Raw genomic sequence first — 72,089 nt, 5'->3', positions numbered from 1 at the left:
AAGGTCGAAAATGTTATGATACAAGAATGACTATATATATAGATAGTTAAACGAGGATTTGTGATGAAAAGAACAGATGTTTATCAAATGATTATCAAACATTTTGAAAAATTTCAACGTTAAACAATAGTGTTGATCAAAAGTATGTTTAACTTAGAAAAAGGGGGGCGGTTCGAAACTCCATGATTTTTCTTTGAGTATTTTTTTGTGTGTTGCTTTTATAGTAAAGAAATGCAGGAACTCGTACAGATTTGTCATTTTTCCGTTCACACAATGCGTTTTTGAACAGATTTGTCAGATGAAAATAGGGTACCAACCGATTTGAAACAACTTTTTGATTAACAAAACGACATCTGATTTTAGTGTTTACACAGTGCGATTTTTGACGAAATGACATCACAGGTAAAAAGTCGGATGGAAATCAGATGGAAAAACAAAATTTGAAGTTCATTAGACCACATTCATTCTGTGTCAGAAACCTATGCTGTGTCATTTATTTAATCACAATCCAAATTCAGAGCTGTATCCAGCTTGAATGTTGTGTCCATACTTGCCCCAACCGTTCAGGGTTTGACCTCTGCGGTCATATAAAGCTGCTCCCTGCGAAGCATCTGGTTCTTATACTTTGTGCAATAGGTTCACTATATTTGGTGTATGGAATGATTGTAAGGTGTGAATGTTTAGCTAGCAGGTGTCATCTGACCTTGACCTCATTTTCATGGTTCAGTGGTCAAAGTTATTTTTTTTTAGATTTGGTCTTTTTTTTCTAACACTTTATGCAATAGGTCAACTATATTTGGTGTATGGAAATATTTTATGATGTGCATGTTAGTCAGGTAGGTTTTATTTGACCTTGACCTCATATTCACAGTTCATTGCTCAGTGTTCAGTTTTTCTGTTTTGGTCTGTTTATTTTAAACTATAAGCAATAGGTTATCTATATTTGTTGCATTGAAGAATTGTAAGCTTTACATGTCTGCCTGGCATGGTTCATCTGACATTGACTTTAATTTTATGGTTCATTAGTCAATGTTTAGTTTTCTTGGTTAAGTCTGTTTCTTAGAAACTATAAGCAATAGGTGAACTATACTTAGTGTATTGAATGATTGTAAGGTGTACATATATTTCTTGTTTGGTTTATATGACCTTGACCTCATTTTTTTGGACAATGTTAAGTTTATGTGATAGTTGTAGTAAAGCATTATATTTAGGACTATCAACATAATATCAATGATTAGTAAAGAAGGCGAGACATTTCAGTGTGTGCACTCTTGTTATTATTTTTTGTAAACATCTGATAGATGTTAAAATATTAACTATTTATAAATCAATATTGCAATATTTTAATTCAAGTACAATTTTAGTTCATTATTTATGAAGTCAGTTTGTTTACTGAAGTATTTTAGTCTGTTGCAGACATTGTGCATCAGTAAGTGCTAGTAAGAGATAAAGGTGCAGTATCACCACGCAAACAAATCAGAAATAAAGCCTTGATGGATTTCTAATTTTCCCGTCATTTTTCCCAATCACCAAACAAGGACATACTGCCAACTGAAGCATCAATATGTTGGCATTTCACTTACTAATTGTTTATCAGACACAAGATGAATCCATAAAGGAACTTCAACCTGTATAGTATTGTTTTTATATCTCCGTCAAAATGGGCTAATTTACTCACCAAACCATAGATAGGTCTTCTGAAGAACCTCAAATTATATATCGATTTTTGGATTGTTAACTCTTGACTCTATCCCGGTGGTAATATAATGAACATGTTTTGACATCGATGTCAAGTTTTTTCTTTATTTTTGACTTGTTTTTCACAATTTCCTGTTAAAGAAGCTCTTCTATACAATATTAGTTGTGTAACAAAAATACCCAAGGGAAATGTACTGCATTAGTTTAGATTAATTTGGTGTCAAATAATTCTTACATCATAAAGGGACATTAATGAACAAGCAATCCTGGGATATTTTTCACTGCTAACTTCAATCTTTTATGCATAAAAAAATGAGTGAGCATTAGAAATTCAAAAAAATTCCACAGATATAAATTATTGTTAATCTTTGTTCCTAGAATTGGGTTTGTTTCTGAGTAATTATTATTGATTGGTTGATTATAATTTTACGTCCATCAGCACTTAAAATGCTATAGCAGGATGAAAGCTCTCACATATATTATGTTAGGTATACTATAGGTTAAAATGTATACAGTCTTCAAAAAACATTTGCAAAAATTAATTTGTATTTAACCAAACTGGGTTTATGTGTCTGCTTCAGAATACTTATTTGATGACATATTTTGAAATTAATGATTTGTCAAAATGTAATTGAAATCATTTCAAAAAATATAATAAAAAGAATGGGTCAATAGGCTTTTTTCACACTTTAGGTTGTGGATATTTGTCAGATATTTCATAGATTTTGCATGAAAACCCCAATTTTGTGCTATTAAAAGAAAACTACACTATATAATTTTTAGATAGAATACAAGAAGATACCTTTGACAACATGCTCTCAGGTAAGAACAATCAAGTGTGTCACCGGGCTTATTGTCTTGCTTCAATACAAAATAGATAAATTCACAACACATTCTATTATAAAAGTTAGTTTATCTGAGTTATCTCCCCTTATGTTGAAAAGTGGAATCAAATGAATCAATGCCCTAAAGTACACAAAAACACTCATCATTTTCTATATTAACATGAAAAGTTTCACACATGAATAACATGTTACTCTTGAAATTTCCACATTTCATTAAAGATCCAGACCAATAGTTATCTGTTATTTCAAAATCCAAGATGGAGGAATTTGTCTGCTTCAGAATACTTATTTGATGACATATTTTGAAATTAATGATTTGTCAAAATGTAATTGAAATCATTTCAAAAAATATAATAAAAAGAATGGGTCAATAGGCTTTTTTCACACTTTAGGTTGTGGATATTTGTCAGATATTTCATAGATTTTGCATGAAAACCCCAATTTTGTGCTATTAAAAGAAAACTACACTATATAATTTTTAGATAGAATACAAGAAGATACCTTTGACAACATGCTCTCAGGTAAGAACAATCAAGTGTGTCACCGGGCTTATTGTCTTGCTTCAATACAAAATAGATAAATTCACAACACATTCTATTATAAAAGTTAGTTTATCTGAGTTATCTCCCCTTATGTTGAAAAGTGGAATCAAATGAATCAATGCCCTAAAGTACACAAAAACACTCATCATTTTCTATATTAACATGAAAAGTTTTACACATGAATAACATGTTACTCTTGAAATTTCCACATTTCATTAAAGATCCAGACCAATAGTTATCTGTTATTTCAAAATCCAAGATGGAGGAAGACCCCCCCTCCCCCCCCCCCCAGCTACCTATATGACTTTCTGTAAGTTTTAACAATATCTACTACCAACTGTTGACTTGTAATTTGCCCTTAAATTTTAAAAAGAGGTTGAACAGCTACTAAAATTTAGTTATACACTTCCAAATAGTTTGTTTTGTATCTAAAAAATTATTAGAATATTCGTTTCCTCCTATTTAAGCAATTGATACTAAAGTTATAAAAGTGTGCTATCAGTCTCTGATGATGTATAAGTATTTGAATGCCATTTTTGGTATTATCAGTCTCTGATGATGTGTATAAGTATTTGAATGCCATTTTTGGTACTATCAGTCTCTGATGATGTATAAGTATTTGAATGCCATTTTTTGGTACTATCTGTCTCTGATGATATAAGTATTTTAATGCCATTTTGGTACTATCTGTGTACTGATGATGTATAAGTATTTGAATGCCATTTTTGGTACTATCTGTCTCTGATGATGTATAAGTATTTGAATGCCATTTTTGGTACTATCAGTCTCTGAGGATATGTATAAGTATTTTAATGCCATTTTTGGTACTATCTGTCTCTGATGATGTATAAGTATTTGAATGCCATTTTTGGTACTATCTGTGTACTGATGATGTATAAGTATTTTAATGCCATTTTTGGTACTATCTGTCTCTGACGATATAAGTATTTGAATGCCATTTTTGGTATTATCAGTCTCTGAGGATATGTATAAGTTTTTGAATACCATTTTTATGCAGTTAAGCTGCATTATGCGAGCACCCTAGATTTGTGTTCTACCCAATAAATCCTGAAATACTTGCCATTGTTATTATCTAGCTTGCTACTATGTTATATATAACTAATTGAACACTTTTTTAATACTTTTTATTCTGGATTACAAAAAATATGACCAGAAAAACCTTAAATGATCGTCGATTTATCCAAAAGTTTTAAAGTTACACATAGGAAGTAGTGCTTATTAAGAATCCTTGTGTAGTTCATTATGACTTGTGCTTTTAGCTAAGGTGTCAAAGAACAATTGTATGAAATATTTAATCGCCGAAAATCTCTTAAGACAAGTAGTTTAGATTTCCCAAATGACAAAAGTTGTAGGAATATTGTTTGTCATCAATACGTAGTACAACTACGTCAGTAGTCTATTATATAATAAGTTTAACTGTTCATGCTGTTGGCGGCAATTTCAAATTAGAAAAAGAAATTTTCGTACGTAGTTTTTCAATTTCGAGGCAGGTGTGCAAATTAGCGGTGGTCCGAGGTCCGCGACCTTCCACTTTTGAAAGCGGAATTTCGACTAGGATACATGTAGTTGGTTTCTAGCTACGCCCGACGTAGTCACCTTCCACTTGAAAGAGAATAAGAAATTACTTTGCAAACCTTTTCACTATGTTCACCAAAGTCTCCAATTAAACGAGCTAAAAACTTATTTTTATCATAATTATTCATGTTGGCGATGTTCATTTTGTTCAACCGCTAGCTTTATACAGAAAATCGCCGACAAATATTGTATAAATTCGAGTAAAGTCGTATCTGATTGACAAAAACAACATTGTAAACACATAACAATGGCGACCGTGAATTCTAAATCGGATCCGATTCCGGAAGCGGATAAGGGTAATTCCGGGTTTGGCGATCATTTACAAAATAAATCCAAGCAGGTGAAAAAAGCTCCTATTCGGTCAAAAGCTCCTTAGAGCTTGTGTTGCTTATTTGTACTCATGCCGAATCAAAATAAAGTTTTCTTATCTTATCTTAACATCTATGCATGGTAAATGAATATAAACACTATTATTTTAAACCAAAAGATATATGTAAAAGAAAGAAAAAGCAGAAAAATATTTTATTCAGAAACTCAAAATTACTTTTTGACAAATTTTAATTTAAAAATCCAATACAACGTGACAGCTGGGAACAGTATATCTAACAATATACATGTTCATGGTCACAGTCTAAATTTTCTTTATAAATCATAAATGATGATAATGCATGTGAGATGCTTTTAAAGTGTAAACATATTACTGCAATTTCGAGGGGTTATTTATTTTTCTCAATTTTGAAGGGTCAATTAAAGTAGCTGAAAGTTTCTTTCTTTATTTTCACAAATAATGCAACTATATTATATATACCTTAATGTAAGTAAATCATATGATATATAGGTGGCATTCTTTGGGCCACTCTACCCCCTCCTGTTTGATAACTTGGAAACAGTCGAGCTCCCCACCCCTAAACCATATGAGGGGCAGATCCAGGATTTCAGGTTAGGAGGGGCTCAAACTTAAATTTTCGCCGAGCAGAGCGAGGCTAAAAAAAATTGAGGTAAAATTATCGGAATATTCTTTATTAAGCTGAGAACAACCCATGCTTTGCAAATTTAAGGGGGGTGCAAGCCCGCAACCCTCCCCCGTCTGAATCCGCCCCTGCATATATTCAAGTTTAGGACAATATAATAAATAAAAAATGAAATATAGGGGGAGTCCATGGAGTTACCCCACCCCCTCCTGTTTGAGAACTTGGAAACGGTCGAGATCCACACCCCTTAACCATATATATTCATGTTTGTGACAATATGAAAAATCAAATGAAATATAGGAAGAGTCGCTGGGGGTCACCCCACTCTTCCTGTTTTAGAATTTAAAAATGGTCGAGTTCCCCACCCCTAAACCATATATATTCATGTATGGGACAATATAACAAATCAGATGAAATATAGGGGGAGTCCCTTGGGTCACCCCACCCCCTCCTGTTTGAGAATTTGAAACCCATTGAGATCGCCACCCCTTAACCATATATATTCATGTACGGGACAATATAACAATTCAAATGAAAGATAGGGGGAGTCCCTGAGGTCACTGTTCACCCTACTGTTTGAGAACTTGGAAATGGTCAAGATCCTTACCCCTAAACCAATATATACTCATGTATGGGACAATATAACAAATCAAATGAAATATAGGGGAAGTCCCTGTGGTCATCCCAACCCTCCTGTTTGAGAACTTGAAAACGGTCGAGATCCCCACACCAAAACAATATATATTCATGTATTGGTCAATATAACTAATTAAATGAAATATAGGGGGAGTCCCTGGGGTCACCCGACCCCTCCTGTTTGAGAACTTGGAAACCAATGAGATCCCCACCCCTAAACCATATATATTCATGTATGGGACAATATAACAAATAAAATGAAATGTAGGGGAAGTCCCTAGGGTCACCCTACCCCCAGTGGCGGATCCAGAATGATGTATAAGTATTTGAATGCCATTTTTGGTACTATCTGTCTCTGATGATATAAGTATTTGAATGCCATTTTTGGTACTATCAGTCTCTGAGGATATGTATAAGTATTTGAATGCCATTTTTGGTACTATCTGTCTCTGATGATGTGTATAAGTATTTGAATGCCATTTTTGGTACTATCTGTCTCTGATGATGTGTATAAGTATTTGAATGCCATTTTTTGGTACTATCTGTCTCTGATGATGTGTATAAGTATTTGAATGCCATTTTTGGTACTATCTGTCTCTGATGATATAAGTATTTGAATGCCATTTTTTGGTACTATCTGTCTTTGATGATGTGTATAAGTATTTGAATGCCATTTTTTGGTACTATCTGTCTCTGATGATGTATAAGTATTTGAATGTCATTTTTGGTACTATCTGTCTCTGATGATGTGTATAAGTATTTGAATGCCATTTTTGGTACTATCTGTCTCTGATGATGTATAAGTATTTGAATGCCATTTTTGGTACTATCTGTCTCTGATGATGTGTATAAGTATTTGAATGCCATTTTTGGTACAATCTGTCTCTGATGATATAAGTATTTGAATGCCATTTTTTGGTACTATCTGTCTTTGATGATGTGTATAAGTATTTGAATGCCATTTTTTGGTACTATCTGTCTCTGATGATGTATAAGTATTTGAATGTCATTTTTGGTACTATCTGTCTCTGATGATGTGTATAAGTATTTGAATGCCATTTTTGGTACTATCTGTCTCTGATGATGTGTATAAGTATTTGAATGCCATTTTTGGTACTATCTGTCTCTGATGATATAAGTATTTGAATGCCATTTTTTGGTACTATCTGACTTTGATGAGGTGTATAAGTATTTGAATGCCATTTTTTGGTACTATCTGTCTCTGATGATGTATAAGTATTTGAATGTCATTTTTGGTACTATCTGTCTCTGATGATGTGTATAAGTATTTGAATGCCATTTTTGGTACTATCTGTCTCTGATGATGTATAAGTATTTGAATGCCATTTTTGGTACTATCTGTCTCTGATGATGTGTATAAGTATTTGAATGCCATTTTGGAACTATCTGTGTACTGATGATGTATAAGTATTTGAATGCCATTTTGGTACTATCTGTGTACTGATGATGTATAAGTATTTGAATGCCATTTTGGTACTATCTGTGTACTGATGATGTTTAATTATTTGAATGCCATTTTGGTACTATCTGTGTACTGATGATGTATAAGTATTTGAATGCCATTTTGGTACTATCTGTGTACTGATGATGTATAAGTATTTAAATGCCATTTTGGTACTATCTGTGTACTGATGATTTATAAGTATTTGAATGCCATTTTGGTACTATCTGTGTACTGATGATGTATAAGTATTTGAATGCCATTTTGGTACTTTCTGTGTACTGATGATGTATAATTATTTGAATGCCATTTTGGTACTATCTGTGTACTGATGATGTATAAGTATTTGAATGCCATTTTGGTACTATCTGTGTACTGATGATGTATAAGTATTTAAATGCCATTTTGGTACTATCTGTGTACTGATGATGTATAAGTATTTGAATGCCATTTTGGTACTATCTGTGTACTGATGATGTATAATTATTTGAATGCCATTTTGGTACTATCTGTGTACTGATGATGTATAAGTATTTGAATGCCATTTTGGTACTATCTGTGTACTGATGATGTATAAGTATTTAAATGCCATTTTGGTACTATCTGTGTACTGATGATTTATAAGTATTTGAATGCCATTTTGGTACTATCTGTGTACTGATGATGTATAAGTATTTGAATGCCATTTTGGTACTTTCTGTGTACTGATGATGTATAATTATTTGAATGCCATTTTGGTACTATCTGTGTACTGATGATGTATAAGTATTTGAATGCCATTTTGGTACTATCTGTGTACTGATGATGTATAAGTATTTAAATGCCATTTTGGTACTATTTGTGTACTGATGATTTATAAGTATTTGAATGCCATTTTGGTACTATCTGTGTACTGATGATGTATAAGTATTTGAATGCCATTTTGGTACTATCTGTGTACTGATGATGTATAAGTATTTGAATGCCATTTTGGTACTATCTGTGTACTGAAATCATGTTTTTTTCTGCACTACAAATACAAGAAATGTTCAGCAAAATTTAAGAATACACCTGACCTTTTTGGTCCAGAGAAAAACTATCTAGCGCCCTTTAATTTATTTTTTTGGGGTTATATATGGCATGTAATTGCCATTATCCTGAGGTCTCATAACAGGGTTTGGTTCAAGCATATATGATTAAAAAATACAAAGAATTCATTTTTTTGCATCATAATAGTAGTCTGTTTTTCCAGGATCAATCTGTAAAGAAAAAAAAACTCAGAGACAGTTTGACCAAAAAGCTGTCATATTTGGTAGAACTATTTGTAATCATATTCTGTAGACAATTTGATTTGACCATTTTAAGTGTGAGGTATTGGAGATTCTTTTTCTGCTTCTATATATTGTGTGAACATAACCCTTCTGAGACAGTCAGGCAGAAGATTTTTGAAATTGTTCTTTTAAACTGTTTTGTCATCATGTGTAATTCACCACATTATATTATCATTTTGATTGGACAATTCTGGCAGGAGTTAAAACTGTCATAATTTAAATTCCTACCAATTCTAAATATCTTTCATATAAGACTATAATCTGGTATTATACCAATCTCTAAATTCTCAAGAGGACCAGATTTCCATTGAAATGCCATGAATTACTGAAATATTGTCATCTTTGTTGTTCAGCTGTGTATTGGTCAGAATTGTAGTCTACAGTTTAAACCAGGAACATTTCGCTTCAGAGTATTACATTTTGCCATTTTGTATAATTAAGCAGATTCACAGAAATGAAAATTGAAGTGTTTATATTTTTGTTTTCTTGGTTTCTAACAACTTAATCTTCTGCATATGAATTCCATATGGACTTAAATGTGACTATATAATAACAATTGATAGAACTTTAGATAAAGCAATTTGAAAAAATAATGATGAAACCTTGGAATTTTATTTCTATAAATAGACCAAATTGCTCTTCACGTTGTTATTAACTGCAATCTGCACAAAGAAATTGATATAACATCAGAATGGTGGTTAATCATTAATGCCTGGTAAAATATTGAACATGTGTTTAGTTTGTAGAAACTGTCAATATTCATAGTGTTTAGGCAATTTAGACAATTAATTGCTTGGACTTGAAATGGCACTTTCATTTGTTTTACTTAATTGCTGACATAATAAAAACAAGTGCTTTGTAAATTAATTATTCCTGAAGCAAATATTTGATAACAAACAATATTTGTTTTTTTACAATGATTTCAGTTATTTAATAATACTCTTTGATAAACATTGACCCTATATGTTGTGTCAGGAAGGGAATTTATTTCCAGTAAATTGAATTTCTCACAGAACTACAAATACAATATAGATTATATAAGGAAAGACCATTTTGTAATTTTTTTATCAATTTTTTAAAAAGCAGCTGCTAGAAATATTTCCAGTAAATTGAATTTTTCACAGAACTACAAATACAATATAGATATATAATATAAGGAAAGACCATTTTGTAATTTTTTCATCAATTTTTCCGAAAGCAGTTGATAGAAAGAGTTGATACATAGGAATTTGTTATGAAAACTGTAAGGGATATCTGTACTTTATGTTGAATTAAAATTTGAATAGTGCAGTAGTCCTTTACCAGATAAAAGTTTTGGAGATTCATAAGGCATCTTAATAAACCAGGTGAAACAATAGATTGCTATTGTTATTTATCAATATTGCTATTGAATTCATGTTTGGAGGACATTTTTGCACATTAATAGGACATTTGAGCGAAAAAAAATGGATGTTTTAGAGCCAAAGTAGAACCCATTTCAGCGCCTAACTTATAACCCATTTTAGCAAAAATTAAAATTGTCAATGTCTATTTTAGCGAAATATTTTAACCAATTATGATATATGATAAATATTAAACTTTGATAAGACTCAAGACAGCACAATATTGAACATAGGATGTCCAGTAAAATAAAACACTAAATGTATCAAAGATTTAATCAAATGTTAAAAGTTCGTTCTAGCAGGAATATATATCCTAGAGAACGTACGTAATGGGCTCTGGATAAACCTCCAGTATACAACTATTGAATTGTATAAGGAACTGTTCTTTCTCTTTATCTTGTCTAGATTTTGGTGCACATTCATCTATACTTTATGGTTCTTAAAAGATTGAAATATGGCGTTTCCAGTCCTGCCTGTGCATTTACTCATGAACCTGTTCAACCAAAGCTTTTCAAATGTTAATTTTGTTACTGATTACAAAATGGAAGTCAACTTCAATAATGATGATTTTGACTTTTACCGTTCAGGAGTTATGGTTCTTGAAAGATTGAAAAATGGTGTTTCCAGTCATGTCCATGTATTTACTCATGAACTGTTCAACCAAAGCTTTTTAAATTTAAATATGTTGTTACTGATGACAAAATTGAGGTCAAGTTTAATAATGGCGATTTTCACTTTTCCTGTTCAGAAGTTATGGTTCTTGAAAGATTGAAAAATGGTGTTTCCGGTCATGTTGATGCATTTACTCATGAACCATTCAACCAAAGCTTTTTAAATTTAAATATGTTGTTACTGATGACAAAATGGAGGTCAAATTTGATATTGACGATTTCTAATCAAAAAAAAATTTAATCAAAATATGGTCAAAAAGAAATCAGATTGGGAAAATTACAGCTGTGAAAACTCTGATTTTACCTGTCCTTAATCACCTTATAATTACATTGCCAAACCCAAATCAAGAACTTGTGAAAAAGATTAATGAGCTTATTGCGTAAACCCCTGAGGGTTTACGCAGTATATATTGGACGAGTGATGTAGTCTTTCGGAACACCGGATGTTAGTCGGAACACTTCTGGTCTTTCTATGACCACCTTTCAAATACATGCACAATAGCTATGACCACCTTTCAAAGGCATGCGCAATAGCTTACTAATCTGTTGAATATGCATTAGCATCTTAAGTTGCTATAGAGATATTTTACGTATGATCTGAAATTTATTATGATATAATATTTTCTTGCACACGATTACAAGCTGCTAATATTAACCTACATGCGTAGTATTTTAATTAGTCAAACGATGTAACCAGCTGTGTATAGATATGAGATAAGATTTCATGTAAACAATGCGCTTTATATTCTGAACGAGAATAATTAAAAATAAAATCTTTAGAAAGAGTTTTAGATGTACATGTTGTAAAAAGCAAGCTATTTATTTTTTTATACTGAAATTAAAGGGAAGTCTTTCTTGCATATGATTAAATTACAGTTATTTTTTTTGGTTAAATATTGCAACTTTAATAAAAATAAAATTAAATAGATATTGAATATGAAAAAATAAAATATTTTGACGAGAACAATTAAAAATAATATCTTTAAAAAAAGTATTAGCACTTTTTGAAATTTTACGTCTAGGATAGACCAAGGACATGGAAATATAATCATAAATACGTGCCTCAAATAGGTGTAAAAACGAGGATTTAAATAAAAAATCGTTTATTGAAAATAACATTAAAATTAATTATGAAAGTTATGTCCGTATTTATTTTCATTAATATTGCAAATTTAAAGTTATTTTCTTTGTTTAAATATTTCAACATTATTTACTTTTTTTAATAACCTCTGAATCCTTTTTGTCATTAAAATGCGACTGATAAGTATAGATATTCAATATGAAGGGGGAAAAATAACCGTGACTGAAATCTAAATCTAAAATTTATTTAAAAAAAATACACATTTGACCATGCAGATGTAAGAAATGATACTTCAAGCAATGAAACAACGAATTAAATGTGCCACTTTAATTACGACTGATAACCTAAAAATGAATCATGCATGCATTTTTGGCAGACTTAACCAGGTCGGCGATAAGATATCAAATATAAAAAAAGAGATATCGGGTTTGGTGTCAATGAGACAACTATCTACAAGAAACCAAAATAACACAGAAATACAAACTATGGGCCACCGTACGGCCTTCAACAACAGACAAAGCACGTACCGCATAGTCGGCTATAAAAGGCCCCGAAATGACAATGTAAAACAATCAGTCAAAAAAGAAAATTAACAAAGTCCGTATCATCGTATGCGTAACTTAGTTGCTCACCAGAGGAACTCTACGCAAGCGTTTAAACACGCATTCCATAAGTTTGAAGCACGTCGAAATGCAAAGGTATACGCTTGGTGAACGCTTTTACTTCAGGAAAATTTTAATGGAACATAAAAAAAAACCATTCAGCTCAAGCGTTTGTCAAACGTATATACCTGTAAACTGCACGCACATAATATACACGCTACACGAGCGTTGAAAACGCTACAGATAAGTTTTAGACACGTTAAGGGCACATTGCATACAAAAATACTCGTCGCCTTAAAGCTTTCATTTAGGAAAAGAAGTCTGATACGGGTGAAACTTCATCAAACCTACAGAAGATATTACACCCTCTCCAACCATGCAACATAGGACTAGACATAGAAGTACAGGAACTACTCACATTAGTTTGAGCTGTACAAGATCTACAAAAATATCCCGCCTGCCTCAAAAGTGCATATAGGATCGACCATGGTCCAGCACTAATGATACAAATACCAACCAGAGTTACAATGACGTGGTAGTAAGTCTTTAAAGGCCACCGAGCGGCCTCCAAAAATGAAAAAAAAACACTATTTAGTCGGCTATTAAATGCCCCGACCATTAAGATTTAAAAACAAAAATCAACCAAACTAAACAGCCTTATTGATAACAAAATAATTTACGAAAACAACTTGACCGACATGAATTATGAACAACAACCAGTGTACTACATGTTTCTGGCTTTAGAATGGACATTGGCACATAAACAATGTGGTGGCCATAAACCCAACCCTCCCAAATGAACCAAACCTTAAGGACAACACATCGCAAGAAAAAACTGTAAAATATCAGTTGCAATTCGCGTCCCTAAAATTATGGGTACGGTGCACAATAATCACTTACATAAAAACAATAGACACAAATCACTGAAATAATCGCACTTACCGAAAGCTATTTCAAAGCTAGTGAACATGTAGACGAACCAGTGGACATAGACGGACTGGTAAACATGTAAACAGACGGGCGAATGTGACAGACTTATTGACAAACATTCACATATAGACAGACCTGCAGTTGGGAATGTAGGAAGACTAGGAGAAACGCTAAGGTACGCTTTACGCACACCCAATACACGCTTTAAGCTCGTTGTGCACACGATACAGATATGATTGACAGGTTGAATGCATCAAAATTACTAGCGTTTTGGTAGCGTGCATGATTTTTTTTACCTCGGCCGACGTACGTCGGATCTATACGTTGATGTGTGAAGCCGGTATTACATTATTTAAACCACTAAACAGGCAATGTCAGTTTCTAATTCTTATGCACAACAAAAGTAATATAAGACAATACATCTTTATTAAACAATTATCTAATATATATATAATGCCAAACAAGCATTTGGGTTTATGATTGCATTTCTTTTTTTAAAGAAAGCAACTTGTTTTTACATTTATTTGGAATTCACCTGTTCATAGAGTCAAGAAGGAGCTGTTACAAAAGGATTACAGTGAAGGTGGATTGAAAATGATCAATCTTAATTCCTTCATCATAGCACTCAAATCTACATGGGTTAGAAAACTTTGTCAATCTAACAATAAATGGAAAAATGTTTTATTTTCCATAACGAATCAAGAAAAAATATTTAAGTTTGGAAATGTTTATCTGTCAAACATTAAAGTAAAGATGAAAAATAATTTTAGGCAGGACGTATTCCATGCATGGGACATTCTTGTTGATGAAGAAGAAAAGAATATGTGGGAATATTTTTTGTCAAGTCCACTGTTGATGAATAATTGTATAAAAATAGAAAATAAACCTGTATTTTATAAAAACTGGTTTAATAAAGGTATATTTTTCATTAATGACTTTGTATCAGATGCTGGAAAAATTCTCAGTTTGGAACAGTTAGAAGAAACATTTAAAATTGATAGAAATGTTATGAAATATAACAGCATAATTTTGGCTGTAAAGAATGCAAGAAAGGGCTATGTTTTTGATAATTACAAACTAGTCACCCCTTTTATTCCTTCATTTGCTAAGATTTTTTTTTAAAAGCTCAAGGGCAACTAAAAATATGTATTCACTATTAATTAAAAATAATATAGTTTCAACAGGTCAGAAAAAATGGGATCAAATTGTGAAAGTAGATGAAGATGAATGGAAATTAATTTTCAAATTACCTTTTAAAGTCACAAAAAATACTGCAAATATTTTAAGAAAGCTTTAACAATGCAGGCAGTGCAAAGTAAAATAAAATCTTTATACAGCACTGAAAAATTAATTGCTGATAAAAATAAAAGAGTAGATATTTTTGACAAAAGTTGGAATGCTTTTGCCATTCTTTTCGATGAATGATCAGATAATTTTTTTTTTATTGTATATGTGTACATAAATTAGTAGAATTAAAATGGTCATATTATAATATATCGTCTCTTACATGAGAAAGAACTACATAATTCATCTCTGTAAAAAAAGAACCAAAAACAAACCAAAAACTTTTAACTTCCTTGAAATTTAATATTTATCTTTCAATTATCTATTTACTTATTTTTTTAATTTTGTTTCTTTTTGTTGTTGTTTTTTCTTTTTTTTCTGTCTTCTTTTCATAATTTTGAATTCAAAATAATCTACAGACATACTTAAAATATATATCTTGTATATCTTTATATTTTACTACTTTAACTACTCACATTATATATTTTTTATAACCTGTGCATTTGTTATATTAAATAATTATGTTTGATAATCTTAATGGTAAACTTCATTTTTTGATATTACTGATATGGTATATAATTTTTTTAAGTATTGAAGTTATGATCACAATAATAAGAACTCCTTTTCTGATATCTTGGACATATATCTTTTTGCAGGTTTTGTTACAATCACTATAATAAATATAACATTTCTGTCCAGTCTAAACAAATCGCAACATTTCTGTCCAGTCTAAACAAATCGCAACATTTCTGTCCAGTCTAAACAAATCACAACACTTCTGTCCAGTCTAAACAAATCACAACATTTCTGTTCAGTCTAAACAAATCACAACATTTCTGTCCAGTCTAAACAAATCACAACACTTCTGTCCAGTCTAAACAAATCACAACACTTCTGTCCAGTCTAAACAAATCACAACATTTCTGTCCAGTCTAAACAAATCGCAACACTTCCGTGAGTCTAAACAAATCACAACACTTCTGTCCAGTCTAAACAAATCACAACACTTCTGTCCAGTCTAAACAAATCGCAACATTTCTGTCCAGTCTAAACAAATAACAACATTTCTGTCCAGTCTAAACAAATCACAACATTTCTGTCCAGTCTAAACAAATCACAACACTTCTGTCCAGTCTTAACAAATCACAACCTTTCTGTCCAGTCTAAACAAATCACAACCTTTCTGTCCAGTCTAAACAAATCACAACCTTTCTGTCCAGTCTAAACAAATCACAACATTTCTGTCCAGTCTAAACAAATCACAACACTTCTGTCCAGTCTAAACAAATCGCAATAATAAATGCCTTATTAATGCCTTATTAATTTCTGCATTTACAGTAATATTTTCCATGAAAAAGAAAAGATTATGTGCCATAATTCAATATTTTTTCTTAGCATTACAATTTGACTTAAGAAATTGGTCTAATCAGTTGTTGTTTGTTTATTTGGATGCCGTTAGTCCAGATGTCATATGACATAAATATTGGTTGTCAAATACTATTTTACACATTTCTGTTCCATAAAAGTTTGAATGTTTTAGAATACTTCAATGTTTATTTCATATAGCTTAGCTTCTTTAGTTTTACTACCTTCAGCTCTTGTGCATCCTATATAAAGTTGTCCAGATGTGTTGATTGCAAAAGAGTATGAAAAGTTCATTCCAATTTCTTTCAAATTGAAATATGATATCAGATGACCATTGTTATTGAGGATGTGTAAGATGTCAGTAAACGGATCTGTCACAACAACATTGTCACTTGGTGTTGTCACAATGGCTACTGGTTTGAATGGTTTACTCTTATTGACGGTTAAATGACCTGTATACTAGTTTATTATATGTCCTTCTTGTCCTAAGATCACTACTTTACAACAACCATCTTCTAAAATCTGATCCACTTCATGTATATTTCCATTATTTGTAGTGTTTATACACATAGGTTCATTAAATAAAGGTTGGCTATGTTTATCATGTTCATATACAATCTCCTTGTCTCCTTTCTTGTTCATTATGATCACAGCACCTCTTTTTAGTTCACTATTATAAGCTCCTACTATAAGTTCATTTTCACTGATAACATGAATGGCTGTAGGAAAGTAAGGTGTTGCATCATTAACAGAATCAGTCAGTTCACCAGTACTGCTGATTTGTTGTAACTTTGTTTCCACTTCAACACACAGTAAGAGTTGATTAGATGGGGTAACTGCCATTCCATACACTTTAATGTTGAATTCAGACATTACTTTCAGATTGGTTCCTTCAGGTTTTACTCTCTGTAATACACCAAAAGTACTAGAACTTAACCAAATAGACTGGTCAAAGCATGGACTTGTAAATGCTATTGCATCAAGTTCAGTCTGATACTCATTATTGATGACTAGGGAGATGTTTATTTCTGATGACAAGCTCCCATCATCTTGTAGCAATCCAATGTTTGATTGGTTCAAATTTCCTTGAACAAATTTCGTTAAAGAAGTATAGCTAGGCATGGTTTGTGGTTCTTGGGTTTCATTGAATTTCGCAATCTTCTTGACCTCTTTGAAGAATTCAGAGGCATTGGAAATGTCAATAAAGTTCGTGACTTCTTTGATTTTGTCCTCCTTCTGGGTGGTGAATAATGATATAGCATTAAGATCAGATTTGACTGTTGTTAAAACAGTTTCATAATTCTTTTCCAATTTGTTTTTGGGTTCTTTAAAATATTGTTCTACTTGCTCTTTTAAGGTTTACTCATGATTAAGAATATTTTGTTTTTCTTTGTTATACTTTATATTTTCAGCTGACACTAGTTTATTGAGTTCGTCTTTCTTCCCGTTCATTTTAGAATTACTCTTCTGCATTTTACTTTGCCCTCTTTTCAATATTGTTACTTTGATGTTGTATGCATCATTAATTTTGATTAAATGATGCTTCTTATGAACTTTCGTAATACAGGTTGGACACACAAGTAGTTTACATTTATTACAGTAAAGACATGACAATTGTTCAGTGTGTTCAGCACACTTGATATTGGTAAAATCCAGTTCTTCAGTTTGCAATCCAATCTTTTCTCTACTGATGATCTTATGATCCTGTGCATTTTTAAATTGGAAATGAACCTTGTCCTTGCAAAGACTACACATGAGAATACTGCAGTCCATGCATTTCCACTGTATTGGTCTATCTGTTTCACATAATCCACATTTAACAGGTGCTTGACCACTTCCATATAGTTGAGAGTATGCCATATTCAGTTTGTCATAAAGTTATATCATTTAGAAAAAAATATTCAGTTAAATTAAATTCTTTGTGTGAATTTGTTGTCATATGATTGTTCCCACTATTTATTTTTATACGACCGCAGAAATTGAAAATTTTTTGGTCGTATATTGGTATCACGGTGGCATCGTCGTCTGTGTCGTCGTCATCCGAATACTTTTAGTTTTCGCACTCTAACTTAAGTAAAAGTGAATAGAAATCTATGAAATTTTAACACAAGGTTTATGACCACAAAAGGAAGGTTGGGATTGATTTTGGGAGTTTTGGTCCCAACATTTTGGGAATAAGGGGCCAAAAAGGGCCCAAATAAGCATTTTCTTGGTTTTCGCACAATAACTTTAGTTTAAGTAAATAGAAATCTATGAAATTTTGACACAAGGTTTATGACCACAAAAGGAAGGTTGAGATAGATTTTGGGAGTTTTAGTTCAAACAGTTTAGGAATTAGGAGCCAAAAAAGGGCCCAAATAAGCATTATTCTTGGTTTTCGCACAATAACTTTAGTATAAGTAAATAGAAATCAATTAAAATTTAAACACAAGGTTTATGACCACAAAAGGAATGTTGGGATTGATTTAAAGAGATGAGGTCTGAACAGTTTAGGAAAAAGGGGCCCAAGTAAGCATTATTCTTGGTTTTCGCACCATAACTTTAGTATAAGTAAATAGAAATTTATGAAATTTAAACACAAAGTTTATGACCACAAAAGAAAGGTTGGGTTTGATTTTGGGAGTTTTGACTTCAACAGTTTAAGGAATAAGGGGCCCAAAGGGTCCAAAATTGAACTTTGTTTGATTTCATCAAAAATTTAATAATTGGGGTTCTTTGATATGCCGAATCTAACTATATGTAGATTCTTAATTTTTGGTCCCGTTTTCAAATTGGTCTACATTAAGGTCCAAAGGGTCCAAAATTAAACTTAGTTTGATTTTAACAAAAATTGAATTCTTGGGTTTCTTTGATATGCTGAATCTAAAAATGTACTTAGATTATTGATTATGGGCCCAGTTTTCAAGTTGGTCCAAATCAGGGTCCAAAATTAAACTTTGTGTGATTTCATCAAAAACTGAATAATTGGGGTTCTTTGATATGCCAAATCTAACTGTGTATGTAGATTCTTAATTTTTAGTCCCGTTTTCAAATTGGTCTACATTAAAGTCAAAAGGGTCCAAAATTAAACTAAGTTTGATTTTAATAAAAATTGAATTCTTGGGCTTTTTTGATATACTGAATCTAAACAAGTACTTAGATTTTTGATTATGGGCCCAGTTTTCAAGTTGGTTCAAATCAGGATCCAAAATTATTATATTAAGTATTGTGCAATAGCAAGAAATTTTCAATTGCACAGTATTCAGCAATAGCAAGAAATCTTCATTTACACTATATTCATGGTATTGTGCAATAGGAAGAAATTTTCAATTGCACAGTATTGCGCAATAGCAAGAAATCTTCAATTGCACAGTAATGTGCAATAGCAAATATTTTCAATTGCACAGTATTGCGCAATAGCAAGAAATATCTTATTGCACAAATAGCAAGAAATTTTCAATTGATTGGAGTTATCTTTTTTTGTCTAGAATAGTAGTTGAATCAACTTAAATCATTGTTTTATACAACATACAATGTATATTCACTTTTACTACCAACTGATAAATTAAAACAATCTTTACCATTCAGTGATAACAAGCACCTTTTGTTACATTTTAATATTTTATGATGTATTTAAATGAGTAGTTATTGCAAACTCCATTAGATTTTTTTGAGAGGATTAATATTCAACAGCAAAGTGAATTGCCCAAAGGCAAAAAAAATATTTTAAGTTCATTAGACGACATTCATTATGTGTCTGAAACCTATGCTGTGTCAACTATTTAATCAAAATCCAAATTTAGAGCTGAATCCAGCTTGAATGTTGTGTCCATACTTGCCCCAACCGTTCAGGGTTCAACCTCTGCGGTCGTATAAAGCTGCACCCTGCGGAGCATCTGGTTTGATAATGCGAAAGATAGGTAGTAATGTTAATTCAGTGATATCATGTCTGAAGTTAAGGATAATGATAAATATATGATAAACTTTTAAAAAGTATAAGTTTCCATAAAGTAAAAAACTGATAAAAACCATGCTTTAGCAATTTTAGAAATGTTCATACAGGTTGAGAGATTTAGTTGTGTAGATTGTATCAGAACAATGCCGTAGCCTTGTCCGTACATTTACTCATGAACTGTTCAACCAAAGTTTTTAAGATTTTAATATATTGTTACTGACAACAAAATGGAAGTCAATTTAAATAATGACTATTTTGACTTTTACCGTTCAGGAGGTATGTTTCTTTTAAAATTCAAATATGTTGTTACTGATGAGGAAATTGAGGTCAAGTTCAATAATGGCAATTTTCACTTTTTCTGTTCAGGAGTTATGGTTCTTGAAAGATTGAAAAATTGTGTTACCAGTCATGTTGTTGCATTTACTCATGAATCATTCAACCAAAGCTTTTTAAATTTGAATATGTTGTTACTGATGAAAAAATGGAGGTCAATTTTGATATTGATGATTTTCACTTTCACCATTCATCAGTTATGGTTCTTGTGATATAGAAAAATGCCAGGACACGAATAAATATTAATAAATCAGGTTTGCTGTCGCTCTGACAGCCTCTTGTTATGTATGTTGTTGTTTGCAATTTGATAATAGTATCAAGAAAAACGCAAATAGCTGGGTGACAACTATAACATTGCTCATTATAATGGGCAACGAACAACACTGGACCAATATTTGTTCGCTTTGAATTACACTGAACTTCTGCCCAAAGCTTAGTGAATATTATTCAACTAGGTAAGTTTTCTCTAAAACGGGCTATTGAAAATACAGATAAATGAATTGATCCAGCGCTAAAATGGGCTCTAATGTCGGCGCTCAAATGTCCCCTAGTAGTTCCAAATTTTTTGCTAAAATGTCCTGCGCCCTTCATGTTAACATTCAAACAACAAGGGTTGTGATTCAATTTCATCATATATAGACTGTAAATATATATTATGACATCTTCAAATGGAAAAAGATATATTATATTTGTAACAATCAAACTTCCTTGAAACATTTGGTCCAATGTACATGACAGAATCATAGAACTATGTAAACTTCAGTCCAAGACTGTACTTGACAGAGTCATAAAACTATGTAAATTTCAGTCCCAGACTTGACAGGATCATAGAACTTTTGAGGACTACAGTCCTAGACTGTACATGACAGAATAATAGAACTATGTAGACTTCAGTCCCTGACTGTATATGACAGAATCATAAGACTATTAAGGCTTCAGTGCCATGCTTGACAGGATCATAGAACTTTGAGGACTACAAGACTGTACTTGACAGAGTCATAAAACTATGTAGACTTCAGTCCCAGAAATGACAAAATCATAGAACTATGTAGACTTTAGTCCTAGACTGTACATGACAGAATTATGGAACTATGTAGACTTCAGTCCCAGACTGTACATGACAGAATCAAAGGACTATGTTGACTTTAAACCCAGACTGTACATGACAGAATAATGGAACTGTGTAGACATCAGTCCCAGACAGTACATGACAGAATCATAGAACTATGTAGACTTTAAACACAGACTGTACATGACAGAATCATAGAACTATGTAGACTTCTGTCACAGACTCTACATGACAGAATCATAGAACTATGTAGACTTTAAACCCAAACTGTACATGACAGAATCATGGAACTATTGTAGACTTCAGTTCCAGACTGTACATGACAGAATCAAAGGACTATGTAGACTTTTTAACCCAGACTGTACACGACAGAATAATGGAACTGTGTAGACGTCAGTCCCAGACAGTACATGACAGAATCATAGAACTATGTAGACTTCTGTTCCAGACTGTACATGACAGAATCATAGAACTATACAGACCTTAAATACAGACTGTACATGACAGAATCATGGAACTGTGTAGATTTCAGTCCCAGACTTGACAGAATTATAGAACTATGAACATGTAAGGTTCTTATTGTACATGATGTCAATAACAATGTATAATATTCTTGTTTTTCTATGGAAACAATATCAAGTAGAATGATATTTTACAATACAAGTTCCTTAAGATGGACTATTCTTAACAAGAAACAAATAGTAGATTGAATTTTAACTCCTGGTTTTATTATCATGGTAAAGTCTGATTAATTTTCAGGTTTTATTGTTTCAAGTGAGGTAGTGGCCCAGAATACTTCAAGAGAGGAAATGTTCAAATTATAGATCCAAAGGTTTGTGGAATTTCTGTGTTATAACTATGTAATATTGCGGTTGTATGAAGGTAGGTACATGTAGCTTTGATAACATAATATACAGTTTTGAAGAAAACCATTTAGAGACAAACTTTTATTGTAAAAATGTTGTAAGTCTGAAAAAAACTATTTTTATAAATGACTTAAATATATGGTATATTCAAATACAATAATACGATTAAGTTTAGAATGATGGATCTTAGTTTGTAGAATATTTAAAGATCAATATGGAATTTAGATATGATAGAAATATTGAAAGCAAATAAAACTTTGACACTGAACCATTGTTTTTTGTCTGGCCAAGAAATTAGTATGGACAATAAAAATACTTTCTCCACCAAACTTCAGATTTGAATGACGTATGTGAAATAAATTACATCTGGAGAACAAATGGTAGATGATGAAAATAAATGGCTTTTACATTTGGTGTTTTATTGAAAGTGATAAATGAATAGTGAAAACAAATTGGTAACACTATTTGTTTCATAAATGATAAACTGATGATCCAAATATACTGAATGCTAAAACTGTGTCGGAGCTTTTTCATCTTCTTGGCACATTATACAGATTTTTTTCTGATTCCAATTAACCACGGATATATCGACAAAATATTATAAATGGTTCTGTGTTTTGTTAATGCTATCTGAAACTGGCACCAAATTATTAAATGGAAATTGTATATAAAAAATGATTTTACATGAAAAGTTAAGTTAATATGATATCAAAAGCTCCTAATGGACAGCTTAATTATGTCGGTTTAATATTTGTACAAGTATAGTCATTTAAAAGGTTATGGAAATTAGACGATATATCAATAAATACAAGGAAACAATAGAGAATATCTTGTCATTGATAAAACTCCTTCTACAGCTTTCTATGACATGCTTATTTACATCAACAATGATCAATGCAATGACTGTGACAGACAAATAAAAACCAAAGCAAATCGGCCACAAATTGATTGGAAATTCTTTCAATTGGAAAATATTGTTGCTCTTATCTAGAGTTATTTGATAAATGTAAAAATCGTCATTTACCAACACTGACTCTCGACATATTGCTTAGTAATCCCTCAAATGATTTTTGTACTTAACCAAAGTAATACAATTTCATGTGAGCTTAACTTCAAAAACTTTCCTGATCAGATTGTCTTTTCTTAATACGCAATTTTATAGAAAACAGGTGAATCTATTGTGGATGAGAAAATCATCATAATAAGGTTCAAAGGCTGAAAATGTTACTATATAATTGAATACCTGTTGGATTATACTAATATTGATTTTATTGTGCTTTTTGATATTATTTTATAAATCAGCAATACTTGGATACTAGCCACTGAGCAGGACAGACTATGGTTACACCTGTTATATTCTTGTTAATCAATTTTGGAGTCTCGTTATGTTACCTGTGTGATGTTGATTCTAGTTGTGAATTAAAATCTGATAGAGAATTATGTAAAGATAGTAAAAATTGTAAAACTTACAGAACTTCTGAAAGTTCCCATGGGTTTACTGATTCTAATGGATTGGAATATGATATTTACTCCAAAAAAGGTAGGAACAAATATTTAAAGGAAAGTTCAAAAATTGTTTTAAATTTGAGTGAATGTCTTGTTAGAAAAGATAAACTCTGATTAATTGACCATTTTTTTGGAAGTTCAAATGGAAAAGTTCAGTAGGTTAGAAAAAGCTTGTAGGTTGGTATTTCAACATTTTCTTTTTCTTTTTCATCAGTGTTTATAAAAAATTGTTGGTCTTTTAAAAAAGAAGAAGTGTTTCATACAGCAATTCAATTGATAACTACAGCATATCATTTGGGATTAAAAAAATGTAAATAATTGCCTTCTATGGTAGAGTTCATAATTACTTTCACAGAAAAAAGGACACTGTTTTAGGAATCAAAATAGTCGACCAAAACCATTGAAAGCCCTGTGTATTCAGGTTTAAGTAGCAGTAGACAGAGTCCAATATGTGCCCTTGAAGGTTCTTACAATATTATCACATATTTCTAAATATATGACCAAATTATTAATACCTGAAGATAGCTCAAAACTGCTTGTTTGGCAGATTTTGTCAAACTTTGAGTATCTCCAAAAATGTATAAGAATGCCACTATTTACCAAAACTGAATTCTGTTCTAAGTTAATATTAGAATACCTTCGAATTCAACATGAAGCAGTGAATAAAATTGATTTTATGGAAATATATAAAATTTGTGAGTTAAATAATTAGAGTTAATTAGGTAGACTATTAATTATTATTCAAATTTCAGGAAGATTTGATTTTTGACTAGCATTTTGTTGACTGAATTTGTAAAAATTGATTATACTTGATTCAATAAAGGTTTGGGAAATGAGGAGCTTTTATAAACTTGTAACGGGATCAGTCCATATCCTGGAATATAACACCATCACTGTTAACATCAAAGAAGTTTTATCTGACAAAGCAATATCTAGGCTTGTTAAATGCAAATATATTTCTAAAGAATGAGTAAATGTACATGTTAATTTAAAAAATAAAAAAATTAAGCTAAACATACTCTCAGTATAGTACACTATTAATTTATAAGCCAAAATAAGTGATATGAATTGAGGATAAATGGAGATTTAGGGAAAGTGGAATTGGCTGCTATATAATAGAATGAGATAACAAATATAAATATAATGAGATGTGACATATTGATGTGGTATATTTGTATTAGTGAAAATTTCTGTAATTTTGTTGATAAGTAATAATAGCTAGATTACAATAAATTGGAAGAATATATAATTATCAAGTTAAGGGTATTAAACAGAAGAATATATAACTATCAAATTAATGGTATTAAAATAGAAGAATATCCCTTTAGGAGTTATTGCCCTTTATAGTAAATTTTTAACCATTTTTTGTAATCTTAGTTATCTTTTACAAAAATCTTCTCCTCTGAAACTACTGGGCCAAATTAAACCAAACTTGGCCACAATCATCATTTGGGTATCTAGTTTAAAAATTGTGTCCAGTGACTCGGCCAACCAAGCAAGATGGCCACCATGGCTAAAAATAAAACATAGGGGTAAAATCAGTTTTTGGCTTATAACTCAAAAACCAAAGCATTTCGAGCAAATCTGACATGAAGTGAAATGGTTTATCAGGTCAAGATCTATATGCCCTGAAATTTTCAGATGAATTGGACAACCCATTGTTGGGTTGCTGCCCCTGAATTAGTAATATTAAGGAAATTTCGCTGTTTTTGGTTATTATCTTGAATATTATTATAGATAGAGATAAACTATAAACAGTAATAATGTACAGCAAAGTAAAACCTAAATAAGTCATCATGACCAAAAAGGTCAATTGACCCCTTAAGGAGTTATTGCCCTTTATAGTCAATTTTTAGCAATTTAAAATTTGTAAATTTTCACTAACATTATCTACTGTAACTACTGGGCCAAGTTCATTATAGAGATAGTTGCAAGCAGCAAGAATGTTCAGTAAAGTAAGATCTACAAACATATCACCATCACAAAAACACAATTTTGTTATGAATCCATCTGTGTCCTTTGTTAAGTATTCACATAGACCAAGGTGAGCAACACAGGCTCTTTAGAGCCTCTAGTTCTGTATTTAATATTTAAATGGACTTAGTTTTTCTGCTGGGAAACATTACATTCACTCTGTGGTTAAAGTTTTTAAAATTTTAATAACTTTCTCTAACTATCCTGGGTTTGCACCAAACTTGGACAGAAGCTTGTTTATGATTATTAGATAGTATCCAGAAGTAAATTTTGTAAAAAAATAAATCCATTTTTTCTGTATTTTACTTTTAAATGGACTTAGATTTTCTGCCAGGAAACAACACATTCATGCACTCTGTGGTTAAATTAAAGAAAAAATTAATAACTTAATTTCTTATACTATTTTAAATTTGTACCAAACTTGGACAGAAGCTTGTTTATGATCAAAAGCTAATATCTAGAAGGAAATTTTGTTAATATTTTGTACCTTTGTATCTGTATTTTACTTTTTTACTTATAAATGGACATAGTTTTTCTTCCAGTTAACATTACATACAGTCTGCAGTTAAAGTTTTAAAAAAACATTTATTAGATTCATAAACTATCCAGGATTTCTACCAAACTTGGACAGAAGCTTCTTACAATCAAAAGATAATATCAAGAGGAATATTTTTATTGATTTTTTTCCTCATTTTTGTTAAGCCTGCGATTTACAGCAAAAGTAGCAAGACACTGGGTTCCGCGGAACCCTTACAAATTTTTCTTGTTTGCAATTTAGTGTCTGGGACTAACAAATATGCTTACAATAGACCTGAGGCTGAGATTGTAATCAGAATGAAAACCTATGAGCTGTAATTGTATCAAGCATAGATACTCATGACCTTTTACCACCAAGCAAGGATATTTATGACCTGTTACTATCATGCATGGATACTCATGACCTTTTACCACCAAGCAATGATACTTATGATCTGTTACTATCATGCATGGATACCCATGACCTTTTACCACCAAACAATGATATTTATGACCTGTTACTATCATGCATGGATACTCATGACCTTTTACCACCAAACAATGATATTTATGACCTGTTACTATCATGTATGGATACTCATGACCTTTTACCACCAAGCAATGATATTTATGATCTGTTACTATCAAGCATAGATACTCATGACCTTTTACCACCAAACAATGATATTTATGACCTGTTACTATCATGCATGGATACTCATGACCTTTTACCACCAAGCAACAATACTTATGACCTGTTACTATCAAGCATGGATACTCATGACCTTTTACCACCAAGCAATGATACTTATGACCTGTTACTATCATGCATGGATACTCATGAACTTTTACCACCAAGCAATGATACTTATGACTTGTTACTATCAAGCATAGATACTCATGAACTTTTACCACCAAGCAATGATACTTATGACTTGTTACTATCATGCATGGATACTCATGACCTTTTACCACCAAGCAATGATACTTATGACCTGTTACTATCATGCATGGATACTCATGAACTTTTACCACCAAGCAATGATATTTATGACCTGTTACTATCATGCATGGATACTCATGACCTTTTACCACCAAGCAATGATACTTATGACCTGTTACTATCATGCATGGATACTCATGACCTTTTACCACCAAACAATGATACTTATGACCTGTTACTATCATGCATGGATACTCATGACCTTTTACCACCAAGCAATGATACTTATGACCTGTTACTATCAAGCATAGATACTCATGAACTTTTACCACCAAGCAAGGATACTTATGACCTGTTACTATCAAGCATAGATACTCATGAACTTTTACCACCAAGCAAGGATACTTATGACCTGTTACTATCATGCATGGATACTCATGAACTTTTACCACCAAGCAAGGATACTTATGACCTGTTACTATCATGCATGGATACTCATGAACTTTTACCACCAAGCAAGGATACTTATGACCTGTTACTATCATGCATGGATACTCATGAACTTTTACCACCAAGCAAGGATACTTATGACCTGTTACTATCATGTATGGATACTTATTAAGATGTTTATTGTTTAAAATCAAGAAACAATCATCAATTGATTGACAATTTCTTCTGGAATCTAGCACAGCATCTCCTATTTAAAAGCATTAATATAGAAACACTACTGAATTTGAAAAGTCAAGTTGATGAAGGTTTACAATATGTATTAGAGCCTTATTTAGCTGTATATATAAAAAGAACCTATTGAACCTTAGATATTTAAGTTGCACCAAAATAAGATGTGTATTAGTGTAAACTCCTTATTATGAATGTCTGTTTCCTATCGATAACAAATTGTTTTGTCTTTTAATTAAACTTTCCTCATCTGTTAGCTTAATTCTTTGAGAAAATATGGAATTAAATTGTTGCGGCTCAATTTTTTAATACTGTTCATGCTGTTTAGAGAAGGTGGAGGATTTGATTGTTTTTATTATGCAATAAATATTTCCAACTTGTGACATGTCCAGAATAAGTGGATGTTTTAATTTACCGATTTCGACATGTGCATGTGAGATAATGTAAGGTAGCATGACATTTATACAATATAAATTGAGTGTGTGTATGACAAGACTTCCATTTGTAAAGTTTTAGCGTACAAACTAATCCATTAGTATACCCACAACTTGTCTGATAGTGTAGAAAAGACAAACTGGGATAGAGTTTATCTTAAAAGTGCAAAACAATTATTCAAAAAAGCTTTTATACTGCATTTAGATGTAAGTACTTAAAAGTCTAGGGGTGTTAAAAACTCACTTTAGAGTGACAATGAAGTAACTATTTATAGCAAACATTGTTTTGAAGATTGTAACCTAACCTGATGGAACTGTTTTAAAAGTACGATTGTATCTTGTATGGTACAACTTACAAATTTATTAAGATTTCAGATGTAATATCATAATAAATAGACTATTGTTTGTATTATCAGATGTAATATCATAATAAACAGGGTTTCCCCTGGGTCAATTTTTTTTTTTCGCCACCTCTTTCGCCAAAACAATATATTTTTCGCCACTTTATTATTTTTTTCGCCAAGTAACATAAATATATTTTTCGTTTAAAATTTCCTTTTTTCTACCCCCTCCCTTAAATAAGATGATTTTGCCCCATTGTGTCTATGATTATTCTCTCAAACTTATTTTAGAGTCTACATTTTAATGAATAAACACTAAACGTTTACATTAAAACAACAGATTTTATTTTAACTTAAAATGGAAAAACATCCATTGTACTTTAAACATCTTTTCTAAATGAGGGTGCCACTATACTTTTAATAATAAAGAAGATATAAGTCCTGGAATATAACAAAATTAATGGATATGTTTTGATCATTAACACCAGTATAGTTCGTAGGGAAGTTTCTTTAAAAGAAAAATACTGATGTGCCCTTTTGTACTAAGAAGTGGTTTTTACAACAAAATAAAAGCTTTTATGACATGAAATTGATCCCTCATTTCATGCGTAGTCATTACATTGAAGGGTTACTCTCCTTCGAGAGGTTGTTCCCAACCTTTTGGGTATATTTCTTCATAACGAGAGTTTTCTTTTCTTGATCATCGTAAATGAAAAAGTTGAGACGTACAATTATGCTTGAAACACGTATGTCACTCAAACGACTTTAAAGTAGTCTTGCTTTTGAACATTTTTCGTCACAAAAACAGCTTTCTTTTCTAAACTATCTTTAAAAGGAGAGGAGAAGTCAAAAGTTTGCTTCAAAACACGTGCGTCGCAAAGTGGTAAATAAATTCTGTATGTGACATTTAGCGGAAGCCATTTAACCATATCATTTTGTCAAACAATGAACACCTTTATTAATTAGTCCTTTGTTGTCGATAGCTATAAAATGCAATCAGCTGATTATTGATTTTCTGTCCAAATCTTAATGAGGTCAAGGTGAATTCCGAGTATTGTCTGATCGGGTAAAGTCCGAGAAACTTGAAAAAAGTAAATAAACAAGATGGAGGAAAATAAATCGTTATATGTATTTCTTTCGCCAAATTCTTTCGCAAATGACGAATTTTTATCGCCACAATTATTATTTTTTCGCAAATTGCGAAAATGGCGACCGCCAGCGGAAACCCTGAATTAATAAATAGACTATTGTTTGTATTATACTCCTGACATCAACTGTAGGATAGAAAACAGAAGATACATATATTTATTATAGTTTGTATGCTAAAGGGAGATATTAAATCGCAGTTGGAATTACAAAAAAAATAGATTTAAAACTGCAGTTTTTGGGCCAGCCAATCAATGCATTTATATCACAGCTCCTACTTCTAAATTACAAGAGATAATCTAGCTAAATATGTATAATTCTTCTTGCATTAAAACTAATAGTAAACTTCTGTTTATGACAAAATGTAAGATGTCATTTTTTAAAAGTTGATAAAAAGTTTTTCCTTAATGTTTTATACTTCGGGGAACAAAGGGAATCAAATTTAGCACAAGTTGTGAAATAGGCAAACCATATTTTTCTCCAAGGTCGAAGATTTTACCTCTTAGGAGACTGATCTGTAGAGGAAGATTTAAAATTGGAGACTCTTAGCTGGTATCTGTTAAGTTGACAACATGGAAGCTTATACTGATCTTTATCAGTATGACACTTTGGGATTAAATCTTTGTGTCATCTATGTTAGGTTGATACCTTTGGAGGCTCCCACTGGTATTTGTCAAGTTAACCCTTTGGAGGCTCTTTACTGATATTTGTCAAGTTAACCCTTTGGAGGCTCATTGATATCTGTCAAGTTAACCCTTTGGAGGCTTCCACTGGTATTTGTCAAGTTAACCCTTTGGAGGCTCTTTACTGATATTTGTCAAGTTAACCCTTTGGAGGCTCATTGATATCTGTCAAGTTAACCCTTTGGAGGCTTCCACTGGTATTTGTCAAGTTAACCCTTTGGAGGCTCTTTACTGATATTTGTCAAGTTAACCCTTTGGAGGCTCATTGATATCTGTCAAGTTAACCCTTTGGAGGCTTCCACTGGTATTTGTCAAGTTAACCCTTTGGAGGCTCTTACTGATATTTGTCAAGTTAACCCTTTGGAGGCTCATTGATATCTGTCAAGTTAACCATTTGGAGGCTTCCACTGATATCTGTCAAGTTAACCCTTTGGAGGCTCACTGATATCTGTCAAGTTAACCTTTGGAGGATCACTGATATCTGTCAAGTTAACCATTTAGAGGTTCACACTGATATCTGTCAAGTTAACCTTTGGAGGATCACACTGATATTTGTCAAGTTAACCTTTGGAGGTTCACACTGATATTTGTCAAGTTACCCATTTAGAGGTTCACACTGGTAATTGTCAAGTTAACCATTTAAAGGTTCACACTGATATCTGTCAAGTTACCCATTTAAAGGTTAACTCTGGTAATTGTCAAGTTAACCATTTAGAGGTTCACACTGATATCTGTCAAGTTAACCCTTTGGAGGCTCACACTGATATTTGTCAAGTTAACCTTTGAAGGTTCACACTTATATTTGTCAAGTTAACCTTTGGAGGTTCACACTGATATTTGTCAAGTTACCCATTTAGAGGTTCACACTGATATCTGTCAAGTTACCCATTTAGAGGTCCACACTGGTAATTGTCAAGTTAACCATTTAGAGGTTTACACTGGTAATTGTCAAGTTAACCATTTAGAGGTTCACACTGGTAATTGTCAAGTTAACCATTTAGAGGTTCACACTGATATCTGTAAAGTTTACCTTTTGTAAGCTTCCACTGATATTTGTCATGTTAACTTTTTAGAGGCTCACACTGGTATTTTTCAAGTTAACCCTTTGGAGGTTCACACTGGTATCTGCCAAATTAACCTTTGGAGGTTCTGACACACTGATATCTGTCAAATTAACCCTTTGGAAGCTTCCCACTGGTATTTGTCAAGTTAACGGTAAACCCTTTGGAGGCTCACACTGGTATTTGTCAAGTTAACCCTTTCAAGAATCACAATGATATATGTCAAGTTAACCCTTTCAAGAATCACAATGATATCTGTCAAGTTAACCCTTAGGAGGCTCACACTGATATCTGTCAAGTTAATCCTTTGTAGCTCCCATTGAATTGTTCTAGTTTGACATAACTTAAGCTTGGAAACTCTTACTGGTGTCTTGGCAGGCTGACACCATTGGAAGCTCATACTGGCTTATGTTGAGTTCACCCTTTGGGGCGCACACTGATATTGCTATGTTGACACATTTGATGCTCCCATGCCATAAAAATAATATGTTTGTTTGCCCTAATCCTACCTACCAAGAAAATAACTGCCTCTGCAAAATCTGTAATTGTCTTGATGTAAAAGCAGTTTTTTAATCAGATAGGCATGAAGGGCTAAAAAAAATCTGTCGTTTTAATTTGTCTTTTCTAATTAAAAAAGAAAATGCCTACCTTCCTACCCACCAAAATATTTTTAAATGTTGCCCCACTTTATTGCTAGGTTGACACATGTGTATGCTCCCACTGATATCTATTAGTTTGACTAATAAAGAAGCTAAGCCTGATTCCAGATTGTCACCATGGGAAGCTATCATTGATATCTGTCAAGTTGACAAATTGGGAAGAGGTCATTGATATCTGTCAAGTTGTTACCTATGTTTAAAGCTCACCTTGCCCAGTGAGTGAGTGTGGGTCATGTTAACTATTGCCATCACTTAGTGTCTGCTTTAGTCATTTATCATAGTTCTTGTAAACTCTTTCCATTTTATTTAGTTTTTGCAGAACCTATGATAGATAAAGAGAATCTTTTAATGGCATGTTAAATAAACGCATTAATACAGCAAAATAATCATTGATGCAAGATTTTCATAAAAGTTCAAGGTTAGCGATTCAGGCTTTTAGGAGCCTCTTTATTGGTAAGTACCTTTCAATCTGATAATGAACTATTGCAAGAGTTACATGTATAAATTTTGTAACTTTCACACTTTGTCTACTTCTGTATCAATTCATTGTGAGATATATTAGTCTGCCTTTTGGAGCCATTTACCTCATTTTCAAAGTTTAGTGTCCATAAGATGTATGTCTAATATACAGGGGTATATTTTCTTGATTGTGTAGACCAATCTTTTTCTCAAAAACTCAATATATTTTGCAATCAATACAAAAAGTTTGACATTTACAGGTATGCACGCTTGTCTTGTAAATTCATCAGGGTTTGTGTCATAAAAACCTAGGAAGTTGTTTTAAAAGCTAATTTTTTATTTTGGATTATGAAACACTTGATTGCAAATTGCATTGATTCTGAAATACCTAAATACTTTTGAAATAGTCCTGTAACTCAATCAATCATATTCATTACTGCTACACAATTTTCAATTACAGCTTTTAGATGCAACAATTTAGAGTTTAATTGCTGAACTGTTTGATAATAAACTTCAAAGAAAAAAAATTATATTTGTATGTGTTCTGGCTTTTATATTTCCAAAGTAAATCTATTACAATTCTTAATTTGTTTTCTGTCAGGATAAACTCACATCCCACGTTAGATATCTGCAATTACATTGAAGTCATGGTCAGATATTCCTGTTGTTTCAGGACTGCAATATTACACATGTACACATACATTTCACATTGTTGGTCTAACTTTCAACAAGTTTTTAAAAGCTTAAAAGTATTAGTAGCTTGCAGATGATTTTTTGAAAATTAAATGGAGATGGGCATTGTGGAAATGAATTTTGAAAAAAAAGATCTTCATGTGCTTGTTTTGCAATCGAAATTTATTAATATAATATACTATGATTCCAGGTGTCAAATTTTTTAGAATAACATAGCTTTTGATTAAAAAAAACAAAAAATTTAAGATCTTTTTATGCTTGGATTTCAAAAAAATGAACTATAGGTATCATTCAGTTAAATCTAATTGATTCCTGGTGTTGAAAATTTTTTTTTTATGAATACAGGAGGGGGAAATTGTAGTAAAAGCTTCTTTGAGAACACCTTATTATGCTAGCATGTCAACAATACTTGAAATGAAGGTAAAAACTTATTCCTATTCTAACACAATAATGATTTCTAGTGACACAAATTGATTTAAAATCGGAAAAGAAATTAGAGGTAAAAACTTGGTTTTTGTTAAAAGAAGAAAAACTTTTGAGAAAACATCTTTCTGTGCCCGAATGATAATTGCAGCAGAAATTGATATAAATTTAAATATGATAGTCTTTAACATTTTAAAATGTCTCCCTACAGATTTGAAATGTTAGGTTTTTTTATCAACTTAATCAAGTAATTTACTGTCAGACAGTTTAGCAGATTTCTCGAATGACTTGAAATGTTTTCTATCATAAAAACGCCATATATTCCAAAACTTTTAAATTTCACATTAACAATAAAAAAGTAAGAGATATTAAGGGAAATTCCAGAACAATTTGTATTTATCATTTGAAAATTATTTCTTAAATAATTGATTACTCGTATTTCATACCATTTCTTATATTTTGGGGGAGTAAATTGTGTTAGACACAATCATGAGAATTTGCCAAAAGCTTAAAAGAATTTCCTTGATGACAGAATTAAGTTATATGAAATAAGGAGTATTTAAGCTTAATGTGGTTAGGTAACTTCAGGAGTTAAAATGTTTAAGTGGGAGGAGTTGAAGTGGGGAATGATGTCTAAAATCAATTAAAAGTTGATTAAAATAGAACAGATAGTTGGATAGAATACAGTTTTTGTTTAACGATTAAAATTAAATTAAATTATTACATGTTTGTTTATTTTCTTACACAGCCTAATTGATTTTCTTGAGAATTCTATTTTATACCATTAAATGATTAATTGATCAATTTTGTTAGTAGAAATTCTTAAACATTATATAATTATTTGCATGCACTTTATAAGTTGATTTTTTATTTATTTGAATGGTGGCTATTTGAACTAATGGTTCTATGGGAAAGACTTAATTAAACCCTTTCAAGGCGAACAATGCGTTGAGGCATCCCCGTAGCCAGGCCGAACAATGTGTTGAGGCATCCCCATAGCCAGGCTGAACAATGCTTTTAGGCATTGACAATCACGTGATAATAATATTTTTTGTCTTTTAACTCATTTTCCCCCGTAAAGCTACGTTTAACCAATAAATATATAGGTTTTCAGGAAGCTTGTATATCACAGTTAAAGAATACCTATTCTGACTGAATTTGATACCTTATATATACTTCAATACAATGAAAGATCGGTAGCGTCAACAAACAAAATAAGCCGCCGCCATTTTGTACAAAACATTTGATGCGAACATGTGACCTTTTTGGTCGAGAAAAAGTTATTTGGAAGGAAAGTCGAATTTAATTTCATGGATATTTTGATTAATATTATGATAAAAATTACGAAAAACGATTTTTACAATCGAACGGAGAATAAAATCAAGTAATAATCCGACTTTTGTCGGCGCGGTAATTGAATTTTTCCCACGAGTGCAAAAGGTCGCACTCCTTTTATGGAAGTTTTAAATAAAACAATCCAATCACTTTCCTCTCTCACTTGCCGATGTCAAGGACGCAAAATTATAGTAAAATGTCGTTTCATGGTCTGTATCGTGTCTGTAACATTCTGAGACACAAAAAAGTCCGATAGTTCAGAGGACGAGTTTGAGGGATTTTCGGTTGGAGAAGTAGAACTTCTTGGTCAACGGTATGAAATGCATTGACCTCAAAAATGATTTCATGACCACTCCTGAAGTGATGTTGAAAGAGAAGGGGTCAGCGAACTTTCAGACGAAAATAATGACAGCTGGCAGATATAAATACTTAAGTGTAACAATATCGAGTTTGAAATCGATTTGATGAGAAACAACAAAGATACAAATGTTTTAGAAAAAACGTCATTTTTTTCCCATTCACACGTTAAATTAATTTAGGCCAGGCAAACTGCGTGCGGAAATTTGATCAGGTCACACAACGTCATATTTTCATCTAAGTATTTAAGGATTTATTGCAGAACACATGTTAAAGTTGTGCATCTGCTATTATGGCAATGTATGAGGAATTTTCCCTACTTCTCTTAGGCTTGGTAACTTTATGATTTTTCAGCAAAATTTCAACAAGATATCAACCTAGGTTTTTGAAATTTGACGGAAAGATGGCACAACTTTATAAAATATCTTATAAAATACATAAGATATCTTTTATGTTTTATGAGATATCTTGTATAAAAATTATTTAAAAGATATCTCTTAAAGTTTATAAGATATCTTATGTAAATAATTGCATTGAAAATCATTGTCTCCTATTAAAATCAACCATGATGAAGTATTAATGCACCATCTATTTAGAGAATGTTTGAGGATTTTTCTCCATTTTTGTCCATCCTTTTAGGCTTTACAGAGTTAAAAAGCCATAGGTATTGTGTGCTCCATTGTCAGTGGAGATTGCAGTGTCAACCCTGTGAAATGATCCATGGTTGACCATGCTTAACCGTTGTCAACCATGGTTACAGGACCTATGGTTGACCATGGTTAACCATGGTTTGTTAAATGAGACACCATAGTTGGTTAAAATGTCAAAGCAGTGGTTATGAACCATGGTTGACCATGATTTGTGACAGTGGTGATTTTAAAATCATGATGGACCATTCAAACTTGTATCAAGCCCAAATATTATGCCCATTTTTGTCCCATATTAACATTTGGTCACGTCATGTGACTTTTATTCCAAGTCATTTAAATGTTTCACTCTGAGTGAATCCTAGTTAACGGTTGGTGATTATAATTGACATCGCATGCATGTATTCCGGAAAAAACCAACACACGATCAACATTATTAATCTGAAATGTTTTCAAGTTCTTAAAATATGCCGTAAAATTATAAAGAAAGGCAGATTTAGGAACTTGGAGAGAGAGTCAGTAATTTAACGTCTATGGAAGAAACAAATTATATTTGACAGTGTACACAAGAATACACAAGTAAATTTAAATGACCCGTACTATCATACTATGTGTGCAGATCTAGACTTTAAATAAATATTGACATTCTGTTCCAATGATTTCCAATTTAGTGAGATATTGATGTGTTCATTATAATAATTCATGGCACATTTTTAGAACTAATGTTTATTTTCTGCAACCAACAGCTCAAAATCATATTTTGTTGGTAAACCAAAAAAAATCAAATCGGGGTGTAAATAGAAAAGTTCATAAAATTACCCCACCCCTCCCCCTTTCCCTATTATTATAATACCACTTTATAACCATTCAAATAGAATTCCCATGGTCTTGATTCAACCAGGGTCTGTTTTAAATCTGGTGTCTGTTGTTTGTCAAACCTTGGTCATTATAAATAAACTAAATACAGACCATGGTCAAAATCATAGATAACCATGGTTAACCATGCTTTTGACCATGGTTTATGTTTGGAAATCATGGTCAGTATAATGACCATGGTTGACCATTGTCGAACCATGGTCAAAAGCATGGATAACCATTTACCATGCATTGACCATGGTCAACCATAGTTGTCCATGGTGAACCATGGTCAACCAGGGTCATCCATGGTCACAATGTATTAGTTTTTGATTAGGTCAGTATATAGGGGACCACTAGTGGTGGGTCACGGTATTTGAATTTGCACATCTCATTTCCATGGAGATTGTTTGGTCCTGCCCCCTCAGTCATGGTCTATTGGCTTTTGAACTTTTGAATAATTTACATGTTTTAGTTGAGAAATGTTTTAGTTTGTGATTAGTTCAGTTTATGGGTAACCACATGTGGTAGGTCAATGGTATGTAGTTGTATTAGGATTGGCACATCTCATTCCCATGGAGATTCCCTAGGTCATGATCTATTGCTTAGTTTACATGTATTAGTTTACCATTAGTTCAGTTATGACTTCATGTAGGTCAAATGTATTAGTTATGAGGAACCACTTCATGTAGGTCAAATGTATTAGTTATGAGGAACCACTTCATGTAGGTCAAATGTATTAGTTATGAGGAACCACTTCATGTAGGTCAAATGTATTAGTTATGAGGAACCACTTCATGTAGGTCAAATGTATTAGTTATGAGGAACCACTTCATGTAGGTCAAATGCATTAGTTATGAGGAACCACTTCATGTAGGTGAAATGTATTAGTTATGAGGAACCACTTCATGTAGGTCAAATGTATTAGTTACGAGGAACCACTTCATGTAGGTTGTTATGATATTGTAATTATTATGTTTATTTATGTTGGCCTAATTTGTGTTGTATGGCCTGATAGTTGTTTACCAAATAATCTTATAACTGTGCAGTTTAGTAATCACTGGAACAATCACAGAATGATTGGAACTTTCTAGAATGATCCTTATAAAAGATGCGTAATTTAAACTTCTACGTTATTCCAGAAACTTCCGTTGTAACTTTCCAGGATTTTCCACAATGTTCCATTATAGAGTGTTCTAGAATTTTCCATGACAACACTATATATACAGACACTAAAGTTAAACTCTCATAATTAAACTTGGACATAGACATTGATAGACATTAGTATTCACAGCATTTGGATTGACACTTTTATTCTACAAACAACATCATACTGGATTGTGACATTAGTAGTGAACGTAATATTCAAATTGGATTCCGAAAGATTTCCGGATACAGATAAAGATAACTGATTGGACTCATATTTTGACAGTTAAGTTAACAGTAATATTTGTGTAATACCTTTTGTAAACTTTTGTATATTAAATATTGTTAAATTTTATTATTGATTTGTGTCTTTTGTTGGCTACAATTTAAAGGCGATTTCTGGCCGTAACAAGGTGAAATGTATTAGTTATGAGGAACCACTTCATGTAGGTCAAATGTATTAGTTATGAGGAACCACTTCATGTAGGTGAAATGTATTAGTTATGAGGAACCACTTCATGTAGGTCAAATGTATTAGTTATGAGGAACCACTTCATGTATGTCAAATGTATTAGTTATGAGGAACCACTTCATGTAGGTGAAATGTATTAGTTATGAGGAACCACTTCATATAAATGTATTAGTTATGAGGAACCACTTCATGTAGGTCTAATGTATTAGTTATGAGGAACCACTTCATGTAGGTGAAATGTATTAGTTATGAGGAACCACTTCATGTAGGTGAAATGTATTAGTTATGAGGAACCACTTCATGTAGGTGAAATGTATTAGTTATGAGGAACCACTTCATGTAGGTGAAATGTATTAGTTATGAGGAACCACTTCATGTAGGTCAAATGTATTAGTTATGAGGAACCACTTCATGTAGGTCAAATGTATTAGTTATGAGGAACCACTTCATGTAGGTGAAATGTATTAGTTATGAGGAACCACTTCTTGTAGGTCAAATGTATTAGTTATGAGGAACCACTTCATGTAGGTCAAATAGTTATGAGGAACCACTTCATGTAGGTCAAATGTATTAGTTATGAGGAACCACTTCATGTAGGTCAAATGCATTAGTTATGAAGAACCACTTCATATAGGTCAAATGTATTAGTTATGAGGAACCACTTCATGTAGGTGAAATGTATTAGTTATGAGGAACCACTTCATGTAGGTGAAATGTATTAGTTATGAGGAACCACTTCATGTAGGTCAAATGTATTAGTTATGAGGAACCACTTCATGTAGGTCAAATGTATTAGTTATGAGGAACCACTTCATGTAGGTGAACTGTATTAGTTATGAGGAACCACTTCATGTAGGTCAAATGTATTAGTTATGAGGAACCACTTCATGTAGGTCAAATGTATTAGTTATGAGGAACCACTTCATGTAGGTGAAATGTATTAGTTATGAGGAACCACTTCTTGTAGGTCAAATGTATTAGTTATGAGGAACCACTTCATGTAGGTCAAATAGTTATGAGGAACCACTTCATGTAGGTCAAATGTATTAGTTATGAGGAACCACTTCATGTAGGTCAAATGCATTAGTTATGAAGAACCACTTCATATAGGTCAAATGTATTAGTTATGAGGAACCACTTCATGTAGGTCAAATGCATTAGTTATGAGGAACCACTTCATGTAGGTGAACTGTATTAGTTATGAGGAACCACTTCATGTAGGTCAAATGTATTAGTTATGCAGTTGAATTAGCATCAACATATATCATTTTCATGAAGATTGCTTGACTCGTCAGTCATGGTTAGTTAACTTTAAATATTTTGCAAAACTAACAGGTTAAAGTAGTCCTATTTTAATTTCAACATTTGTATTTTACAATCAAAATAACAAAATGGCCAGACATATCTATGTGTTAACAGTTTATTTACTTAAGTAGAGCTAAGTAAATTGTAAAATATTTGCAATGACCAGCTTAGCCATGTATGTCTTTTATCCATTTTTGAATGATAAGATAATGACCAAAATGATGATGTGTTTTCTTACCAAGACAAATGTTATTTTGGCAATTACATTGATTTCTTTGCTTTACACACCTCATATCTCTTTGGGCTCTTACAAATAAAAGAATCAATGGGTTTTCAAATATTTATTTATGATAGTTTAATTTAATTGAGAAAGTTATAACTAGATTTAAGTTATCTAGGCTAGTGGTTGATTAGAAATTCTATTAGTAAAATGAATGTTTGGATATTTATTTTTACAGTAGTTATTGAGTTAAAGTACTTTACAACTTGACCAGAATTGAAGAATCGGACATTTACTGGGGGTAGTCTTGTTTCCTTTGGAGGGAGTAGACATACCAAAATAACCCATAAAATGAAGAATGATATTTTTCAATAGATTTAACATTACTGATTAAATTTGAATACTATACACTATTTCAATGTTTATTGCATTTAATGAATATTGAATATAAAAGGAGTATTGAGGATGTGAAAGTTAACTTTTGATAAAAACAATTTGATAGCAATAAATGAACGATGAAAAAAAAACATTTGAAAAAGACAATTTGATAGCAACAAATGAACAATGAAATTTTGTTGTTAAAAAAGACGATTTGATAGTAATAAATGAACAATGAAAAGTTGCATCTATAATATGAAGTATGTTCTGTTGAAATCCTGAAGTTAATTGACAGATTTGTTGAGAATAATGAGCCTGGACAGGAACTGCTGTTTTTTAGTTTGGTCAGGTTAGACTTGTAATGAGATGATGAAGAAAGAGACCACTGTGGAGAACATTATATTGACCAATATCCTTTTGTTAAGATGTTTCTGTGTTTGATATAATTGATCTCTTGTTAGCGGTCAGAGACTCGTAGTATTGTATTTAATGAAAGATAGGACTTGATTGGCAAAAACATAAACAAAATGATTTAAACAAATCTGACATTCAAGAAAAAAAAGAGTTGTCTAATAATTTTGGCTATATGTATAAGATTTGAAAGTCATAATTTGCTAATCTTATTTTGCTATTTTAAAAATTTCTAGATATTCTCTATATTTCTGCAAACTAAGCATTACACACAATAAGAATTGATACCTATAAAACTTTTGTCTCAGGCAATTTCACCAACTGTTTGCTATATTAACTATTATCTAAAACCATATAAGATTGAGAGAAATTGTAAATGACAATAATCAACTATTAAATAAGATCTACATATAGAACATACAGAGCAGGGACAAAATCATTTGTCTTGAGGCCAGGAGTTATTGCTCTTGAATTAAAAGTTTTTCAATTGATTTTTTTTTCAGAAACGATATAGTAAATATAAAATGTAAAAAGTAAGATGTTTAGCAAAATGAGATTTACAAATAAGTCAAAATATTGATAGGAATCCTGCCAATGAATGATTATTTTACATTCGGTTGTTCCCAAAAATTAAGCGAAAAATTGTATAATAGCAATATGATGTGTTTTGAAATATCAGCAAAACTACATTTCTGCCTTCAAATTTTCAGTTCAATGTAAATATTTTATTGCATTGTATCAATTTGTTTTTTCAAAAATGAAATACCAAGTGATACAAGCTTCTTGAAGCCTCTAGCTAGTATCAACAATGTAAATAAAGAAATCAAAGAGTTTATTTGAATGATCTTGGCTGGAAACTCTATCTATAAGGAAACATTTGATTTACATTGACAGAATATAACTGTATTAAGCCACAGGAACATAAATGCAGACACTAGGATTGACGTTATTATGTCATCACAAAGTATATTATATAACAATTGTCATAATTTGGACAAATTCACTATTGACTGCAATTACTATAGTCATTGCTTTAGGTTGAAGAACTCATAAGGCAACAGTACTTTTGCTCTTATATTGAATAACTTTCTTAAAAATGACCAGGATTTATGTACATGGCTCAAACTAATGATCAGAGTTGTAAGGCGCTGCAAAACAATTTAATAACCCTAGTAAAAAAGTGTTACAACTGTAACGTACAACCCACCCTAACCAATTTATTTGCTGATGGTATTTAACTCCACTTTAGACTATTTACTCAGGTTTGTAATAACACGAGCAACACGACAGGTGCCACATGTGGAACAGGATCCTCTTACCCTTCTTCCAGCACCTGAGATCATCCCCAGTTTTTGGTGGGGTTATCTAGTTTCAGGACAATAAGTTGTGTATAAGTATTTCAATTACTCTGAAATTGTACCACAATGTTCATACCATTGAGTAGAAGGTTGGGATTTATTTTAAGGGTTATGGGGCAAAAATGTCTAGGAAGTAAGGCACAAAAAGGGACAAAAAAAAAAGCATTTTTGAAGTTTCAGGATAATAACTTATGTTTAACTGTATGGATCTCTCCGACATTGTACCACAAGGTTCTATATAATGAAGGGAAGGCTTGGTGTCAGTTTGGGGTTAATATTTCTGAACATTTAGGAAAAAGGGGCCAAAAAAGGGCCAAAAAGAAGCCTTTGCTGTGTCAACTATTTAATAACAATCCAAATTCAGAGCTGTATTAAGCTTGAATGTTATGTCCATACTTGCCTCAACTGTTCAGGGTTCAACCTCTGCGGTCGTATAAAGCTGCGCCCTGCATCTGGTTATCTAGGAGTTTGAATGTCCCTCTGGATTTCTCGCCTCTCTTTTTTCTCAACAATCAGCTCTATATAAAAAGTAAAATAACAAAAATAGCAAACTCTGAGGAAAATTCCAAAGGATAGTCCCAATCAAATGGAAATTCTAAAGGATAGTCCCAATCAAATGGAAATTCCAAAGGATAGTCCCAATCAAATGGAAATTCCAAAGGATAGTCCCAATCAAATGGAAATTCCAAAGGAAATTCCAAAGGATAGTCCCAATCAAATGGAAATTCCAAAGGATAGTCCCAGTCAAATGGAAATTCCAAAGGATAGTCCCAATCAAATGGAAATTCCAAAGGATAGTCCCAATCAAATGGAAATTCTAATGGCAGAATATATTAGGCCCGTCTGTAGCAGTGGAGGAGGCTGTAAGGGCCAGAAAAAAAATCTTATTTGATTAAGATTTGATGAACATAAACATGTACTGCTGTTTTTAGCTCACCTGGCCCGAAGGGCCAAGTGAGCTTTTCTCATCACTTGGCGTCCGTCGTCCGTCGTCGTCCGTCGTCCGTCGTCGTCGTCGTCGTCCGTCGTCGTTAACTTTTACAAAAATCTTCTCCTCTGAAACTACTGGGCCAAATCAAACCAAACTTGGCCACAATCATCATTGGGGTATCTAGTTTAAAAAATGTGTGGCGTGACCCGGTCAACCAACCAAGATGGCCGCCACGGCTAAAAATAGAACATAGGGGTAAAATGTAGTTTTTGGCTTATAACTCAAAAACCAAAGCATTTAGAGCAAATCTGACATGGGGTAAAAATGTTTATCAGGTCAAGATCTATCTGCCCTGAAATTTTCAGATGAATCAGTCAATCGGTTGTTGGGTTGCTGCCCCTGAATTGGTAATTTTGAGGAAATTTTGCTGTTTTTGGTTATTATCTTGAATATTATTATAGATAGAGATAAACTGTAAACAGCAATAATGTTCAGCAAAGTAAGATCTACAAATAAGTCAACATGACCAAAATGGTCAGTTGACCCGTTTAGGAGTTATTGCCCTTTATAGTCAATTTTAACCATTTTTCATAAATTAAATTAATCTTTTACAAAAATCTTCTCCTCTGAAACTACTGGGCTAAATTAATCCAAACTTGGCCACAATCATCTTTGGGGTATCTAGTTTAAAAAATGTGTGGCGTGACCTGGTCAACCAACCAAGATGGCCGCCACCGCTAAAAATAGAACATAGGGGTAAAATGCAGTTTTTGGCTTATAACTCAAAAACCAAAGCATTTTGAGGAAATCTGACATGGGATAAAAATGTTTATCAGGTCAAGATCTATCTGCCCTGAAATTTTCAGATGAATCGGTCAATCGGTTGTTGGGTTGCTGCCCCTGAATTGGTAATTTTGAGGAAATTTTGCTGTTTTTGGTTATTATCTTGAATATTATTATAGAAAGAGATAAATTGTAAACAGCAATAATGTTCAGCAAAGTAAGATCTACAAATAAGTCAACATGACCAAAATGGTCAGTTGACCCCTTTAGGAGTTATTGCCCTTTATAGTCAATCTTTAACCATTTTTCATAAATCTAAGTAATCTTTTACAAAATCTCCACTGAAACTACTAGGCCACAATCATCTTTGGGGTATCTAGTTTGAAAAATGTGTCCGATGACCTGGCCATTCAACCAAGATGGCCGCCACGGCTAAAAATAGAACATAGGGGTAAAATGCAGTTTTTGGCTTATAACTATGAATTCAAAGCATCTAGAGCAAATCTGACAAGAAGTTAAATTGTTAATCAAGTCAATATCTATCTGCCCTGAATTTTTCAGATGAATTGTTGGGTTGCTGCCCTCCAATTGGTAATTTTTAAAGAAATTTTGCCGTTTTTGGTTATCTTGAATACTATTATAGATAGCGATAAACTGTAAACAGCAATAATGTTCAGCAAAGTAAGATCTACAAATAAGTCAACATGACCTAAATGGTCAATTGACCCCTTAAGGAGTTATTGCCCTTTATAGTCAATTTTTAACAATTTTCATTAATTTGGTAAATATATGTAAATTTTTACCAAATATAGTTCTCTGATATAATTGTAAGAAGCAAAATCGTTCAGTAAAGTAAGAACTTCAAACACATCACCATCACCAAAATACAATTTTGTCATGAATCCATTTGTGTCCTTTGTTTAATATGCACATAGACCAAGGTGAGCGACACAGGCTCTTTAGAGCCTCTAGTTTTTTTTTGCCTTTGAATTTTTATTTCGCCTCTTTTAGAATGAAATACAATGAAATCAAGCTGTTAATTCAGGTTCAGTTAGCCAACTGGATATCTTTTTCAAAATAATGTTGCTGATCATTATATTATTTCGTATTCTGAATTAACATAAGGCAATCATCAATCATCCATCAATCAATCAATCAATCAATCAATCAATCAATCAATCAATCAGTTAGGGAATAATTCAATAATTGTTATGGCACTTGGTAGTTACTTTTTAGATGTTTTTGGATAAGTAGAGCAGTTTCTTCCTGATTGACAGATATTTTGAATTTTTATTGTACCCACTGAGCTAAGAATTTTTTGTGAGTGATAATTCTTAGATTGAGAATTGAGGAATGATTTAATATATGACAGGAACTTTATAAATTTGAGTTGTATTGTGAAAGCAAACATTATATCTTACAATCATGCACTTCCTGTATGATGATACCTTTTAATTTTTATTATATACCTACTGAGCATGGACTTTTTACTTGACATAATTTTTGCTTCTAATCTCTAGAATTATTTGATATTTAATCAGGAACTTTATGATATTGAGCTGTGTAAGTGATTTTAATGTTAGGTCAGCAGCTGACACTTCCTGCTTCACTGTTTATTGTGTAAGTGATTTTAATGTTAGGTCAGCAGCTGACTCTTCCTGGTTCACTGTTGTATTAGAACAAAAAGTGAAATCAGTATTTCATAGAATCCAAATTTTTTTATTGAACAAGGAATTTTACAATTTGTTTTTAATAACTAGTTAATTCTCTATCAGATCTTGTGTTGAATTTTCTCTTTCACTGATTATAAACTTTTTATGCCCCATTTATGGGCATTATGTTTTCTGGTCTGTGCGTCAGTTTGTCGGTTCGTTTTTTTGCTCGTTTGTTCTTCTGTTCCTCCTTCCATCTGTCCCGCTTCATGTCAAAGTTTTTTGGTCGAGGTAGTTTTTGATGAAGTAGAAGTCCAATCAACTTGAAACAGAATAAACATGTTTCCTATGATATGAGTTTTCTAATTTTAATGCTAAATTAGAGATTTTTTCCCATTTTCCTAGTCCACTGAACATAGAAAATTTTATATTTGCTTACACAAAACACTTGTATCAATCACATACAAAATCACAAAAGCCTACTGCTATTTGTGAAACCAGAATAATTGAATATTAATATCTGCATGCATGATGGACAAATATTGATATTAGACCATGAATTGTTAATGCAAATATTATTTTAAAAATATATCTTTCATCAAAACATTTCTTAAATACATGGTAATTAAGACAATTAACAGTAAACAAGCCACCTCAGAGGTTTTTGAAGTTCAGACTGATCAAAATTTGGACTTAAAAAAATCTTAGTATGGAAATTCTATCCTGCAAAAGTGATGGAATTGGTGAAGTTGTATCCATGGAATCAACAATTGATACCAAACTCTTTTTCTTCCCAAAGGATGAATAAATTATCTTTAAAGTAAAAATAATGTAAAAGTCAAGTGTCTGTTTTCTTCCCAGACATGACATCATTTGAATATGTCACCTTATAAAGACTTATTGCTTCCTATGAGTACCCACATTAACCCTTCATTAACTCTTTGTATATATGCTAATGTGTTTTTCTTGACATTTGCTTTCTCTCTGTTTTCCTAAGAAATCAGTAGAATACTTGAATTGGAAATTAATATGTCTTTCAATGTTTTATTTATTTGTTCAGTGTTGAAATAAAGGAAGGCAGAATGAAAATATTGGAGTTTTCAGGAAGAGCTGGGAGATATAAATGTCAACAGAAATGAGAAGATATGATCAGCCCAATCTTATTGTTTGTAGAGCTTTGACCTGTCGGAAATTGGTTTAAGTGATAATTTGTATAGTTTCTGACCTAATCTTTAAATGCATAGAATGTAATTACACTTGGCAGAATTGCTTCATACCATGCACAGTTGTGCATAATTTACATAATGTTTTGTCTTGCTTGTGACATATGTTAAATGAGATGGGATAAAGGTGTCACTTTTTGGGCATCTGTCATTAAAACTGTCTAGCTTAAGGTAGGTTAACCTTGCTCAGAACATGCTCCTGTAGTATTTGAATATTAAGTATTATTTTGAATATATGAATATCAACTGCATCATTATTCATGAATCTCAATTGTATGCATTATATGAGGTCTGACTGTCTCCCTTGGCCATGCTGGAATTAGTTAAAGATGCCATAAATATACATAGCGGAATGTTGCATTTGTATTAAGTACTTTGGGAGAATTCATGAAGCCTCTGCCAGCTTCAGAGATTACTTTTTACACATGTTTTTTTTTATTAACAAATTAGGTGTCTTTTAAAAGAAATACTTTTACAATTAATAATTAGTATATTTTGCCAGATCAGCATCCTTAACGGAGTTTTACAGATTATTAAGCTCTATGCAATTTGTCACCAGAGGTTTAACAATATTTAATTAAGTTTTCTGATTAGTTACATTCATTCAGGAGAATTATATTCATATACCCTATAACACCATTGAAAATTGGTCTAAATTCCTTAATTTACGTTCGTTGAATTTTATGAGGCTTAACTTCACTGTGAACCCCTTTTAGTCATGTTTTTCAATGATTTATTTTGCCCTCCAATAATAATAATAATAATAATAAATTCTTTATTTAAAGAGGGTAAACTCAGTTAGTTACAATAAACTAATCTTCCCTGAGGCCCTCACATACAAATTACAATACAATCAAAACAGATATTTACACATAGTTAATTTACACTCATGTAGTTCAATGTATTGTTATTAGCATAAGATATAATGCTGTTTAAGATGTATACATGTAGTCAAAAAATCAAATGAAAATAAAAAATAAAAAATATACAAATACATTGTAGCAAACATTTTTTATCAGGGTTGTGTTAGATACTTCTTGATACTTTGCTTAAAAGTAAAAGTGTTTTGAGCTTTACGCATTGTGTGTGGTAGTCCATTCCATAATACTGATCCAGAATAAGCAAAGGATTTCTTAAATAGTTCAGCTTTTGGCTTAGGAACTATCAGATTACCTTGAGTGATGCCTCTTAAGGAGTAAGGATTATTATCTGATTTCAGTTTAAACTTTTGAACTAGGTACATTGGTGCTTCCATATGCATACATTTATATATAAGTAAATATTTGTGGTATTTTATTCTATTGTCAACTGTCATCCACCCAAGTTTTTTAAATAAGGGGGCTGAGGGGGATAAAGGATCTGCATCTAGAATTAATCTTGCTGCCCTTTTTTGGAGTTTTTAAATTCTTGTTATCCCTTCATTTTTACATTCACCCCAAATAATACAGCAGTAGTCAATTAAGGGAAGAATATACCCATTGTAATATGTTTTCCTTGCATTAATATCTAAAAATTTCTTTATTTTAGAAAGAAGGTATATTCTGGATGATATATTAGCACAAACTTGGTCAATTTGATTTTTCCAGTTAAGTGTGTTGTCAATTTTAACACCTAATAATTTTTCACATGAAGAATTTTGTAATACTTTTGAATTTATTATCAAGTTTGGTTGACAGGTCTGAATTGATAGTTTCTGTTTTGTTCCAGTAACCAAACATTTTGTTTTATTTGCATTAATGAACATGTTGTTCATTTTACACCACTCTTCAACCCTGTATAAATCTTCTTGAACATCATCATGTATGTTTTCTATGTTTTTCTATGGAACGCCATGACTGCCTTATGTTAATGATCAGCATTATATGCAGTGCTCACACCATTATATTAAGTGCTCACAACATTATATTAAGTGCTCACAACATTATATTAAGTGCTCACACCATTATATGCAGTGCTCACACCATTATATTAAGTGCTCACAACATTATATTAAGTGCTCACACCATTATATGCAGTGCTCACACCATTATATTAAGTGCTCACAACATTATATTAAGTGCTCACAACATTATATGCAGTGCTCACACCATTATATTAAGTGCTCACAACATTATATTAAGGGCTCACAACATTATATTAAGTGCTCACATCATTATATGCAGTGCTCACATCATTATATTAAGTGCTCACAACATTATATGAAGTGCTCACAACATTATATTATGTGCTCACAACATTATATTAAGTGCTCACAACATTATATGCAGTGGTCAAAGCATTATATGAAGTGGTCAAAACATTATATGCAGTGGTCACAACATTATATGAAGTGATCACAACATTATATGAAGTGATCACAACATTATATGAAGTGATCACGACATTATATTAAGTGCTCACACCATTATATGAAGTGCTCACAACATTATACGTTTTTTGTTGTATGATGAGATTGTTGTATGATGAGATTGATGTATGATGAGATCATTCGGTAAACATCGTTTTTTAGCGGAAATTACCGAATCCATAATTTGTAAATTACGGTAATGCCCAGCAAACAAATTTAAACAGTTATTAAAGTCATGTGATCATAAGGCAGTATACAATATTTAAAACTGATTGAAATAAGTAAGGAAAAGATGAAACTAAGAAGTGAATGATTAAAGTAGTTCTGTTCGTCGTAAGAAATACGAATGGCAAAATGTAAGTGAAATAATAAAAAGCTTATTTAATGAAATATCGAAGGGAAATTTGTATGACATATTCCTCGAGTTCATTTCCTACTGAAGAACTTTAGCAAGGTGCCACTTTATAGTCCGTACTCAGTTTAAAAAAAGCTTAATTACATTTTAAATAAAACAGTCAGCTTTCTATAACACATAAGCGTTATATTACGCTAGCTTATATATATGTCATGATTGAGTCATTTTTGGCATCCATTTTCAGAATTTGTTATTTCACATGAATAAGTATCTAACAGATATGGAAAATGCAGTTTAAAGCATTTCATTGTAGGTGTTTAACATAACTTTAGGCAGCAACCATTTAATTTTTTTGGGGGGGGGGGGGGGGGGGGGGGGGCTATTGATTTTTATTTTTTTCGAAAATATTTTTTTTAATTCAATTTTAGCATTACATATATTGGCAGCTAGGGGTGAATCAACCAATTTTTTTTTTCTCAGAATCAAAAACAAATTATTTTTTTCTCCAAAAACTGGAAACACACTTTTTTTCAAAAAAATCCATAAATTTTACCCTTTCAAGACCCAGTTTAACATTATTTTCATTTAAAGTTATCATCTCTTATGAAAACTGAGTTTGTGGGGATGAAAAACGTTTACTACGTTTGTTCGTCATTTTGCATGGTTAATATATATAAAAAAAGTGGTATGCTTGATAATGAAACAACTTTCCACAAGAGACAACATGACATCACAGAAATTAACAACTAAACGGCCACAGTACGGCCTTCAACAATGAGCAAAGCCCATACTGCATAGTCATGCAGCTATAGAAGGCCCCGAAATGATAAACGTAAAACATTCCTAATTTATGTACAAACAAACGATCGAAAAACTAACATGTATATAACACATTAACAAACGACAACCTGTGAAATAAAGGCACCTCCTGACTTGGGACAGCCACATATACAGAATGTGCGGCGGGTTTTAACATGTTAGCGGGATACCAACCCTCCGTCTAACCTGGGACAGTGGCGTAACAGAACAACATAAGAACGAACTATGAAAATCAGTTGTAAAAGGCTTAACTCATCAGATGGGTACAAATATAAATCCATCTACCAGAAAATAGAGTAGACGTGGGCGGGTACTTCTATATCCCAACAACAAAAAGACACTATAAGTACTGATCTGAGAGTACTCGCAATTACTGACAGCTAGTTCAAAGCCACTAACAACTAATAAAAAAACATGCATCTAAGTTTTGCATTTAGGTAAAGATTGAAACAAACTGTGAGTAAAATAGAATGATTTACTATAATTGGATAGTAACAATTGTCCATGAAAAAGGAGTCATTTTCAATTTTCTTCAACTTTGTACTTGTTTGGATGTATAAATATTTTGATATTGGTACATGGATAGGGATCACTCACGAGGAAAAAAATGGAAAATTGTCGAAACTAATTTGACTTTTATATATAGCATAAAATCGAGAATGGAAATGGGGAATGTATCAAAGAGACCACAACCCAACTCCATAGAAAAAACAACGGCAGAAGGTCACCAACAGTTCTTCAATGTAAAGAGAAATTTCCGAACCCGGAGGCGTCCTTCAGCTGGCCCATAAACGAATATATATTAGTTCAGTGATAATAAACGCCATACTAATTTCCAAATTGTACACAAGAAACTAAAATTATAATAATATAAGAAAAACAAAGACCAGAGGCTCCTGACTTGGGACAGGCGCAAAAATGCGGCGTAGTCCGAATTATATTCTTTTAAAAAAAGAATTTAAATTCACAAACTAGTTATTTTGCACCAAACATTAATAACTGTTTAAATTTGTTTGCTGGGAATTACCGTAATTTACAAATTATGGATTCGGTAATTTCCGCAAAAAAACGATGTTTACCGAATGATCTCATCATACATCAATCTCATCATACAACAATCTCATCATACAACAAAAAACGTATAATGTTGTGAGCACTTCATATAATGGTGTGAGCACTTAATATAATGTCGTGATCACTTCATATAATGTTGTGATCACTTCATATAATGTTGTGATCACTTCATATAATGTTGTGAGCACTTAATATAATGTTGTGAGCACTTCATATAATGGTGTGAGCACTTAATATAATGTCGTGAGCCCTTAATATAATGTTGTGAGCACTTAATATAATGGTGTGAGTACTGCATATAATGTTGTGAGCACTTAATATAATGTTGTGAGCACTTAATATAATGGTGTGAGCACTGCATATAATGGTGTGAGCACTTAATATAATGTTGTGAGCACTTAATATAATGTTGTGAGCACTTAATATAATGGTGTGAGCACTGCATATAATGCTGATCATTAACATAAGGCAGTCATGGCGTTCCATATTTTCCCCAGATTTATGAAGAGTGGTGTCATCAGCATATAGGTCTGTTTCACAATTTTCAATGCATAAGGGAAGGTCATTTATAAATAGTACAAACAATAGGGGACCAAGTATAGAACCTTGGGGGACACCAAATTTTACATGTTGTTGTTCAGAATAAACATTACAAATGTTTACCTGCTGTTTTCTGTTATTGAGGTATGACTTGAAAAAACTAACAGTAGCCTCACTAAATCCATAAATTTTAAGCTTTAAACAAAGAATATCATGATCTACCAGATCAAAAGCTTTTTTAAAATCTAATAAAATTGCTAGATTTAAATTACCATCATTCATTTCTTGCAACCATTTGTCAATGATATTGATAAGTGCAGTTTGACAAGAATGTTGTGGCCTGAAACCAGATTGTGTAGGGTGTAAAAGTTGTTTTGATAAATATTTGTACATTTTATTAGAAACATGTTTTTCTATTAATTTTGATAAAGTTGGAAGAACAGATATAGGTCTGTAATTTGTTGCTAGAAGCTTGTCACCATCCTTAAAAACTGGTGTTACCTTAGCATTCTTCAGTAATGAAGGATATTTATAGTATAACTAATCGCCGTATTTGAATATCAAAAATAAGACAACGCGTGACCGAACGACGCATGGATTAAACGAGTGCGCAGCACGAGTTTAATCCATAGCGGCGTTCGGTCACAAGTTGTCTTATTTTTGATATTCAAATACGGCGATTAGTTATTCTTTTTATTACATTGGCAAATGGCTTTTTTTTAATGAAATTAATGTAGAAAATGTAAAGAACTATATCTTTTTCCTACGCATTGACAATTTGTTTTGATCCGACGTTATCGACGTCTTGACAACGCCTATTGTTGTATGACGTCAGAGAGTGAAATAACCACGTTTATTTCACATGTGAAATTATCGATTTTTATCTAACTGGGAAATCAATGTAATTCATTGCAACCAATGTAATAAATACCAGTATCTATCATTCTGTTAAATATATATGTGAGAGGTGATGCAATAAAAGGGGCACTTAATCTTAGGATTTTTGGTCCAATATTATCCATACCAGATGCTTTATTTATATCAAGTTTTGCTACTTCATTAAATAGCTCATTCATGTTCACTGGTGGTATAGAAAATTTTTCATGTTTATGTAATTTATTTTTAACAAATCTACTTAGATTACTAAAATCTGCTTTGTTAACAGGTGTATAATTTCCTTGTTCTCTTAGTTTTTCAGCACAGGAAGTGAAAAAGTTGTTAAAAGTATCAGCTATACATTTTTTACTTTTAGTTGTATTGTTATCTTCTGTGGCTAACTCATATGGTGTATTTTTAACTTTTGGGTTCAGACTGTGAAGACATTTCCATAAGGTTTTAGGGTCATTGGAGTCTTTTACCATATTTTTATAATAATTCTTTTTTGAGTTATCTACAATTTGTTTAGTTTTATTTCTCCAAAATTTATACTCACTCCATAAACCAAGTGCATTATATTTATCTCTCATATTCCTAGCGTAAATGATTTCACTGTTATACCATTCAGGCTGCCTGTCCCTTTTAACTCTCTTTTTAACAACAGGAGCATGTTTATCTAAAGCCTTGTTCAACATATCATAAAACAATTGTAGACAGTCAGAGGGGTTTTCTTCAAATTCAATTTCATGAAAAGGTGTAGATTGCAGATCTAATAAAAAATTGTTTTGGTTGAAATTTTTAAAATTTCTATATGTAATTGTACTGTGTGTATTCTTTTTGCCTATGTTGACTTCTTTCCTTGTTAAACAGATAGGATAATGGTCACTTATTGCATATCTACACACATGTGATTCCTCTACCATATTTGGATTATTGACATAAATATGATCAATCAGTGTACTAGTATCTTTTGTTACCCTTGTGGCTTCTTCAATCAGTTGTTGAAAATTATATGATTCTAAAACATTTAGCCATTTTTGAGGAGGTTTGTTTTGTACTTTAAAATTAAAATTAAAATCACCCATAATTGTTATATCTGAATTCATGGTCATTGCAATTCTTATTTCTTTTTCAAAATCATCAACCCAATCTATCAGTGATTTTGGTGGCCTATAAACAAAACATAATAAAAAAGATTTTTTGTAATCTGGTTTAATTTCAAACCACATTGTTTCCATACCCCCTATTTCTATGTTGTTTTTTCTTAAGAATTTAATAGTTTCAGAAAAGTAAACAATCAGACCACCCCCACCTTGGGATGTTCTGTCCTTTCTTTCAAATACATAACCAGGTACTTGTAATTCATTATCAGTTGTGTGTTTTGTTAAAAATGTTTCACACAATCCTAATACATCAGGTTGGTTATCAGAAAACATAAGGTTATGTTTAATTTCTTCATATTTACTTTCAATAACCCAGCCATATTATGAAATACCTATGTTTTATACCCCTGTTTAGTTAGTCAGTCTGTCTGGTATGTCATGTTCCGGTAATATGTAAATAATTTACTTCAAACTTTTCTCCATAGTTGTTGATAGAACTATGGTAGAGGCTAGATAATTTGCAAAATTTTGGGTTGCTGTTTATAACTTTAGGTGGCTTCGGTGTCTTCCTCCATCTTGGACTTTGAAGTAGCAGATAACAATTGGTCTAGAACTTTTTGAGAGTAATATGTAATTTATTTGTAAGATTTCTCTTGTTCACATAGAAAATTAAGTGTTTTGTCATGTTTTTATGATGGTATGATACTAAACCCCTAACGGGAAGGATTGTGCCTGATGTTCATATGATGAAATCATAATCTTTCAGTCAGTTTAATTGAAGTCTGGAGCTGGCATGTCAGTTAACTGCTAGTAGTCTGTTGTTATTTATGTATTATTGTCATTTTGTTTATTTTCTTTGGTTACATCTTCTGACATCAGACTCAGACTTCTCTTGAACTGAATTTTAATGTGCGTATTGTTATGCGTTTACTTTTCTACATTGACTAGAGGTATAGGGGGAGGGTTGAGATCTCACAAACATGTTTAACCCCGCCGCATTCTTGCGCCTGTCCCATGTCAGGAGCCTCTGGCCTTTGTCAGTCTTGTATTATTTTAATTTTAGTTTCTTGTGTACAATTTGGAAATTAGTATGGCGTTCATTATCACTGAACTAATATATATTTGTTTAGGGGCCAGTTGAAGGACGCCTCCAGGTGTGGGAATTTCTCGCTACATTGAAGACCTGTTGGTGACCTTCTGCTGTTGTTTTTTTCTATGGTCGGTTGTTGTCTCTTTGGCACATTCCCCATTTCCATTCTCAATTTTATTGTGGCTGTATTTTCTAAACAACTCAATATTTTTGTTTGATTAATTTTCTTCCAACTTTACCAAATAAGGGGAAATAACTCAGATAAAGTAATTTTACAATAGAAAGTTTGTGAATATACCTATTTTAATATGTAGCAAAAGAACAAGTGGTGAGCCCATTTTTTTTTTCTAATCTGAAGGCATGTTATAAGAGCTATCTTCTCACATTTTATCTCATAATTCTATAGTGTAGTTTTTAACTGGATTTTTGTGACAAAAATGTCGGTTATTGATTAGGGGATGTACGGCAGGCGGCCGGGTGGTCATGCAGGAGGCAACCAAATGTTGTCCATGCATTTACTCATGAACCGTTCAACCAAGCTTTTAAAATTTTAATATGCTGTTACTGACAACAAAATGAAGGTCAAGTTCAATAATGAGGATTTTGACTTTTACCGTTTAGGAGTTATGGTTCTTGAAAGATTGAAAAATGGCGCTTCCAGTCGTGTCCATGCATTTACGCATGAACTGTTCAACCAAAGCTTCCGAAATTTTAATAAGTTGTTCCTGATGACAAAATGGAGGTCAAGTTCAATAATGACGATTTTGACTTTTACCGTTCAGGAGTTATAGTTCTTGAAAGATTGAAAAATGGTGTTTCCAGTCGTGTTCGTGCATTTATTCATGAACTGTTTAACCAAAGGTTTCAAAATTTTAATATGTTGTTACTGATGACAAAATGAAGGTCAAGTTCAATAATGTCAATTTTGACTTTTACCGTTCAGGAGTTATGGTTCTTGAAAGATCGAAAAATGGCGTTTCCATTCATGTTGTTGCATTTACTCATGAACCATTCAACCTAAGCTTTTCAAATTTTAATATGTTGATACTGATGACAAAATGGAGGTCAAATTTGATATTGACGATTTTCACTTTCACTGTTCATCAGTTATGGTGGTCTGAGACCACAATTATTTCGTAGTGCATTTCTTTTAGAACATAAATGAAAATAAAAAAAATCCCACCTGTGCTTTCTCAAAGAAACTTTTACAGTGTGTTGTACTACTTTTGGGACAATTTATATCAAAATGATAGAAAACTTCATCGGCTCTAACTCAAAATATGGACAATTTTATGTTAAGGGTGTTTTGAAATCTTTTGACAGCTTCCGAAGTGCTAATTTTCAACCTTTTTCACCTGGACCAAATCACTACTTTCCTTTAAAATTCTGGACCCAAATTTTTTTACAGTGTAATTTCACCCCCCTACTTGCAATTTGAAGCATTAAACATGAAAAAATAAATTTGGAAGGGGTATAAAAATTAATGGCAAGTAACCCACTGTCAACACTAGGGACTATATTCGTGAACAACGAAAATCAAGGGACGACAATTGTGGTCTCGGACCTAATTGTGATATTGCCAGGACACAAATAAATGTTAATAAATCCGGTTTGCTGTCGTTATGACAGCCTCTTGTCTTTATATCATACAAAATTGGATTTTCCATACATAATCTATACAAAATCAAATTTCGCACAACCTGTAGCATGTAAAAAATTTTTGTTATTGTAATTTTGAAAAAATCATGATAAAAATTTACTTAATTTTTGACAAATTATTAAAAGTTCTATGGATTTTAATTAAGACACCACAGTCACCTAAATAATGGGATTTGATGGAGGCTTGCATAAGTTCGATTTACCATAAGTACATACAAAAATAATATTGTATGCCTGCATCACCTCTACGGCAGCAAACAACAACGAAAAGTACATAAAACCCTACACCTACATCAAAGTTTGAGCAAAATGTTTTGTTAAATGCATCTATTTTAAATGTTAACAAACTTCTGGTTTGTAATTAAGTTGTTGATCATAAAAAACGAATAAGAATTATATAAGTAGGGACGTTACATAGTATAAATCATAAAAAATAAATAGAGATTCATGTTAGTAGAGTTGTATATTGTCATACTATTGTATGTAGAATTAATTTTCTGAAATAGGCAATTAGTACTGTTTACTGAAACTGTCTTCCTGATTATTATTCTACTTCTGTTGTCAAAGTGGGAGTCAGTCAACCTTCTATTGTGTGATCCTGAAAGTTGACTAACATTGTATTGATCACGTGGGAGACAGTGACCTCAACCTTCTATTGTGTGATTTAGAAAGTTGACTATCATTGTATTGATCACAATGACATATTATCATTATCGAAGGAACCTGTCACAAACATATCTTTGTACCAAGTAACCTAACTGTTTACAGGACAACCTATTTCAGATTAACCCTTAAACAATGGAAAACCTTTATTTTGTTAACAAGTCATAACACTTTCAGACATAATGTATACTTATACTGATTAACTTGCCTTTTCTTGACCAAAGGTCAATATTGAATGGCGAACATTTAAACCTTGATTTTAAACCTTCTCTGTTCTCTACATGGTCATACTGAAACATAGCTTGCCTTTTCTGGACCAAAGGTCAATATTGAATGGCGAACATTTGAACCTTGGTTTTAAACCTTCTCTGTTCTCTATGGTCATACTGAAACATAGCTTGCCTTTTCTGGACCAAAGGTTAATATTGAATGGCGAACATTTAAACCTTGATTTTAAACCTTCTCTGCTCTCTACATGGTCATACTGAAACATAGCTTGCCTTTTCTGGACCAAAGGTTAATATTGAATGGCGAAAACATTTAAACTTCTGTTTTCAACATGATCATACTGAAATATAGCTTGCCATTTCTGCACAAATGGTCAATAGTGATTATAGTTAACATTTAATTAAACCTTGACTTAAACATTCTCTGTTCTCTACATGGTCATACTGAAACCTAGCTTGCCAAGGTCAATATTGAAGGGCAAACATTAAAACCTCTATTCTCAACATGGTCATACTGAAACCTAGCTTGCCTTTTCTGGACAAAAGGTAAAAAGTAAAAGGTTAGCATTTAAACCTTGATTCGAAAACATTTTTAGCATGATCATTCTTGAATATAGCTTTTATGGCCAAAAGGTCAATAATGAAGGGTAAACATTTAAACCTTGATTTATACCATTTCAACATGATCATACTGAAACATATAGCTAGCCTTTTCTGACCAAAAGGTCAACTAAAGTGAAGGGTGAATATTTCAACCTTGATTTAATTCATCTCAGCTTGTTCAGACAGAAACATAGATAGCCATTTTTGGACAAAAGGTTAATAGTGAGAGTCGAGATATAAACTTTAAAGTAAAAGTTAAGCTTCTAAACTTTGATTCAAACTTTTTCAGCATGGTTATACTGAAACATAGCTTTCTTTTTCTGGACAACAGGTCAAAAGTAAAAGTTAAGCTTCTAAACTTTGATTCAAACTTTTTCAGCATGGTTATACTGAAACATAGCTTTCTTTTTCTGGACAACAGGTCAAAAGTAAAAGTTAAGCTTCTAAACTTTGATTCAAACTTTTTCAGCATGGTCAGATTGAAACATAGCTTTGCCTTCCTGGTCAAAAGGTCAATAGGAAAGGGTCATTATTAAACTTTACATACATGATCATTGTCAGGTTAGGGTTTCTAGGATATTCCAGGTCAAAGTAGATTTTAAAGTCCAAAGGTTCAGTTGTGTTTTTAACCGGATTTTTGTGACAAAAATGTTGGTTATTGATTTGGGGATGTACGGCGGGCGGGCGGGCGGCAATCAAATGTTGTCCGTGCATTAACTCATGAACCATTCAAACAAAGCTTTTAAAATTTTAATATGTTGTTACTGACAACTAAATGAAGGTCAAGTTCAATAATGGCGATTTTGACTTTTACCGTTCAGGAGTTATGGTTCTTGAAAGATTGAAAAATGGAGTTTCCAGTCGTGTCTGTGCATTTACGCATGAACTGTTCTACCTAAGCTTCACAAATTTTAATATGTTGTTTCTGATGACAAAATGGAGGTCAAGTTCAATAATGGCGATTTTAACTTTTACCGTTCAGGAGTTATGGTTCTTGAAAGATTGAAAAATGGAGTTTCCAGTGGTGTCCGTGCATTTATGCATGAACTGTTCTACCTAAGCTTCCCAAATTTTAATATATTGTTACTGATGACAAAATGGAGGTCAAGTTCAATAATGACGATTTGACTTTTACCGTTCAGGAGTTATGGTTCTTGAAAGATTGAAAAATGGTGTTTCCAGTCGTGTCCGTGCATTTACGCATGAACTGTTCTACCAAAGCTTCCCAAATTTTAATATGTTGTTACTGATGGCAAATTAGAGGTGAAGTTCAATAATGACGATTTTGACTTTTACCGTTCAGGAGTTATGGTTCTTGAAAGATTGTTAAATGGCGTTTCCATTCACGTTGTTGCATTTACTAATGAACCATTCAATCTAAGCTTTTCAAATTTTAAGATGTTGATACTGATGACAAAATGGAGGTCAAATTTGATATTGACGATTTTCTCTTTCACCATTCATCAGGAATGGTTCTTGTGATATTGCCAGGACACAAATAAATATTAATAAATCCGGTTTGCTGTCTTTGTGACAGCCTCTTGTTAAAGATTTGCTCTGCTGTTTGAGAGTGTTATCTTTTATAACCCATTAATCCATGTTAAAAAATTAGCCTTAGAGGGTTTGTTAAAAAAAGACAATAGAGGTGATTTCAGCTTCTCAATTGTGAACTTTCTGTTTCTATGTAGCATCATTCCAGCAGCGCCTGCATACAGAGTTTATATCTCCCTATTGATACGATATTCCCCAGGCTTGTATTTCCTATCATGATCTCCTTGTTAGAGGATTGCTGCTCACAAGGAAGCTATTAAACCAAGAGTTCCAAATGGTGAAGTTGAAATCATCCCTTTGTACAAACAAAAGTTTGCAATGTTTTGTTTTGTGTACTATTGGTTTTTTTTTCTTTCTGTTTTAGCCATGGTGTTGTAAGTTTATTTTTATGGCCCTGCAACAAAGTTGTTGGTGCCATATAGTTTTACTCTTGTCTGTCATTCCTTCATTTTGTCATTCCGTCATTCTGTCATTCTGTCATTCAGTCATTCCACAACAAACCATTATACAGACTTTTTTCTATACGCCTTCAGATTTGGAGCTATTTTTGATATGTGAGACTACCATCATGTTTGTGTCCATATGTGTTGTTGAAATTGCAGGTTTTTAACTTTTTGAGACGGGCTGGTCGTGTCGTTTCGACACATCTAGTTCTCTTAATATTGATATTAGAAAATATTCACTACCTCTTTAAAATTGAATAAAAAAAGTAATTGAAATTGGATGAGCAGATATAATGTAAGTAACTTTTTAAGAAGATAAGTTTTGAGGAAATGTTGCAAAAAATTAGTAGACCGCTGTTCAAAATTCATAAATTGATAGAGAAAAAACAAATCCGGTTTACAAACTAAAACTGAGGGAAACGTATCAAATATAAGAGAACTACGACACATCAGAGACACAACACCGAAATGTAACACACACAGAAACGAACTATAATGTAACAATGGCCATTTTCTTTAGTTACAAACTAAAACTGAGGGAAACATATCAAATATAAGAGAACTACGACACAACACCGAAATGTAACACACACAGAAACGAACTATAATATAACAATGGCCATTTTCCTTTAAAGAATTGTATTACTTGTGAAGAAATGAATGTTTTCTAAGCTACAAAAAATTTCAGTTCTGTATAATAAAATCTGAAGTCTTCTGTTCAGATATATTTGTGCATATTACATATCTCATTTCCAGTCAAGTTAAGAGATTTTGATATTTCTTTTGATTCATCAAGACTTACTGATGAAGCCAGTTCCATACAAATACAATTAAAATATGACATTTTGTCAATGAGAGTTCCCAGACAGAACCATAGTTAACATGACGTTGATGAAAAAATGAATTCATTGATATTCATTAAATAATTCTTGTACAAGCTGTCTCTTTGTACTGCTGTCAAATACTGTAGTTCAGGGCATTCAGTACATGGAACCCTTATTATATATATAAAGTTGAGAGTACAAGAATTGTAACTTTCTTAAAACAAATGTAGGTCATGGATAAAATGACATGTTTGGAAATGTCTTTGATATGAAGATCTGGTTAATTGCATCACGATGGGAAGCTAAAGTTTCACACCATACATATACACAGGATCTTGAAATAATTAATTAACAAATATCCAGATTTGATTGGTCCATTGATGATGTGACTATAAACAGACTTTATTGGCTTGAATGAGTAATACAATAGGCCATAGCAAGAATCCAGATTGAATTTACTATAACAGTATAGGTATTTTAAAAGACACAATTCATTCATATATTGCTATAGAATCACAGATTGTTGGATAAGCACTAATATATTTTTTGTCCCTGCATAATGTGTTGCAGGGGACATGGAAATAACAGGCATCCATCTGTATGTGCGTCCGTCTGTCTGTACTGTCTTGTTGGTGCTCTCACAGGTAGTCAATTCTTGCCAGATTTTTACAAAACTTGAACTATAAAAAAATAAAGCAATATGTATACAAGACAAAAAAATGGACAATGCAAATGTAAATAAAGCACTAACAAGAAAAATAAGGCTTGTACAAAACAAACTCTGACATAACTGGAATGGGTTTGGGGTTTTATTCATTGTTGAAGGCCATACAAAACTTATATTCGTTAAATTATATGTCATTTGGTTTGTGGTGGAGAATTGTCTTGTTTATATTAAAACAGGTGTTTCAATGACATCAGCCTTGATGGATACATACCTGCTTTCAAACTTTCATGTCTGCCATCCAGATTTTCGTTTCTCGACTAACAGTAAATATCATAGGACTCTTTTTATCATTCTTATTTCTTATTATCTATCTTTTCCAGATAAATTCAAACTGCTGAAGGGAAGAAATGGAGGTTTTTGTGACAGATTAACATCATCCTCATACAATGCCAGTAATGCGAGGAATTCCTCCTATAAAGTAGAACTAGAAGTAGGGGGCAGGAATGGTAACTTAAGTATTGGTCTCTACTATCCCAGTACAAGACAGTATCAGGAAATTATTTCGTACATAAACATGTAAGTGTGATATATCAAAACTCTGAAATCTTTCTCTTGTGTGCATATCAACAGGAAATTTTGGTTCAACTTTTTTTACAAGTTTTTTGCTCTTTGTAATTTGAAAGTTTTAGCCATAATCGACTATTGCAATAGTTGTCATCTCGAATCCTCTAAAACCACACAACAGAATTGAATGAAACTGTGTATATATGTAGTAATTTTTGTAGGAGTGTGAGTGTTTGAACTTTAGAATCTGTTGAGATTTTGATTGTGCAGTGACATTGTGGAGCAGTGGGACTATATAAGGGCTCACAAAGGTTCCTTAATTTAGAAATTGAGGTTAAGGTCAAAGGTTAAATTGTCACATTGTGAAATATTTGCATCCTTTAAGGTTTTGACATCAAATTTGAATTTGCAATAGAATGTATCACATCAAGTATATTCCAATCATTATTCAAATAATCCAATAATTAGGATTTTAATTTTAAGGTTTTCAACGATATTGAGATGTGAATTTGAGTATGTTATGGACTTCCTTGTTTAATTAATTCAATTGTCAAGATCTATTATTCAGTCTTTTATTGTTTTAATACTGAGTGCACATTACTTTTAAAAACATGTCTTGAAACCGTAATATGATGAAGAATTACAGAACATGATATATATTTTATATGGAGGTAAAGTTGGTTAAATCAGTGAAACATTCTGGCTTTAGGTTTAAGTGATTGTAGAATTACTGTTGGACTTTTTTGAAAGCTTTATTGAACATTTTTTAACATCTAGACGTCTATATTTCAAGAGGATTGAAGACAATCATTTAAAGGATTCTGTATTTCTTTTTTTTTCTCAACTGCAAATGTAAGTGGGATTATTTTCTTAATTTTGGTCTAGACCATGTCTTTTGACCGGATATGATAAATTGCCAATGGTATTTTGAACAGCAATAACCTAAGCTAAAATGAGTTGTCTTTTGTTATCTGAGATAATTATAACTTTTTCTTACATAAAACTGTATTTATGACCCGGCCCTTGGCTTATATAGCATTACATTTATATAATTTAAACAAAACCTATCAGAAATCAAGATATTGCATTTTTTTATAAAAGCTTAGATGAAGTTTTTTCTAAAGATTACTAACCTTTTGTGAAACTAAATGACATCTTTTGAAATGCAAATCTTTTTTGATTGGCATGTCTTTGCCAGCATTGTCATATGTGAGGCTTCCCTAACTAATAAACGAACTGGCAGAGCAGATATTATTAGCATTACTAACCAAAAGGCATCAAACTATATTATTTTATTGACTCCAGTAAGACTTCTTTTAGTCTGAGATATCAGGGGTGCTTTGTTTCTCTAATTCAGCAATTGTCTTCTTTTGACATGTATATTATCAGATGATGATTAGAAGTAGACTATACACATAGTCCTAGGTCTTTTGTCAAAGAAATGTGTCATATGTATCCCTGTCTTAATGAAAGTTCTCAAGATACTAGGGCAGAATTGCAACCATTGTCAATAACAAGGACAAATGGTGTGTAATTTAATTTCTCAAGTAACACCAAACAGGGACAAATTGTGTAATCTAATCTTTCAGTCACATCAAATCAGGGACACATGGTGTAATCTAATCTTTCAATCACATCAAATCGGGGACAAATGGTGTAATCTAATCCCTCAATCACACCAAACAGGGACAAATGATGTAATTTCTCAATCACACCAAACAGGGATAAATGGTGTAATCTAATCCCTCAGTCACATCAAACAGGGATAAATGGTGTAATCTAATCCCTCAGCCACATCAAACAGGGATAAATGGTGTAATCTAATCCCTCAGTCACATCAAACAGGGATAAATGGTGTAATCTAATCCCTCAGTCACATCAAACAGGGATAAATGGTGTAATCTAATCCCTCAGCCGCATCAAACAGGGATAAATGGTGTAATCTAATCCCTCAGCCACATCAAACAGGGACAAATGGTGTAATCTAATCCCTCAATCACACCAAACAGGGATAAATGGTGTAATCTAATCCCTCAGCCACAATAAACATGAACAAATGGTGAAATCTTATCTCTCAGTCACACCAAACATGGACAAATGGTGTAAGCAAATCTCTCAGTCACACCGAACATGGACAAATGGTGTAAAACTATTCTCCCAGTCACACCAAACATTGACACATGGTTTATTCTCATCTCTCAGTCACACAAAACATGGACACATGGTGTAAACTTATCTCTGTCAGATAAAAAAAATGGACGAATGCAGTGTAATCAAATCCCTCAATCACACCAAACATGGACAAATGGTGTTATCTAATCTCTCAATGACACAATTTCACAGTCATCTGCTGCATTGCTATCGCCTAGATTTCCATTACTTAATATTTGTTTTGGGTTTTTAACTAATCTATAAACATGATGATAGTAGACAAGTGCTTGTTGGACAAATGTAAAACAATTCAAACGAGAAAACTAGTGGCCTTATTACTGTGGATTCATTATTATTTGTTGGATACCAATTTTCTTGGGTTTCGTGGGTACAGGTGCACCACGAATTCAAATACTCAACGAATATCCTATTTTTAATAGGCTTTGTTAATACAGAGATTGGCAAAACCAAGTAATCATATATCCACCAAAAGTTTTCACCAATCCACCAAAATTGATACCCACAAAAAAAAATGAATCTGCAGTAACGTACCAAAAAACCCAAAAAACAAATATGTAATACAGAAAGTGACAGGGTTTAACATGTTAACCCCTACACTATGACAGGTATGCATATTTTGAAATAATTTAATTTTGGCTGTAACACATGTTTTGTCTATCAGCCCATAGACAAAATTTTGTCATGAGACCGTAACATCATCAAGATATTTACAGGTTTTTACATGATATACTCCGACTTGAATTGGAGTCTAGAATTTGATTATAATGAATGACTATATTTTTTTTTCTGTCTGTTTAAAATAGTATTAAAAATGTGGTGCACACTTTGTAATAACCCACTACACAGGTTATTCAGTGTGCACCACATTTTTTATGTTATTTCTTCATAGACAGAAGAAAAATTACAGTCATTCCTTATATAGAGTAAACTGTATTCAACTGTATTACAAAAAAAAGATCTCATTAATATTGTGTTATGTCTTTGTTAAACTATGAATAAAAGATCTGATGACCATTAAAAGTATCCTTTATTATATTGGCATTACATGTCTTTCTGTAGTTTATCAGGTCGAGAGAAGTTTGATTAAGGTGCATTTTAATATCTGAGTGTTTTATGTTTTTCAACAGCCATTCATAAAACAATAATTTGTATAAGATGTTAATGGCTGACATCATCCAGAAAACTACATCTAATTTACATAATTAGTAAATAATTATTTTCTCTTTTCTCTTGTTCTAAAAAGAGTTAGTATTGATAAAACAGGATTAGTGTCAATATCTCAGATGCATTAACACTTTGAGAAGATGATTTATAGTTATGGATTTAAAATCTTTATTATTCCTGTCATCAAAATGATAACTAATTACTGTATGACAGTATGAGTCCTATACTATCACACTTTAACTGCATAACTGCAAAAGCGTGAACTTTTTTTTATATTACAGTGACTTGACTGTTAGTGTTGCTCTCCACCAATTGCAACTTATTCAAAATTTTGTAAAATATGTGTAAAATTGCAATATATGTTTGTAGGAAGTTTCCATGGGGGAGGTAATCATTTTTTATTTCAAAAAGTCTTTATTCAAAAGAATAATATTTTAGGTTATCTCCCCATGGAAACTTATCAATAGCATATTGTTATTTCACACATATTTTTGTCGAGCCTGCAACTTTTGTTGCAGAAAGCTCGACATAGGGATAGTGATCCAGTGGCGGCTACGGCGGCGGCGGCGGCGGGGGTGTTAGCTAACTTCTTAAAAGCTTTATATTTTAGAAGGTGGAAGACCTGGATGCTTCATACTTTGTATATAGATGCCTCATGTTACGAAGTTTCCGTCAGTCACATGTCCAATGTCCTTGACCTCATTTTCATGGTTCAGTGACCACTTGAAAAAAAAGTTCAAATTTTTTGTAATGTTGAATTCTCTCTTATTATAAGTAATAGGATAACTATATATGATATGTGCGTACCTTGCAAGGTCCTCATGTCTGTCAGACAGTTTTCACTTGACCTCGACCTCATATCATGGATCAGTGAACAAGGTTAAGTTTTGGTGGTCAAGTCCATATCTCAGATACTACAAGCAATAGGGCTAGTATATTCGGTGTATGGAAGGACTGTAAGGTGTACATGTCCAACTGGCAGGTGTCATCTGACCTTGACCTCATTTTCATGGTTCAGTGGTTATAGTTAAATTTTTGTGTTTTGGTCTGTTTTTCTCATACTATATGCAATAGGTCTACTATATTTGTTGTATGGAATGATTGTAAGGTGTACCTATCTAGCGGGCAGATGTCATGTGACCTTGACCTCATTTTCATGGTTCAGTGGTCAAAGTTAAGTTTTTGAGTTTTGGTCTTTTTATCTTATACTATATGCCATAGGTCATCTATATTTGGTGTATGGAAATATTTTATGATCTTTATGTCAGTTGCGCAAGTTTTATTTGACCGTGACCTCATTTTCACGGTTCATTGCACAGTGTTAAGTTTTTGTGTTTTGGTCTATTTTTCTTAAACTATAAGTAATAAGTCAACTATATATGTTGTATAGAAGCATTGTTAGCTGTACATGTCTGCCTGGCATGGTTCATCTGACCTTGACCTCATTTTCAAGGTTCATTGGTCTTTGTTTAGTTATCTTGGTTAATGTTAAGTTTATGTGACAGTTGTATTAAAGCTTAGCTTTATACTTAGGACTATCAACATTATATCAATGATTAGTATAGAAGGCGAGACATTTCAGCGTGTGCACTCTTGTACTGAATATATGATGTTTTATTTAAAATGATATCTGATTCTTATCAATATAGAATACTTTTAGAAAGAAACTATATGAAAGCTTAGTTTGGACAATTTTATAGCAATTCAAAATAAACAGTTCCCCTTCAGCATGGAAATGACTAATATAACTATACAAACTGATAAACTAATGTTGACTATAAACTACAGTTAAAGTGTTATAGGATTGTAAGTATATTTTGTTTAATCACCTTGCACTTTCACATTTTGACTGAACAGTTTGTTCAAAATTGTGACCAGTTGACCAGTTTGGTTCTATAAAACAAATTGCAACTTGGTCAGAATTTTGAATGAGTTGCAATAGTCGGATAGCAACACTAACAGTCAAGTCACTGTAAGGATAACACTATGTAAATGACTAAACGATACAGTGTTGGAGTATAGTACAACTACAACCTCTGGATATATAGACTGTCGTTTTTAAGATATAAATAGCTACTCCTTAAACATTGAGGTACATTGTATCATGTTAAAATATAACAAAAAGACAACTCTCCATCCAAGTCACAATTTGTAAAAGAAAAATCATTATAGTTCAAAGTACAGTCTTCAACACGGAGCCTTGGCACACACCGAACAGTAAACTGTAAAGGGCCCAAAAATGATTAGCTGTAAAACTTCCATCGTTGTAGCTTGTTTACACCAATCTTAGACAGTGGACATATACTGGTATTGTATTCTGTCAGTTTGTCTGTCTGTCTGTCTGTCCACAAAGTAGGCAACAATGTGGTAGTGGTATGACATAACTTGACATAAAGGTTGATCGGGTGTTTTTCTCAGCAACATTCTGGGCATGTTGCAAAAATTCTCTTTTTATTTAAAAAAATTCTTTCCCAAGTATACTGATTTTGCCCGTTATGCTAAATAGTTTACTGTGAGCAATAGCAAGGGGTAAAATATGGCATAAAGGACAAATCTGATGTAAATCAGTATATATTCTATCCCCCATGAATTATTACACCTGGCTTGAAGGGCCAAGTGAGCTTTTCTCATCACTTTGCGTCCGCATCCATCATTGTCCGTTGTTAGCTTTTACAAAAATCTTCTCCTCTGAAACTACTGGGCCAAATTAAACCAAACTTGGCCACAATCATCATTGGGGTATATAGTTTTAAAAATGTGTGGCGTGACCTGGCCAACCAACCAAGATGGCCACCATGGCTAAAAATAGAACATAGTGGTAAAATGTAGATTTTGGCTTATAACTCTGAAACCAAGCATTAAGAGCAAATCTGACATGGGGGTTAAATTGTTTATTAGGTAAATATCTATCTGTCCTGAAACTTTCAGACAAATCGGACAACCGGTTGTTGGGTTGCTGCCCCAGAATTGGCAATTTTAAGGAAATTATACCGTTTTTTGGCTGTTATCTTGAATATTATTATATAGATAGAGATAAACTGTAAACAGCAGTAATGTTCAGCAAAGTAAGATCTACAAATAAGTCAATATGACTAAAATGGTCAGTTGACCCATTAAGGAGTTATTGCCCTTTATAGTCATTTTTTACCAATTTTCGTAATTTTTTCTAATCTTTTACAAAAACTTTTCTTCTAAAACTTAACCATACTTAGCCATAATCATCATTGAGGTATCTAGTTTAAAAAAATTGTGCGGTGACCCTGCCAACCAACCAAGATGGCCACCATGGCTAAAAATAGAACATAGGGGTAAAATGTAGATTTGGTTTATAACTCTGAAACAAAAGCATAAAGAGCTATTCAGACATGGGGGTTAAATTGTTTTGCAAGTCAAGATCTATCTGCCCTGAAATTTTCAGATGAATCCGACAACTGGTTGTTGGGTTGCTGCCCCTGAATTGGAAATTTTTAAGGAAATTTTGCTGATTTTGGTTATTATCTTGAATATTATTATAAGAGAAACTTTAAACAGCAATAATGTTCAGCAAAGTAAGATCCACAAATAAGTCAACATGACCAAAAAGGTCAGTTGACCCCTTAAGGAGTTAATGCTCTTTATAGTCAATTTTTTAATAATTTTGTAAAAATTGTAAATTTTTGTAAATTTTAATAAAATATTTTCCTCTGTAACTAATGGGCCAAGTTCATTATAAATTGAGATAATTGTAAGAAGCAAGAATGATCAGTAAAGTAAGATCTACAAACACATCACCATCACCAAAACACAATTTTGTCATGAATCCATCTGTGTCCTTTGTTTTATATACACATAGACCCAGGTGAGCGACACAGGCTCTTAAGAGCCTCTAGTTTCTATTCTTACAGGGCAAATACAGCTATTCTTTCGGACCAATGTGGTCTAGGGGAAGGCAAATATTGGCTGTTCCTGTAAATAAACTTATATTGACGTAAAAGAACAGAGCAAACTGAACTTGTGACATACTTAAACTATTTGCAATACATTTTCGATAGGTTAGGATGAATTTAAATGATAATTTTGTTGAAGAGTTGGTGCAAAAAAACACCCACAGATCATGTATGCATGTCATTAGATAGGATATTTGTAACTTTTGAGTCCATATATTTTGTAAACCATGACTTTTTAGTTCATATCATTTTGTACATAGCAATTTTTTATTCCTATATTTTTTAATCCACTTAACAGTGTTGAGGATTGTTGATTTATCCCTCCTTATTTAAAGGAAGTCATTCAGGTGCAATTCAGAATTTAATAGCTCCAAGTATAACATGCTAATGGCATAATTAATTTTGGGTGATTGCACAAATCCTCATTCAAAGGCTGATCAATACTAGATTCTTCCCACAAATCTGCCAAAGGTGATCACAATTTGAAGACTGTTACAGTTAAATTTGCATCAACAATTCAAATAAGAAATGAAAGTCTAATTGTATGATTTCTGTTGAAAGATGACAATATGGGTGATTGGAATCATCTGTGTTCAAGTAGGAAAAGGTAATTTCCTAGAATCAACGGTGATCAACAAGCAAAAGGTCATTTTCTTGGTAATAAGTAGTCACATGTTTTTATAATTACGTACCAAGTTCGGAAACATTTTCAATAATGCCTCACTAACATTTACAGGAAAAACAGATATAATGTCTTTGAAATGACTAATTTTGTAGAAAATATATTCAGCAATATCAGCTCTTATGAGCAATTCTCATGCCTTATATTATTAAAGCAATTTTGAACATTTCATTGAAGAGTACAGCATTACACTCTTAGCATAGGCCACGGAACATTTAACTTATTGAAAATCAGTTAGATAAAAGAACAAAAAGTTTTTGACCCCTGACACATTCTTTTTAAAAATTGTTAGTGTTTAATTTGTAATGAAAATTTTATTTTATGTTGATGTAAAACAAAAAGTTTTGATGTAGGATTTCTTTATAAATGTATATTTTAAATGAATAGACCAAGGGCTCCATCATCAAAGTTCTTGTTGTGCACATAACTAATTACCATATAATCTTAGAGCTATTAATAAGCAATAGTCAAGATGTGTTTTTTGTTGGTTATGGTGAAACAAAATTTACTTGTAATTTTCAAAATATTTTCAATTTGACAAAAATTTATGTCTTTGATTTGTACTTGAAATATAACTTGAATTAATTTACAATTTACCAGTTTTAACATAACTGTTTCAAAGCAAACATTTCCATTCTCAATGTTATGTTATTGTTTTTTCCCAGTATTAGATTGAATAATAATTTTATTACTTGTTTTGAGGACTCTTGTAGATTTAATATGAAGTTGTCTCAAATTCTTGTGGGTAAATAAGTGTAAATGAGAAACCTGTGAAAGTTCAAGTAATGATTTATGAAATGTTTATGGATGGAGAACTCCATTAAAGTTGATGAGTTTTAAACATCAATTTAAACCTTGTAGTTGCAATTCCTTTTTGTGGTTAAGTGCCTCTGACTGTATTATTTGTTAATAAGTTGTAAGATCAATTGGATTGTCTCCTATTATCAGAGTCGAACAAGATGAATGTCATACAAATTGACACCAGAATTATCTCCAACAAATAATACTTAATTGTAATGCTTGATTATTTTCCCATAACTTCCCAAGATCTTTCCTTACCGGAAGCTTCAAATAACATCGAATGGATGGAATATATTTATAAGACTATGATTAATCTAAAGGGAAAATTCAAAATATGATGTCCAGTAGTGACAAGGGTTAAATATAACGTCTTTTTGGTGTATCCCTGGCAACAATCTGTACTTATTTGCTATGAAATATTGTCAAAAGGAGTGCTTCAGTGAGTGAGTGAATTCAGGCGTCTTTCTTCTCAATTTTTGTCGAGCCTGCAACTTTTGTTGCAGAAAGCTCGACAATGGGATAGTGATCCGGTGGCGGCGGCGTTAGCTAACTTCTTAAAAGGTTTATATTTTAGAAGGTGAAAGACCTGGATGCTTCATACTTTGTATATAGATGCCTCATGTTACGAAGTTTCCGTCAGTCACATGTCCAATGTCCTTGACCTCATTTTCATGGTTCAGTGACCACTTGAAAAAAAAGTTCAGAATTTTTGTAATGTTTATTTCTCTCTTATTATAAGTAATAGGATAACTATATTTGGTATGTGCGTACCT

This window comes from Mytilus galloprovincialis, chromosome 3, assembly GCF_965363235.1.
Source record: "Mytilus galloprovincialis chromosome 3, xbMytGall1.hap1.1, whole genome shotgun sequence".
NCBI classification, from domain to species: Eukaryota; Metazoa; Mollusca; class Bivalvia; order Mytilida; family Mytilidae; genus Mytilus; species Mytilus galloprovincialis.
Note: the sequence above shows the minus strand (reverse complement) of the source record.